The sequence below is a fragment of the Chiloscyllium plagiosum genome, unplaced genomic scaffold (genome assembly GCF_037043375.1).
Source record: "Chiloscyllium plagiosum isolate Xiang-an unplaced genomic scaffold, Cpla_swu_hap1 HiC_scaffold_31, whole genome shotgun sequence".
NCBI lineage: Eukaryota > Metazoa > Chordata > Chondrichthyes > Orectolobiformes > Hemiscylliidae > Chiloscyllium > Chiloscyllium plagiosum.
Window position 1 is genome coordinate 40,883,129 of NW_028270169.1, and position 72,089 is coordinate 40,955,217.

General features: G+C 40.8%; 1 long non-coding RNA gene across 1 annotated transcript; it reads right to left on the minus strand.

Moving 5' to 3' along the window:
- Positions 1–4,804: 4,804 nt before the first annotated feature.
- LOC148141911 (uncharacterized) lies at positions 4,805–50,014 on the minus strand. Its single transcript, XR_015752383.1, has 3 exons — positions 49,911–50,014; positions 9,993–10,171; positions 4,805–5,116 (listed from the first exon to the last, which is right to left on the minus strand). It is a non-coding gene; the product is annotated as an uncharacterized LOC148141911 (long non-coding RNA).
- Positions 50,015–72,089: the final 22,075 nt, after the last annotated feature.

Below are 72,089 nucleotides of genomic sequence, written 5' to 3' on the forward strand. Positions count from 1 at the left end.
TTCTGGTTTTAAACTTTACAGACACCCTTCCAGTCATCACTGACAATAACCGACAGTGGACACAAAAAGCTCTCATTCTGGCAAAATTTAGACAGTTAGTGGTGATGGACAAAACAAAAGAGCCAACACAACCAGAATTAAAACCTTTCTGGATACAGTGAGATAAGATCACTGTAAAGGATGGCATATTGTTATGGGAAGCAAGAGTGATTGTCCCAAGTAAAGATCACTACCAACTACTGGCTGAACTCCACCAGGGTCATCCAGGAGATTCTAAAGTGAAAATGTTGGCAAGATGATACGTTTGGTGACATTGCTGTGTTGGTGGGGCAGTGTCCAGAGTGTCAACAAGGACAAAAATTACAGCCTGCATCTCTCCCATATTCGTGGGTATGTCTAGATAAACCCTGGATTCAGTTGCATGCCAACTATGCCAGTCCTTTCATGGGGTCAATGTTCCTAGTCATTGTGGATGCCCATTCAACGTGGTTGGATGTGAATAGAGTTCATTCATCAAACTCAAGGGTGACGACTGAAAAACTGCAAGCATCGTTTACCATACATGGACTCTGGGAAGTATTGTTCACAGACAATGAGATGTTATTTACCAGCAGGGATTTTGAGTATTTCATAAGGTGAAATGGCATTTGACATGTTTAGGCAGCTCCATACCATCCATTGTCCAATGGTCTGGCTTTTGATCTCATGATCTGAATCAAAGATTAAGGGAATAATCATGTTCTCACATTGAGGCCAAATTCGGGGAAGATCCTTTAACCCTCTCCCTGCTTTATCCAGTTTTTTGCTAGAAAAAGGATGTAACTTGCCTGAATCCTGCCTACCTCCTCAGTCTTTGTCTCCAGTCATGGCCGGGTGGGGATGCTTCTATAAACTTTTCAATCACTTTAAGCATTTACTTTTTAAGTGTTAAAGGCTGTTTTCTGTTGTGCATTTTTTGTTGAGGCATCTACTTTTTGGAAATTTTTAGTCACTTTCTTCAAGTTCTTACGTCGGTGTGTTTACATAATAAACTCATCACCGGGGCGGCATGGTGGCTCAGTGGTTATTACTACTGCCTCACAGCACCAGGGTCCCAGGTTCGATTCTAACCTCAGGTGACTGTCTGTGTGGAGTTTGCACATTCTCCCTGTGTCTGCGCGGGTTTCCTCCGGGTGCTCCGGTTTCCTGCAACAGTCCAAAGCTCTGCAGGTTAGGTGAATTGGCCAAGCTAGATTGCCCATAGTGTTAGGTGCATTAGTCAGAGGGAATAGGTCTAGGTGGGTTACTCTTTGGAGGGTCAATGTGGACTTGTTGGGCCGAAGGGCCTGTTTCCACACCGTAGGGGATCTAATCTAATCTAACTTTATGCTAAGAAATACGGCTCTTGTGCCAGGCATAATGCATAAAACTGGGGTCTGAATGACTAACATTGTGTCCTAGAAAGTAGTTGAAAATATACTTGTTCCTAGCTTAAGAAGTACATTGATATCAGCATAAACACCTTGTTGATGAATTAAGCACTTGTTTCAATGTACAGAAAATTACAAACAATTGATGCCAGAACCTTTCTAATGATGTAGTATGTCAGTTACTTTTACCAAGTATTCCTACTGTATCCCTATCTTTTTTCAGTCATCTTCAGCATCTGTTTATTCTCTTGTGAATTCTATTTGTGTGGGACAAGTTGTAGCTAGAAAAAATAGTTAGGTCAGCTTAAACTTTGATTTTTTTTAAGCTAATGAGACTGCAATGAATGTTGCATAGTATTTGCAAACAGAACTACCTTCCAGTTCAGTTTTCACTTTTCTTCTGGGATTTATCAGACATCTGCACTGGCTGACTTAACTGCCTATATACTCTGGATTCTCTACTATTTACAGCTGTTTTTATCTATAGTACCAACCGAGAGTGTCAAATGAATTCACTTGTCATACATCACACATTATGCTCTATTTTGGACTTTCAAACAACTGAGAGAGGTGGTTCAGATGAGATGTAATTAACAAATGAAACTAAATGTTTGGACCTGCAGAGTTATTATGTCAAGAGAGAATGGATAAGCAATCTTTTCAATAGTTTTTATAATGATTCCTTCATTCAGCTGTTTGACAAACACTGTCCAGTTCTCTCTGTATCTGTCCATAGCGACTAATTTTTAAATCCTATATTGCCAATTACCCCTTGGTTATTATTCCTTCCCCTGTTTCAACTTATGTTTCACCAGAGGCTGCTGTTTTTTTTACCCAAATTTAGGTTCTTCCTTGAAAAAAATTAAATACTTTAAATAGAGGACAAATTACACTTTAAAGTCACAAAAATGCTACACCTTGTTACCAAAGGATACAAACATCATTAGAGTTATTCCTCACAGGATGGTTCGGTTTAGTTAATAGTTCTGGTTCTGTCACATGCATGGCTACAGCTTCTGAAAAACATTAGTGAGAAACATAGAGATTGAAACTGTAATTTTGCGAGTTATTCTGGCATTCAGTTATTATTCGTTTGGTATGAGATATCAGTGATATACAACATTATAGTTAATCTACCAAACACAGATAAACAATGTGCACACATGAATGTAAAATGCCAAGAAGATTTAGAAACTGTCAACATTTTAAGCAATATATTATGAAACCCCACAATTTTAAAACCCTTAGAATTCTTTGTTTTCATTCAATTTGCCATTTTCAATTTAAATTGGAAGTGCATGAGTTGAAATAAATAAGCTTTTTTGTAGAACTTCTATTTTCCCTGATCAAACATGTTTCTACATTTATTTCACTTTATGACATCTTGCATGGCAGGTACTGAATTTGGGAGATAAGATGCAAATCAAGAACACACTTTCACCACTGTTATAAAATCCTTCACATTCTTTATTATAGGTGTAACTTTAATTTCTTTTGAACATCTAATAGTATTCCTTCAAAATTCCTGTGGTTTTCTCAGAAATCTGAGTCATCCTATGAGGTATAATTCTAATGATGTTTGTCATTTGTTATTCAGACTTTTTGTAATAGATATTGCATTGATTCAGTGTAGCTGTTCTATATTTTCTCCCATTCTAAGCAGACATTTTTTGCCTGGCCTCTGTTTATTTGTTCTTCATTCTTTCAAAAACAAAGGCTACAATGAAATTGCAATGTTATGTTTCCCCCTTATACTTATCAGATATTCACGCCCACATACAAACATTAAACAAGCTGAAACACAAAATTAATATATTTGGTGAGCTAGCGGCAGCCATATAAAACCGTTGTGCTTTGCTCAGGAAGTATATACAGTGTAGACAGGAAGGGCTCACAGCTGTTTTACACCTGGCTCTATTATTGCATTCAGGAACCAGACTAAGGGGGAGCATGCTCATGGTCAGCCAAAGTAAACTATCATATGGCTTCAAAATTTATAGGTACTGTCATTTATATGCTGCAAAAGATCATGTTTACACTAGTACTCTATTGCTACGCAACAACTCAGCCACTGAACCTTGCACCCTTGGTGTGCTGGCACCTTTTTGTGGGAACAGATTTAATTTCAAAGAGTCACGCAGTCTTCTTTTTTGGTGGAAAAAAAGCAGAGTTGAGATAGGGGCAGGACAAAATTGGAAAAGAACATGAATATCCTTGTTCATAATAGCCACTCCAATTTCCAGTATACACAGCAGGGATGGCAATCTTCTATGATCATTAGATGAACAAAAATAGCAGTCCTCTGCAAGACTTGGAAAACATTTACGGTTAACGTTTTCTTGAAGATCTCATGTCAATAAACAAGAAACAGCAATATTGAAATATAATGGTGAAAACATCAAGAGAATAAGCAAGCAACTGCCAGGACACTGAGGCTAAATTAAAACCAATATTCAATCCCACAGTTTATGAACAGTAAGTTTGTAGGGTTCCGTGGCAATTCAAAAGTGTATATTATCATACTAAGGATATAGAAAGAGGCAAGTCTATCTTCATACTGATGAACATCTTTAACTAAGTAGTTACACTATATATACGGATGTGATAGATGAAAGCATTCTTTGAATTTAACAGGTTTGGACCTGGCTTCAAATGAACCTCACATCAGCAAGTATCACTAATAATGGGCGGCACGGTGGCACAGTGGTTAGCACTGCTGCCTCACAGCGTCAGAGACCCAGGTTCAATTCCAGCCTCAGGCGACTGACTGTGTGGAGTTTGCACATTCTCCCCGTGTCTGCGTGGGTTTCCTCCGGGTGCTCCGGTTTCCTCCCACAATCCAAAGATGTGCAGGTCAGGTGAATTGGCCATGCTAAATTGCCTGTAGTGTTAGGTAAGGGGTAAATGTAGGGGTATGGGTGGGTTTCACTTCGGCGGGTCGGTGTGGACTTGTTGGACCGAAGGGCCTGTTTCCACACTGTAATGTAATCTAAAAAAAAATGTACACTATTCATTAATGAACTGGAACTTACCAATAATCCTTTGCATTGCTGAAAATCTTTTATTCTAAATCATTATCATTTAATCACTAATACTTCTCAATATTTTTAACTGCACTGAACTTTTAGCTATTAATAGTTTCCTCACTCCCACACAGCCCACCCTCAATTTCTTCATGGTTCTATTCTCACTATCTCTAGAAGATGGATGGGACATCTGTGGGTCACATTTTCTGGTAGGACTGAAGAATCGTGTCTAGACTGGGTGTATAATTTGAAATGATTGTCACTTGTGGTACAGATTAGAATAGTAATTTATTGTCAATTGTATTGTTACAAAAAAAACAGTGAAGTGTTGAAGTCATGATACTTTGCCACCGATATTAATAACAGAAATCACATAAAAAATTAAGATAAACTCCATCTTTGTTCAATTCATGGCTCATGGATTCCCAAGGTCAAGGAAAACACACAAACCACATTCTCCATCATTGTAGAAAGCTGACATTGAAACCACCAAATCTCAGACCATTGGAATCCTGGGCCACCATGCTGCTGAAGACACAGCAAAAATCGACTCAAGGACCCATCTCATTGCTGAAGCCAACCATCATGCTGGGTCAATGGAATCCCAGGCCAAGAACCTGTAGGCAAAAGGACTGAAGTGGGATCAACAAAGGGAGGACTCAGTGGGCAAATCTTCAGCATCTAGAGGAAGAAATGAAGAAAAGAGAAAGGAAGGAACTTGTAGTTTGAATCCTATTCATGCTTTTCTCTGTATTAGGGGGACAAACTTCAACACACTCTTTGGGAAATATATCATTTTATCTTTCACACCTTTCCTCATGTACTGATAATGGAGGAATAACTGAACTCGCCTCTGGGATAAAAGAATGATGGTCAGAAAAAGGAAGATTTTCGATTGGGCTAGTCCATGGAACTGATACAGTGCATTCATTCATTGCTGTAGGTAGTGGGATAACCTGTCCATGTTTACAAATTTGGAAGTACTCTAGAATGAAGCATAATCTCCCTGTAGCCTGAATAAGCAAGATTAGTATTCCTATCTCATTGCACAATACAAGCTCTAATTTAGCCTGCACTTTGGTTGGCTTCAGTGTACTCTGTTCTAAGAAACTATCCTGAAAACACTAGATGAGAAGCTAATATAGTCTACCCTTGCCCACCTGATTTTTCCAGCCTATATGTAGATTAAAATCCTTCATGATTATCACTACTTTTCTGGCAAGTTGCCATTATGTTTCATTATATTCCATTCTAGCATGTGTTTACTGTTAGGGCCTATACATTACTCCACAGATAACTTCTTGCCTTTATCATTTCTCATCCCTATCCAATCACTACTACATCCTTATATCCTGAATTTAGGTCATCCTTTATTGTCTTAATACCATCATTAATTAAGTGAGCTTTACCTCCACTTTTTCCAAGTGTTTAACCTTGCTAAATATTATTTTCTTTCAATATTAAGGTCCCAATCAATATTATGCACAGCCATATTTCTATAATCAGATTGAACTTCTTTATTTTAGTTTGCGCTGTCAATTTATCTGTTCTGTTTTGAATACTAGGTGCATTCAGATACAGAGTCTTTAGTTTTGTCTGCTTCTAATTTTATAACATCGAGCCTTATCTGTTGATTTACTCTTAGATTTATGTTCTTTACACTTCCTGACACAGTATGTTCATCATTTCCTTTATTAATAACTTTCTATCCTGCCTTGCCTCTACTCTTTAATTCACCACATCTTCCTAATTTTGATCACTTGCCTTCATTGATGCAAAATATCCTCTTAACTCCTCTGCATTTCCCAAAATTGTCTCCCCAGATTCATTTTCTAAGGACATATGTTCACTTTGACCTTTCTTTAAAATATATATTTAATGAAGTTCTTATTGTCAGTTTTTATATTCCTATGATTCATGGTATTCCATGAATAATGGGATGTTTCTTCAGTTGCTATTAAAATCTAAGCCTAACTCCTTCATTCCTCCAGCAACAATAAAACTTGCTGCTCTCACTTTGGATATATTCTTTTCCAAACTGAAAGAGAATTGCACAGTTGTTTGCCCAGGCAAGGAGTTGAGATTCACTATTTGTCTGTGAAGTAGAGTATCAGCAGACCTTTGTCACCAATAAAGATCCCACATTTTCCATCTTACCATGCACCCCCTCCACCAAACTTTCAACCAATACCCTCCATGTTATAATTGATGTCTTCATTTTGCCTCCAGGGCTGATCACAATCCAGGTTCCAATATGTCCTGATGCTCTATGCACCCTTACTTTCCTTGATTGCACACAATGAAACTGTATACTCCTTGCCTACTAAGTCCTCCCATTCAAGCACATCCAAGTGCCCTCTATGACTGTTGCCATTCCTTCTGCAACACAAAACCAGCACCACTCCTGGAGTGATAGCGGCTCAGCGTAGACTGACTGTGGCCCAATCCCAAGCCTTTCTGGAGGGGGCAGGCCACACCATATGATTGTGGCCCACTGCTTGACTGGCTCCAGTCTAAGTCTTAGATCTACTGTAACCCAATGCTAGGATTAGTTGTGTCTCAACTTTGACCCATCAATCCTTCCACTCCTTTGCCATTAATGTTCTAGCTCCTTTTAGCCACATACATCCCTGCTTTACCCTTTAATGGTATTAGCAAGAGGAGGGGCTAAGGTGGAGATGGAGCCTAGAGAGAGAGAGTTAAAAGGGACAGGTAAACTAAGAGATAACTGAGAGCAGGCTAGGATAGAAAAAAAGCTGAATAAAAGATAATAAGAGCAAAGAGTGAGAAAATAGGTTAGCTGTGCTGAATGGGCCCAGACATAGCTGGGTGTGGGGATGGGTGAAAAAAAGGAAGAACAGAATCAGGCTCTAAAGTTATTGAACTTGATGTTGAGTCCTAGAGACTTCAGGGTTCTCAAACAGAAAATGAGATGTTCTTCGAGCTTGCGTTGAGGCTCAGTGCAGCAGGCCTGTGACAGAAATGTTGACCAAGGAACATGGTGGTGTGTTGAAGTGGCAGGAAATTGGGAGCTCGGGATCATTTTTATGGACTGAATGTAGGTGTTCTGCAAAGCAGTCACCCAACCTCTGTTTTGTCTCCCCAGTGTATAGTAGACCATGTGAGCAGCAAATATAGTAGAATAGATTGAGTGAAGTACAGGTAACTCACTCCTTCTCCTGAAAGGCATGTCTGTGGCCTTGGATGGTGAGAATGGAGAAGGTAAATGGGCAGATTAAGCTGGTAATTGGGGTCAATTGATTAATTAATTGACTGGTTGAATAAAAAAGGTTAACAGCGGACTGTGGAGGGGGTCATTATGGCCGACTGCCTGACCCTCTTCCCTGGGTATGGCAGAACCCGGGTGTCCTTGGAGAAGGAGCACGTGGTATCCACCAACACCCTGGAGTTGTTCAGGGAGAGGTGGGCACCGCAGGGAGTGGAGTGCATCATTTCTCCCTCCAACTCTATTTTGATTTAGTCCCTACCCTCCCCTTCACTGTTTTGATCACACAGCACTGCCCTCTGATGTGAAGGGCAGTGTTTGTCACTGGCCAACCGGGTGTTTTCCTATCTTCCTGGTGGTGGAAATTGAATAAAGATTCGTGCACTTTGTGTCTTTCACTGTGTCTCACACCTGCGCACACACACCATGGGTGCTGGGGATAAAATAAGCACTACCGCACTTAGGTGGTAGTGTGGGGGTTAAATTAAAAAAAAAAGAAAAAAAAATAAACACAGGAACCGCCCAACTGCTTGTTAAGAAATAAATAAATAAATAAAAAAGGTTAACAGCGGACTGTGGAGGGGGTCATTATGGCCGACTGCCTGACCCTCTTCCCTGGGTATGTCAGAGCCCGGGTGTCCTTGGAGGAGGAGCACGCGGTGTCCACCAACACCCTCGAGATTTTCAGTGAAAGATGGGCACCACAGGGAATAGAGTGTATTATTTCCCCCTCCAACTCTATTTTGATTTCATCCCTGCCTTCTTCACCTTTTTGATCACGCAGCATTGCCCTTTGATGTGAAGGGCATTGCTTGTCACTGGCCATTTGGGTGTTTTCTTTCTTCCTGGTGGTGGAGATTGAATAAAGTTTTGTACACCTATTGTCTTTCACTGTGTCTCACACTTGCACACACACAACATAGGTGCTGGGGAAAAGTAGGCTGTACTACAGTTAGGTGGTAGTGTGGGGGGTTAAAAAAATATAACCAGGGGATTAGAATCTCTAAAAGAAATACAAAAGGATAACATTTGGAGGTGCCTGTGGTGCTTTGCTAGTGCCCCCGCCTCTGAGTCAGGCAACCCAGGTTCATATCCCACCTGCTTCAAATGTGTGTAATAACATTTCTGAACAGATTAATTAAAAATAAAATCTACAAAAGAGGAATAGGTGAGACTGATGTCTGGAAAGGGCTGTAAGACTGAGTTATTAATAAATTATATCCACAAGAAAAGTTCTTGTTTTTGTCTCACTGGTTAGGATCTAGATTGCTATTGTCAATCCAGATTGCCACTGATACATTTTGTATCAAAATATATAAAGAATGTGAATTTATAATGCTTATTGATTAAGCTTGGCTCATCCAATCAAATACAAGTGAGTTTCTAACAGCATGAGAAGTCTTAACTACTATCAAGCAAAACCTCTGGCCATGAACATTGAATTTCAGTGTCTTTCCTTCAGAGTGTAATTTTTGTTGAAGGCATTTAAAAAAATACATTTTACGTTTTCTTTCGTTTATGTATATATAATGTATATCTCAATACCCATTTATTTTTCCCTTTTTAATTTCTGTGTGTAATTTTACAATAAGTTTAAAAACTCTTTTATACTTCTTATTTTAGACTCTGTTGGGTGGTGGGGATGAAAGGTTAGCTCCTAAAAGTGAATGCGATTGAAAATGGATAGGGTCTTCAAAGTGCTGAAACTGAAAGTGTTGGGAAGCTAGCTTCAACCTGCTGACTTCTATTTTTAACTGTAGTTGATTAAACAGTGTGTGAGCAATCTCCTTAGCACAGTTGGATTGACAACAGTATATATGCTAACATATTTAAAATATTAACAGCTCCATAACAGCTTTCTTAACAGGAGTTTTAGTATGTAATTTAGTGTACATGGGTTTCCTAAGCTTCTTGAAAGTTGCCACTGAAAGCAATGGGTGAGCACAGCATCAATTGAGAGGTCAGAAGAAATGGAAGGGAAATAATCTTGTGAGTACTGAAAATCCAGATGTTTTTTGGTCATGTACTTACAGCTGATTTCTACTACTATGCTTTCGCTACTTCAGAAGTGAGTTTCACCATTTTGGTGGTCTGCATAACTGGACTCTGTATATACCAGGTCAGCATGGGTGCTATCTATACTGTTTTAGTTTGACCTCAAATAAAGAGCAAGGTGACCAAGATCATCAACACCAATGCTAGGGTAACTAGCAGCAAACTACACAGTATCAGCAGTGTTCTCCTCATGGACCTGCTGTTCCAAATGAGGAATGTAGATTCTAGAAACCATGAATCCATAACTATAGGTATCCAGGTAGAAAATAAACTTACTTCACATGTTTGAACAGCTGTTTCCCAGGGCTTTCAGCCTATTGTGTCCATACATTGTAGACCTTTGTCACCTACTGGAAGAAGACCTGCTGCCTAGTGGATCAGGTTGCCATGCTTTTACCAGTTTCGTCAGTCATCATTTTCCTCAACTTTGCCTCAAACACCTCCCAGGAGTTGGCCTGCAACATTAGATATTTTTGCAGTTGGTATCATTTAAATGCATCATACAGATAACTGATGTCAGGTTTGCAATGACAGACACTTTATATGAGATGCCAGTCATAGGGCTGGTCTCTTAGGTTTGTGGTTCGAACTGGCTTCCCATTGCCAGAAAATATTACTGATTATATATGTTTGGCAAACCAGATCCATCCAAAAGTGTCAGTTTGGAAACATTTGCAATTTACTATCAATATACATTCAGAGTGGGATCACAAAAGGATATTCATGCTATTGTATGCAAGATTCTGATCCAGTTGTCATGATATTTTTGCCTTGTTCCCCCTCACTCATCTCTTCATAAACTTTCCACATTGCTGGAAATTATAGGTTGGAGACAAACAGTAATATTGAAAATGTGGCTATTATTATCTTTGAGGAACCCAAGCAAAGATACCCAGGATTGCAACAATGACAACCATGCAACAATGAATGTGTGATTGAGCAAACAATTTCATTCTCAATAGAACTGAAGGCACTTTTCAATATAAACCAACCAGAGTTCACAGTCCTAATGTCCTATACTCTGCTCAACATTGTAGAGATATAAGATTTTGACCTGACCAGGAAACAAGTTACAGAGTACCAAGCCTCATTAGAGATGGAAGAGGTGAAACATCAGACGGTCAATGCACCAGGATGATGCATATTGCAAACTACGTAATGATGAGGTTCAGTTAAGTTGAATCAGTGCAACCATCTGACAGCCACACTAGTTACACTCAAATCCCATTCCTACCCACTCAAATCCTTTGTTTAACCCAGGAAATTAAGTGGTTTGGCCGTGCTAAATTATTTGTAATGTCCAAGGATGTGTATGTTAGGTGCAATAACCATGGGAAATGCAGAATTATAGGGTAGGGGGATCGGTCTTGGTGGGATACTCTTCGGAGGGCTGGTGTGGACTTGTTGGACCGAATGGCCTGTTTCCACACTGTAGCAATTCTATGGAAAGCCCAACAACCAATCAAACATGCAAAGATTTCAAACATAGATTGAAACTTGAAAGACCTTAAACTTGCAGTTGCAGCAATTGAGTAGGAAAATGCTTATGACTGAGTTACTCTAATTGTCATGAATGCTGAACTTGATAAGATGGCTATGCTTTGAAATCTTTGAGGAGAAAGTGAGGTCTGCAGATGCTGGAGATCAGAGCTGAAAATGTGTTGCTGGTAAAGCACAGCAGGTCAGGCAGCATCCAAGGAACAGGAGAATCGACGTTTCGGGCATAAGCCTGATGAAGGGCTTATGCCCGAAACGTTGATTCTCCTGTTCCTTGGATGCTGCCTGACATGTTGTGCTTTACCAGCAACACATTTTCAGCTATGCTTTGAAATCTACCTGTCAGGGTAACTGTGCAGCATGATGGTTGGCATGACTAAGCTTAAAGGCTGGATCTCAGGATGTAATGAGAGAAATAAAGTCATAATTTGAAAAAAGTGTTTTGGAACATTTGGAAGCTCAGTACTCATGGCCTTGACAAGGGAGTGCCAAGAGAAAGGAATATGGATATTAATTATTAGGTTGAGCCTGTGACTCATTTTTCAAATGCAACCTGCATTGCCTTCTATACTATTGTGAATTAGAAATATGCAATGTAAATGTGCTATGCCCACACTTGGAGTGGGCAGAGTAGGTGTTTTTTATTCTGTCTGAGCATGTGGGCTCTACTTATGAGCAGTGTCAGAACCTTCAAACTACAATTGCATTATCAGGCACTTTCACAGTACAGTTTGAATTAATCTCTGACCATATTACCTGCGTGTGAATTACATGCAATATCTGATTTTGTGAAATACAAATTCTGGTCATTGAAGATGGTTCACAAAAAGAATCCAAAATCTCACAGGCTCAACAAGGGCACAGCCGATTTCTTCCTACCTTAACCTGTAAGCATTTGCCACAATGCTCTTAAATGCAGTGCTGTCTTTTGTGGTGATTATGCGAATTAAGATATTGATGATCGTGCAGCACTTAAAATCTCCCACTGCATTTACATGACAATGGCTTATGTTGATTATATTAGAATAAAGTCCTGTGTCAAAGGTCAATGTAGAGACATTCCATGGCCCTCTTTGTTCAAGTCCTCCATGTCCCACTGTATGGAGAACTGTGCTAAATTATTGGGGTTGAGGGGGTTCAGAGAGTGTGCTACAAGCTATGATGATGTTGCTCTGCACACCTGGAGCAGCTAAAGAGGGCATGTTATAGACATTTACTCTCTAATTCTTGTCAGAAGGAAGGCAGAAATGAGGAACATGTTGAAATATTCTTTACTTGCCTGGCTGTATGCATCTCCAACAACACTCCTGAGGTTCACCATCATCCAGAACAATGACTGCACACATGCTTGGCACTCATCCTCTACAATTAACATTCACTCCCTCCACCATGGTATACAAAAGAAGCAACACATTGCAGCAATCTACTGAACCAAAAGCAACTCCTTTGTAGGGTAAGAACAGTATTTGCATGCACATACCATTACCAGCAAGCCACATACCATCCTAAGTTGAAACAATATCATCATTCCTTCACTACTGCTGGGTCAAAATCCAGGAAATCTCTTGCTCAAAGGCCTGTGGGTGTATCTACACCATATGGACTGCAAAGTTCAAGAAGACATCTCACCACAACTTTCTCAAAGACAAATTTCTAGTGCAAAGTAGGATGGTTGTGGTTCTTGGAGGGTAGTCATTTCAGCTCCAGGACATCACTGCAGGAATTGCAGTGGCACTAGTGCTAGGGCACTAATCACTCAAATTAGTGCCCTAGGCTCAAAAATTTCAGCTGCTTAATCAATGACCTTTGTTCCTTTATAAATGGTGATGTTCATCTGATGATTGAAATTTAGACTCCATGTCTAAATCAGCAAGCCCTAGACAATGTCAAAACTTGGGCTGACAAGTGTCAAGTAGCATCTGTGTCACTTAAGTACCAGCCAAAGACCATCTCAAACAAGGAAGAATCTAAGTCTATGATGTTCAATAGCAAGCCATCACTGAATCCCTCCCTATCAACGTCCTGAGGACAGCATGAAATAGGCTGATACACTTGAACAGGTTGATGTCAAGAAGGAGGATGTATTGGAAATTTTGAAAAACATGAGAATAGATATGTCACCTGGGCCAGACGGGATATACCCAAGTGAGGGAAAAGATTGCTGCACCATTGGCAATGACTTTTGCATCCTCACTGTCCACTGTAGTAGCACCAGATGACTGGAGGGTGGCAAATGTGTTCCCTTGTTCAAGAAAGGGAATAGGGATAACCCTGGGAATTACAGAACAGTCAGTCTTACATTGGTGGTGGGCAAATTATTGGAGAGGATTCTGAGAGTCAGTAGTTATGATTATTTGGAAAAGCATAGCTTGATTAGAGACAGTCAGCATGGCTTTGAGAGGGGCAGGTCATGCCTCAAAAGCCTTATTGAATTCCTTGAGAATGTGACAAAACACATTGATGAAGGTAGAGCAGTGGATATTATGTATATGGATTTTAGCAAGGCATTTGATAAGGTTCCCCATGGTAAGCTTATTCAGAGCATAAGGAGGCATGGGATACAGGGAAATTTGGCTGTCTGGATACAGAATCAGCTGGCCCATAGAAGACAGAGGGTTGTAGTAGATGGAAAGTATTCAGCTTGGAGCTCAGTGACCAGTGGTGTTCCGCAGGGATCTGTTTGATTAGATTAGATTAGATTCCCTACAGTGTGGAAACAGGCCTATTTGGCCCAACTAGTCCACACCGACCCTCCGAAGAGTAACCCACCCAGACCTATTCCCCCTAACTTATGCACCTAACTCTACGGGCAACTTAGCAATGACCAATTCACCTAACCTGCAGATCTTTGGACTGTGGGAGGAAACCTGAGCACCCGGAGGAAACCCACACAGACAGGGGGAGAATGTGCAAGCTCCACACAGACAGTCACCTGAGGCTGGAATTGAACCTGGATCCCTAGCACTGTGAGGCAGCAGTGCTAACCACTGTGCCACCATGCCATCCCAATTTCTGGGACCTCTACTCTTTGTGATTTTTATAAATGACTTGGCTGAGGAAGTGGTAGGGTGGGTTAGTAAGTTTGCCAGTGACACGAAGGTTAGTGGAGTTGTGGATAGTGTGGAGGGCTGTTGTAGGCTGCAACAAGACATTGACAGGATGCAGAGCTGGGCTGAAAAGTGGCTGACAGAGTTTAATCTGGAAAAGTAAGAAGTGATACATTTTGGAAGGTCAAATTTGAATGCAAATTACAGGATTAAAAGCAAGATTCTTGGCAGTGTGGAGGAACAGAGGGATCTTGGGGTCCATGTCCATAGATCCCTCAAAGTTGCCACCCAAGTTGATAGGGTTGTTAAGACGTATGGTGTGTTGGCTTTCATTAATAGGGGCATTGAGTTTAAGAACCAAGAGGTTATGCTTCAACTCTACAAAGCCCTGGTTAGACCACACTTGGAATATTGTGTTCAGTTCTGGTCGCTTCATTATAGGAAGGATGTGGGAGTTTTAGAGAGGGTGCAGAGGAGATCTACCAGGATGCTGTCTGGACTGGAGGGCATGTCTTATGAAGAATGGTTGAGGGAGCTCGGACTTTTCTTATTGGAGCGAAGAAGGATGAAAGGTGACTTGATAAAGGTGTACAAGATGATGAGAGGCATAGATAGATTGGATAGCAAGAGATGTTTTCCTAGGGCAGAAATGGCTACCACGAGGGGACATACTTTTAAACTGATTGCAGGAGGGTTTAGGGGAGTTGTGAGAGGTAGATTCTTCACACTGTGAATGATGGGTGCATGGAATGCACTGCCAGAAATGGTAATAGAGCCAGATACCTTAGGAACATGTAAGCAATTCTTAGATAGGCATATGGATGAAAGTAAAATGTAGAGTATGTAAGTTAGTTTGATCTTAGAGTAGGATAAAAAGGTTGGCACAACAATGAGGGATGAAGGGCCTTTATTGTGTTGTACTTTTCTATGTTCTATGTAGGGAGATGCCCAGAATTCTTGGGCTTCTGTCCCACTTTAGGACTTGATTGCCATGGAATGTGTATTCATCACAGTGATTAACCCTTGCCAACCATGGTTAATGTGGATGTCACCCATCCCAAGCTATAATCAATGGCACCAGGCTGACAAACTCTAACAGGCTAATTAGTAATGAACTCAAACAAAAGATGTTCTTTATCTGCCACCTCACCTCTTTAACTCATTCACCCACTCACACATTCAGTTATTTATGCATTCATCAGCTCACTCACTGAAATACTCGGAATTTTAAGAACTTACCTGAATTCAATAGCTACTGTTTGGAAAGAGCATATGTTCTAATTTCTTCTCTCTCTTGTGATCAATGATCTTGTATAGTGATGGCTACACCTACCTTTCAATTCTTCACCTTGAACCAGAAGATACAAATAAAAAGCCTTAAAAGGATTAAGCTTCAGAAATCATCATGGGCAATGTCAATGTAGTCAGCATTGACACTAACTGAAAGCTCAGGATTTAAAAATTGCCATACAAAAGCCTGAGAATACGCTGGGCAGTTACAATCATAATAAATGACAAGCAACATTTTCTCCCTTTTTAATGGCAAAATCTGGAACTTTTAAAAAAAATTTGCTAAGTTTGAACATCCAGGCACTAACCTCAACCTTCTGAATTCAAAATGATTTTTAATTTATCTACAATTTACTGGCCCTCTACTAAATGCTGCCACCCAACCTATCGAAATGACATGGCATTGAGAATAGCAACTGGCAACTGTACAAAGCTAGACTGTCATGGGAGACAGACTTCTTAAAGGTGAAAAATTAGATGAAGTTGTGTAATCACCAAATTGGAACATTGCGACTGCAAATATCTAGTGTACAGAATTTTTCAGGCTTTCTTGGCTATACTGAAAAGTCTGTTGGCTGAAGTTTATTTCCCTTTTGGACTAACTCTGAAAAGAAAATGAAATAATAGGACAACATAATACTTAGTCCTTGAAAATGTTTCAGTCTCACATGTGAACACGAGTGAGAATTTGGGCTGTTGGGCGTATTGTTCCAATTATGTGCTTTTGGAAACTAACCACTGTTTGTTCATAGTCCTGAGAACACGATCTTACAGCTTCTCACAATTTTGCCTTGTGTGGATTCTGTGCAACGATGTATCCACCTTTCTCAGTATAATACTTGCTTATATATTCCGCATATGTGTAACATTGTCTGACACTGTATATTCCGTATTCCTAATTATAATAATCTCTGGCATTTACATACTCATCACTCTACACTTTCCATGCAACACTGAAATGCTCCACATATTTAGTAATTTGTTCTAATATACTCTTCACTCCAGAATTCTAATATGCTCTATTTTTGCAGTAATGTAGTGCAATATAAAATTAAAATATTAAAGCACAGAAGAATGCCATTTCCTCAGAGAGTTTGCATTGGCTTTTTTCAAGGAACAATCCAATTGCTCCCAATCTCTCCTCATGACCAGTAATTTTTTTTTTTCAAGAATGATCTAATTTTTTTTCAGAAGGTTAACACTGAATCTATTTCCATCATCATATCTGTCAGTGCAATCTAAATCTTAACTACTTGTGTTGTACCTGACGGAGGAGCAGCACTCCGAAAGCTTGTACTTTCAAATACAGGCTGTTGGATTATAACCTGGTGTTGTGCTACGCCTCATCTTCACCATGGACATCCAATCCCTCTACACCTCCATCTGCCATGAACAGGGCCTCCAAGCCCTCCGTTTCTTCCTCTCCCGACGTCCCCACCAGTACCCTTCCACTGACACTCTCATTCGTTTGGCTGAACTGGTCCTCACCCTTAACAATTTCTCCTTCGAATCCTCCCACTTCCTCCAGACCAAAGGGGTAGCCATGGGCACCCGTATGGGCCCCAGCTATGCCTGTTTCTTTGTTGGCTACGTAAAACAGTCCATCTTCCATGGTTACACCGGCACCACTCCCCACCTTTTCCTCCGTTACATTGATGACTGCATCGGCACCACCTCGTGCTCCCGCGAGGAGGTTGAGCAGTTCATCAACTTCACCAACACATTCCACCCTGACCTTAAATTTACCTGGACCATCTCTGACACCTCCCTCCCCTTCCTGGACCTCTCCATCTCCATTAATGACGACCAACTTGACACTGACATTTTTTACAAACCCACCGACTCACATAGCTACCAGGATTACACCTCTTCCTACCCTATCTCCTGCAAAAATGCCATCCCGTATTCCCAATTCCTCCACCGCCACCATATCTGCTACCAGGAGGTCCTGTTCCACCACAGAACACACCAGATGGCTTTCTTCTTAAAGATCGCAATTTCCCTTCTCATGTGGTTGAAGATGCCCTCCAATGCATCTCATCCATATCCCGCACCTCCGCCCTCAAACCCTACCCCTCCAACTGTAACAAGGACAGGCCACCCCCGGTCCTCACTTTCCACCCTACCAACCTCCACATTAACCGCATCATCCGCCGACATTTCCGCCATCTCCAAAAGGACCCCACCACCAGAGATATATTTCCTTCCCCACCCATTTCCACTTTCCACAAAGACCGTTCCCTCCGTGACTACCTAGTCAGGTCCACGCCCCCCAACAAACCATCATCCTGTCCTGGCACCCTCCCCTGCCACTGCAGGAATTGCAAAAGCTGCGCCCACACCTCATCCCTCACCACCATTCAAGGCCCAAAAGGACCCTTCCACATCCATCAACGTTTCACCTGCACATCCACCAATGTCATTTATTGTATCCGTTGCTCCCAATGCGGTCTCCTCTACATTGGGGAGACTAGATGCCTCCTCGCAGAGCGCTTTAAGGAACATCTCCGGAAAGCCCACACCAACCAACCCCACCGCCCCGTGGCCCAACATTTCATCTCCCCCTCCCACTGTGCCGAGGACATGCAAGTCCTAGGCCTCCTCCACCACCGCTCCTTCACCACCTGTCACCTGGAGGAAGAAAGCCTCATCTTCTGCCCCGGAACACTTCTACCCCAGGGCATCAATGTGGACTTCACCAGTTTCCTCGTTTCCCCTCCCCATCTTACCTCAGTTCCAACCTTCCAGCTCAGCACCATCCTAATGACCTGTCCTACCTTCCAATCTCACTTCCCACCTATTCGCTCCACCCTCCCCTCTGACCTATCACCTCCATCCCCACCCCCATTCACCTATTGTACTCTTTGCTACTTTCTCCCCAGCCCCACCCCACCCATTTATGTCTCCACCTTGGAGGCTTCCTGCCTCTATTCCTGATGAAGGGCTTTTGCCCAAAACGTCGATTTTCCTGCTCCTCAGATGCTGCCTGACCTGCTGTGTTTTTCCAGCACCACTCTAATCTAAACTCTGGTTTCCAGCATCTGCATTCCTCAATTTTGCCTATTTTAAACTTTGTCCACCCCAATCCTGCATATGCCACCTCCACATCATGACTTGTATTGTAAATCGCTATTTTTATTTTGTTGCCTATAGTTCTTTAAATTTTTGCCTTCTGGTTAACTAACCTGCTGCAATTGAAATAGTGTGTCTTTAGTAACCTTTATATAACGATATATCTTTACTAAACCTTGATTTATCAAATCTACTTGTAGCCTTCTCTGTTCTAAGAATAACAACCACATCGTCACTGTAACAGTAATCCATCTTCTTGAGAAACTCAGTCTGAATATTTGTGTACAACCATCCTTGATCTTCCTGTTTCATGTGAACTGTAAATATATGCCACTTAGCTTGTATTGTTATTTTTTTCTCCTCAATCATAATCCCAAAATGCATGATCTTGCAATTTCTGTGCAAAATTCTTTCTGTTATATGACTGTGCATTCCACCATCCTGTCTTTTGGTCTCTTGAAATTAATTACAATCTTCTTTGTTGTTTACAATGCTTTTGTTACATCTTCAAATTTCAAAATCTGACCTCCAATCCAAATCAATAAAGTATATTAAGAATTGCAGTAATCCTAGGATGGAACTTTAGACAGTACTACTTTATATCTTTTTTTCCCATGCTGAACAATAGCTGTATATCACAACACATTGATTTGTCTTCCTTAACCAATTTTGTACCATACTGCCACTTGCCCATTTGTCCTACAAGTCTCAATTTTGCTACCAAGCCCAATTTGAAGTGAATGTCTAGGGAAACATATATCCTATGGTGGTCTAACAATTAACTGCTGTAATGGCTGCTGCCCCAGATGGGCCACCCCAATCAGACCTCCAGCTTAATTAGATGTTTGCAGTTTAGCAACCATGGCAGTGTTACATAGCAGTAGTGGTGGCCATTTCTGAGGCTTACTTGGACTTGGGTCATGTCAGGGATAGGAACCAGTAGTCCCTGATGGTTGGGGAGAAGACATGTTAATGGGTTTGGGAGATACTGACAGCATTGCTGTTGCATTGCATTGCCATTTTCTACTGGGGAGGCTTCAATGTTTGCCTGGAAGTGCCAAAGAAAGGAGCACCCCTTCCCACAAATGGAACATGTTGAAGCCTGCCAAGTTTCACAAGGCAGTCTCTTCAGACAGCAATTGGCTTTTCAGTGCAGGGAAATGTCTGTAGAGATGGTAAGTAGTCCTTAATTGACCATTAATTGGTTCAATTCAATTGACTACCATTCTGGCAACTTACCCAAAGCTGAGAAAATTGCAAGGCACAGGAAAACATTGGGCACAGCCTTTGATGAATTCCTAAGTCATTTTTCAGGACTTCCTGCCTCTTGGACACAATTAAAATGCTGGTAAAGTCTGGCCTACATAACTTAATTGAACACTTTCTGAAATAAAACAGAGAGTGCTACTGAAGAAAAGACATACTGGACTCAAAACATTTATTCTCTTTTTTATCTACGAATGCTGCTAAATCTACTGAGCTTTTCCATCATTCTCTGTACTTGTTTCAGACAAACTAAATTTCTCCTGGGCCAAATAGGTAAAACCCCTAATGTGTTGAAGAACCAAATAAAGGATTGAATATATCTTAAAAAATTGACCTTTGCAAGTAAATGTCCATCTGTAACAAAGGAAGACATAAGAAAATAGAATAATGAGAGCAACGGATTTAACTAGAGTATTCACTGTTTTAAAAGCCAGTGGCGATTGGAAAATTGTGCAAATGTATTTGTTCAAATATTCCTCCTAGTTTCTTAATACCTGATGTATGGGCTTGCTGTTTTTTGGATTATTTGGTCAACTTGCAGCCTAACCACTGCTCCTTAAGGTGATATTTGAAGTACTCCATCAAAAAGGTATGTTTTTCTTTTACTTAATTACTTTCTTCTCTCTGGTAACTGCCTGCAGGTGAATCAAACTGTTTATAACCTTTGTGTCATATTTGGCTCTAAGTTAAACTTGCAGCCTCATATCTGTGCTATCACTATACTGCTTATTTCTATCTTTCTAACATCACCCAACTCAGCCTCAAATCATTTGCTGCTGAAACTTCATCATGTCTTTGCTAGTTGACAATTCTGACTAATCTTTTATTATCTGCACTCCATAAAATTGTGATCATGCAAGATACTGCTGCCTGTGTCTTAACTTCACCATATTCGCTTGAACCAACACCCCTGTGCTCATTAACCTACATTGGCTCCTGGTTAAAAAGTGCTTAACTTTAAATTTTACATTCTTATTTTCAATTCCCTCCATGATCTCACACTGTCTAATATTCTGTAATTTTCTCCAGCTCCAAAGCCCTATGTGTTCCTCCAATTCTAGCCTTTGAACATGCTGGATTTCAATCACAGCACCATTGGATCACTAGCCTTCAGCTGCCAAAGCTCTAAACTCTGGAATTTCCTCTCTAAATTTCTCCACCTCTGTTCTTTTCATTCTGCCTTTAAAATACTTTTAATTCTAGATTTTTGACGATGCTTTGCATTTTGGCCTTTATGTGACTCAGATATAAATTATTGTTTAATAATGCTCTTATGAAGTACACAGAACCAGTTTACTACATTAAAGACACATCTTTCTAGATTGTTGTTAAAGTCACCTCTGAGGAGCAACAGGGCCAAGTTGATAGTCCTTTTTTTGTTGTCATTTTCTCTCTCAAACCCCAGAAAAAAATTGCTTTATAGTCTTTCATGACAAATTAGATAAATGAAGTTAAAAGGAACCAAACTGTGGGAATGTTTTTGGAGATACAAGAAATGCTGGAATCACATCTGAGTTATGATGGGGTCTCAGATTACTTTCACGAGGCTGTCAGGCTAGCTGTTTTGGTATGAGTCATGTCTAGTGAAATAGTAGAGTGCATCTCTTACAGTTTGGGGTCAGTTCACTTGTTGGCTCAACAGTTGGCTTGCAATATAGAGTAATGCCAACTACATGGACTGAGATTACCATGAAGGACTTTCCTTGTCAGTCTCTCCCCTCACCTGAGGTGTAGAGACCCTCAGTTAAACCATCATCAGTCCATAAGATATAGCAGCAGAAGTAAGCCATTCAGCCCCTTGAGTATGCTCTGCCATTCAATGTGTTTTTCAACTTTATTCTCCTGCCTTCTCCCCACAAACCCGATCCCTTTACTAAAACAAGAACCTATCTACCCCATCTTAGATACACTTGGCCTCCTCAGTCTGCTGCAGCAATGAGTCCACAGATTTACAACACTGTGGCTGAAGAAATTCCTCCTAATTCCAGTTCTAAAGGGTTGTCCCTTCATTTTGAGATTGTGCCCTCAGGTCCTAGTCTCTCCTATAGTGGAAACTTTTTTCCCATTTCCACTCTATCTAGGACTTTCAGTATTCTGTAAATTTCAATGATATTCCTCCCTCCCCTCATGCTTCAAATCTCAACTACTCCTCAAATGACAAGTCTTTCATTCCTGGGATCATCCTCGTAAACCTCCTCTGGGCCTCTCCAAGGCCAACACATCTTTCTTTAAATATTGGGCTGAAACTGCTCACTCTATTCTGAATGCGGTCTGACCATAGCCTTACACAGCCTCAGGAGCACATCCTGCCCTTGTAAATTTGCCATCTTGAAATGAATGCTAACATTGCAGTTGCCTTCCTAACTGCCAACTGAACTTGTATTTAATCTTGAGTATCTTGAATTAAAACTCCTAAGTCCCTTTTTTGCTTCAGATTTCTGAAATCTTTACCCATTTAGAAAATAGTGTGTGCCTTTATTCTTCCTACCAAAATATACAACCTCATGTTGTACCACATTTTATTCCAATGTTCACTATTTTGCCCACTCTCCTAAAATGCCCAAGTCTTTCTGCAGCCACCCCACTTCCTCAACATTACTTGTCCCTCCATCTATCTTTGTGTCATCTGCAAACTCAGCAACAATGTCCTAAGTTCCTTCGTTCATATCCTTAATGTATTGCATGAATAGTTCTGGGCCCAACATGGACCTTTGCAGAACTCCACTTGTCACCAACTGCCCTACTGAAAAAGATCCCCTTAGCTCCACTCTCTGCCTCTGACAATCAGTCAGACAGTCCTCCATCTATGGCATTGACCCTAACACAATGGGCTCCTACCTTATTTAGCAGCCTCCTGTGCCACACCTTGTCAAACATAATGGTTTGTTTCAACTGGAACTTAAAAATTAACAGAATAGGATGCTCAGCTCATCGATCGCCAGTTCCAACAAGCCACAGTGAGAAACTGTAATAACCTCCTCAGGAGACAGACATGGGATGCGACCGATAGAGTACCCTTTGTTGTCCAGTACTTCCTGGGAGCAGAGACACTACGCCATGTTCTTCACAGCCTGTAACACATTATCAATGTGGTTGAGCATCTTACCAAGACCTTCACTACGCCTCCACTTCTCACCTTTAAACAACTGTCAATCCTTAAACAGACCATTGTTTGCAGCAAACTGCTCAGCATTCAAGACACCATTGACCACAACACCATACAACCCTGTCATGGCAACCATTGTAGGATGTGTCAGAGTGTTGACATGGATACCACCATTACACGTGAGGACACCACCCACCATATACGCGGCAGGTACTCATGTGACTTGGCCAACATATCTGATATGCTGCAGGTAAGGATGCCCTGAGGCTTGGTACATTGGTAAGACCAAGCAGATGCTACAGCAATGGATGAATGGACAATGCGTAACAGTTGCCAGACAGGGATTTCCCTCGCAATCAGGAAACAATTTAGCGGTCAGGGATGTTCTGCTTCAGATTTTTGTGTGATGATCATCCAAGACGGACTTCGGGGTACACAATAATGCAGAGTGGCAGAGCAAAGGCTTATAGCCAAGTTCGGCGCTCATGAGGATGGCCTCATCCAGGACCTTGGGTTCATGTCACTCTACAGGTGACCCCACTACACTATACACTCTCTCACACACAAAAACACATGTACACACACGCTTATATACTCACACACTCACGTAGACCTTCTCTCATATGTACGCTCTGTCTAAGGTGTATAAACACACACACACACATCCCCCACACTCACACCCATGTGCACACCTTCTCACAGGTATATGCTCCATCACATTCACACAAGCAACTCCATCAAGCGCACGGTCACTCACTTATTCACTCACTCCCCCCCTCACATGCATGCACACACACAAATTTATGGGGTGAATATGCATTTGCAGAATTGCATTGTCAGATACATTCTATTTTGTTCAAAAAGCACACAATCTGTAGGTAGTCAATATTTTTTACAATTCATATGACATTTTAAAAGTTTGTATTTTGGAAATAGAACCAGTCTGATTCAAGATTGGAACACATACAGACTCTATATGTCAAACATTTAATGCATTGTCTAAGCTGAGATGTCACTTTTTTATTAAAACCAGGAATGTGACTTGAAAGAGGTTCTGGGATTTACATATTAATGAATCGAAACCGGCATCCCATAAAAGACTTAACAGCAATCTAGGTTTGTTCAATATATCACATCAGTGTATGACACTAAGATCTTTTGCTATAAATTCTGTGACCTATGATCCTGCTCCACCAGCTACCTGATGAAGGAGCAGCGCTCCAAAAGCTTGTACTTTCAAATAAACTTCTTGGACTATAACCTGGTGTTGTGTGATTTTTAACTTTGATCAAGATTAACAGGTTAGATCATATGGCTGAATTTTCAGGACTATATATATAGATGAATTTCATATTTTTAAAATCTTAGCTGTGATAGAATAATTTAAACAGATTTCAAAAGTGAGCACCTAAGGTGAAAGCTTTTCACATGAGCAGCATTAAAACTTCTATGGAGCTTGTCTATAGATTTATCTGGGCTTTTACTGAAGTTAGACATGGTTCATTTTTAAAAATCTGGAAATCCAAATAGATCACGTCTATTGGCTCTCCTTTGTTTAACTTGTTCATTACATCCTCAAAGAATTTTAACAGATTTGTCAGACATGACCAACCCTTGATGAAGCCATGCTGTCTCAGCCCTATTTTACAATGCACTTCCAAGTACTTCACAATTTCCTCCTTAATGATGGATTCTAAAATCTTACCAACAACTGAGGTCAAGCTAACTGACCTATAATTTCCCATCTTCAGCCTCCCTCCCTTCAGAAACATCTCCTATCCTTTTGGACCCTCTCTAACTCCAGTGATTTCTGAAAAATCATCACCAATGCCTCTGCAATTTCCACAACCGTTTCCTTCAGAACCCTGGATATAGTCCATCCAATCTGGCTAATTTATCTACCTTCAGGTCTTTTAACTTTCCACTACCACCTTCTTAGTGATGGCTACTATACTCACCTTTGCTCCCTTACTCTCCTGAAGTTCTTGTGTGCTGTTAGTCTCTTCATACCTATTCAGTTCCTCTGCCATTTCTTTGTTCCTCATTGCTCTTATCCAGCCTCACTTTCCAGCACACCAAAGTCCACTTTTGCCTCTCTCTTACCTATCTAAAAGACATGGTGAAATCTTTTAAATAACTAGCTAGCTTACTCTCATATTTCTTCTTCTCAATTTATAATAATTTTTTAGTAGTCCTATGGATTTTTAAAGACTTCCCAATTTCCTAGAATCCCTACAGTGTGGAAACAGGCCATTCAGCCCAACAAATCCACACTGACACATTGAACTGCATTCCACCTAGACCCATCTCTTACTCTATCTCTGTAACTCTACATTTTCCATGGCTAATGAACCTAATCTACACATCCCTTGACACTATGGGCAATTTTGCATAGCCAGTCAACCTAACCTGCACATCTTTGGACTGTGGGAGGAAACTCATGCAGACACGGGGAGTATGTGCAAACTCCATACAGACATTCACCCAAGAGTAGAATCGAACCCGAGTCCTCAGTGCTATAAGGCAGCAGTACTAACCACTGAGCCACTATGCCACCACTAATCTGCACTACAGTGTTTGTTTTTTCTTGTGTTTTGATGGTGTCCCTGATTTTTCTTGTCAGTCATGATTGCTTCATTCTCCACTTATTATGTCTCTTCTTCTTTGGCAAAATTTTCTGCTGTGTCTCTTGAATTATCTCCAGAAACCCCTGCCATTGCTGCTCCACCATCTTTGGCTAGCTCCTTCCTCATGTCTTTGTATATACCTTTAGTCAATTGTAATACCGTTACATCTGATTCAAGCTTCTCCCTCTCAAACTACAGGGTAAATTTTATCATGTTATTGTCATTGCTCCCTAGGGGTTCCTTCACCTTAAGTTCCTGAATCAAGTTCTTATCATTGCACATCACCAAATCCAGAATTGCCTGTTTCCTCATGGATTCTACCACAAGCTGTTCAAAAAAACATATTGTAGACATTGTACAAATTCCTTTTCTTGGGGTCCACTACTAACCTAATTTTTCCAGTTCACCTGCACATTGAAGTTCCCCATGATTATTGTAATCATGCTTTTCTTACATGCCTTTTCTATCTCTTGATTTATTTTTTGCCCCACATTTTGACTACTGCTTGGAGGCCTGTACATAGTTCCCATTGGGTCTTTTTTCGTTTCTGGTTCCTTAACTTACCTATAAACATTCTACGCCTTCTAACTCTTTATCATTTCTTTCTATCAGGTTAAATTGGTTTCTTACTAACAAGGGAACCAACTCTGTCTGCTCATCCACCTAACCTTTCAATAGGCTCTATATGTTGGATATTTAGTTCCCAGCCCTGATATCTTTGTAGCCACTTCTTTGTGGTGCCCAAGACATCGTATTCTGCAATTTCAAACTGGACTACAAGCTCACTTACCTTGTTTCATATATTGCATGCATTTAAGTACAACCTCAAGTCCTGATTTGACTGTCCCTCTTCTCATAGTTCTACCCTTATCTGCTGTGCCTGAAGTTAGTTTTTCGACCCTTTCCATACTCTGTCCTATCACTTTTTCAAGAAAATTTAATAACCTCTGCTGAGCCCTTCGTGCTTTAAATAGTTTCAATTCCTTTTGACCTCAGTTTACTTTGATTTACACCATCAGTTTGTCTATCTTATTTCAAGTGCTTATTACATTAAGAGACAACACATTTAAGTTGGTTCTATAATTGAATTTCCCTGCACTTTTAAGGTTTCTAGGTACAATATGACATTCACAAATTTTCTCCCTTCCTTTTATTTTCCTGTAACAATCAACTGGATCACTAGCCATTAAACCTACCTCACTTTTACCTTTGATTTTATAATTTTCCATGCATCTGAATCCATCCACCTACTATTTACTTTAAAGCCCAGCCCACAGTCCAAGTTATGCAATTTACCAGGACTCCGGTCCCAGCATGATTCAAATGGACCCCATCCCATCAGAATAGTTCCGTTCCCCAGTATTGCTGCCATTGTTTCATGAATTTGAACCTGTTCCTCCCACACCAATGTTTAAGCCATATGTTTATTTCTTTAATTTTGTTGACCCTGTGCCAGTTAGCTCATGCCTAAGGTCATAATCTGGAGATTATTACCTTTATGGTTCTGCTTTCTAATTTAGCCCCTAGCTGCTCATATTCCCACTGTGAACTTCTTTTCTTTTTCTACTTGTATTGTTAGTACTTATTTGGGCCACAACAATGGATCTTCCCTCTCCCATTCCAAGTTCCTCTGCGTGCAATGAGATATCTTGAATTCGGACACTAGGTAGGCAACACAGAGATCAGGACTCTCAATCCTGAACAGAAAGCTCTCAATCCTGGCCCGCATAGAACGGGGACTACAGAGGAACCTTAATTATCCAAAAGACACAGGCGGGAGCATTTCATTTAGTTTATCGAATTCTGGATAATCGAATGCCGGATAACATAGTTTAGCCAAGCATTGGGACCTAGCGATCTTGCTGGATACTACAAAATTCGGATAATCGAATACCGGATAATTGAGGTTACTCTGTATACTATTCCTGATTGCAACTAGATTTATCTTTTCTGCCCTGTCTTGAATGACTCCCTTTACCATGGTACTATTGTAGGTTTGTTTACCCTCCCTCTTGCTCTTGCTGTTGTCCACATGGAGCAATAATCTCAAAACAAGCTCAAGGGCTGAGGTTCCGTCAGCACTACCTCCTGGATTCCTCTATTTATCTCGCTCATAGTCACATCTTCCTGTCGCTGACCACTGACTGAATTAGAAGTAATTCATCTAAGGGATGTGACTTTCTCCAGAAATAGAGTGTTCAGGTAAATCTCCCCTCCCTGGTGCACTTGAGGCTCAGACTCCAGGCCATCAACTCTCACATGGATTTCTTCAAGCAACCAATACTTGCTACCAATGTAGTCACTATGAACCATAATGGAGTCCATCAGCTTCCACATCATGCAGTTACAATAGATTGCCTGGCTCTGTGTCTCTATTTTATTTACTGAGTTCTTAATTTGTTTTGTTTTAAATTTCCCACTGGTCTTTTAGTTTGTAATCTTTCTCTTATTTACCTTCAATCTGTAAGAAATCAATAATTTATAGTCAAATTAGCAGCTTTACTGGAGTGTCCTGTGATGTCACCCTTTGTTTTGTGCTGGGCCCTGATCCTAGGCTTCAATTTATCCTGTAAAAATTCTTATAAACTATGAGCCAAAAAACCAAGAAAAATGCACATCTCTCTATCTGCATTGGAATCCCACGTTGCCTCCAAAGTCCTGAACTATACTCACACGGACTCTGTCTTGCTCCAGGTGAGGTCTCTCCTTCCTGAATGTGTGGAATTTACTGTTGTCTTCTCTAAGGAGATGCTAGCCCTATAGTCTAGTAAGACTATGGTATCTAACTACCTTATGATAGTTCAACTACTTGGGCAGAAAAGTTATATTTGACATTTTAAAAATTAATTTACAGGATGAGGGTATCACTGGCCAGGCCAGTATTTAATGCCAATCCGTAATTATCCCCAGAGGGCAGTAAGAGTCCACTACATTGCTGTGAGGCTGGGGTCACATGTAGGCCAGATCTAATATACCTGTTGACTATCACCTCCTCAATAATAAACATATAGAGAAACAGGATGCAATTTTAACTACAACCACATTTAAGCAAGCTTCATAAGTGTACAGCTGAAACACTGAATGTTTAGTACTTGGCGAAGGTCAGAAATTAAGTTGGACAGTGCTAAAACTACTGCTGTCAATAATATGCAAGTTCCCTGGCTTTGTTGCTTTCTTCAGGAGGGTTTGCTAATTGTGGAATGAGATGGGAAGGATGCAGAGCTGGAGGGCTACAGCCTGATGCGATGGGTATTTGACCAAATGAATAAATGGTCACTTAACGTCAAATATAGTAGACCAATTGCGATTTTTCAGTTAGTTTTCAGATTTCTGGATGTGACAGAGACAAGTTTCATTATCTAGAAGCAGTGGGGGCTAGCATTCTGGCAGACCTGGGTTTAGCAGTATCTACAACCTGCTCTGTGGAAGAGTCCCCCCAGTTGCAAAAGTCACATTACACTTTAATTTTGAAGAAGTTGGAGAGAGGGTGCCCATTTTGCAGTGACCTCTCCCTCTCCTATCTGCCATGATTGATTTCAGGCTGAATGGGTCAGTTATGCTTACGTAGACATCAAAAATGCCTTTGAGCCATTAATTGGCCACTTGAGGAAATTCACATTGAAATTTTGGGCACAGTTTACTGATCCAATTGAGATCACAATGTTATGACCAAATGTGTGTTAGAATCAATCATTGGTGAGACTTCCCTCTGCATTCTGACTTGGTTAATTGGCTGCTGATAGGGAGGCCATCCAATTGATAGTGGTGGATGGATCCTACAGCTGGCCTGCTGTAAGCTTACGAGGAACCTATGTTGTATTCAGTCGGTTGAAATCAGAATCAGGAGGAGGAGATGGACTGCAATGCTGAGATGCTTACAAGAAAAGCAAAAGGTAAAAATATTTTTGATTACTTACAGTGTGGAAACAGGCCCTTCGGCCCAACAAGTCCACACTGACCTGCCGAAGTGCAACCCACCCGTACCCCCACACCTAACACTACGGACAATTTAGTATGGCCAATTCACCTAATCTGCACATCTTTGGACTGTGGGAGGAAACCAGAGCAAACCCACGCAGACACGGGGAGAATGTGCAAAATCCACACAGTCAGTCGCCTGAGGCGGGAATTGAACCCGGGTCTCTGGCGCTGTGAGGCAGCAGTGCTAGCCACTGTGCCACCTTGCCACCCTCACCACTGTGCTACTGTGCCACCCTCTCACACAACACCAGGTATAGTCCAATAGGTTAACTTGAAGCACCATCTTTTGGAGCGCTGCTCCTTCATCAGGTGGTTCTGAGAGAGAGGCTGTGTGTGTGTGTGTGTGTGTGTATGTGTGTGTGTGTGAAAGAGGCTGTGCATGCAAGAGAGCATGTGTGTGCACATGTGCGTACGAGACAGCATGTGTAGACATATATGAAAAAGAATGTGTGTGCATGTGTGTAGGAGAAAGGGTGTGTGTATGATAGAGAGAGTGTGTATGGGAGAGACAGTGTGTGCGAGAGAGTGTATGTACGAGAAGAAGTGTGTGCATGTATGTGAGATGAGAGCGTGTGTGCATGTGTGTGTGAAAGTGAGAGTGTATAAGAGAGATAGTGTGTGTGAGGGAGACAGTGTGTGAGAGAGAGTGTGTGTGAGAGAGACTTTATGAGTGTGTGAGAGAGAGAATGTGTGAGAGAGAGTGAGTGTGTGTGTGAAAGAGTGAATGTGTGTGAGAAAGCGTGTGTGTGATAGGCAGTGTGTGCACGTATGTGAGAGAGAGTTTGCGAGAGAGAGTGCGTCTGCATGTATGTGAGATGAGAGCATGTGTATGCATGTGTGTGTGAGTGAGAGAGTGTATTAGAGAGAGTGTGTGTTTGAGAGATAAAGTGAATGTTAGCATTTTTTGAGAAGATTTGTAGCTCAGGTTGATGATAAGTTTATAAGTTAGCTCACTGAGCTTGAAGGCTTGTTTTCAAATGTTTCGTCACCATACTAGGTAACATCATTTGTGAGAGTCTCTAGTGAAGCACTAGTGGTATGTCTCGCGTCTATATATATAGGTCTTGGTTTCTTAAGTGGGTGATGTCATTTCTGGTTCTTTTCTTCAAGGGAAGGTAGATAGGGTTTAAGACAATATGTTTATTGATGGAGTTCTGGTTAGAATGTCATGCCTCTAAGAATTCTCGTGCATGTCTTTGTTTTGCCTGTCCTAGGATGTGTGTGTTATCCCAGTCAAAGTGGTGTCCTTCTTTGTCTGTATGTATGGAAACTAGTGAGAGTGTGTCGTGTCTTTTGGTGGCCATTTGGTACACGTGTATCCTGGTGGCAAATTTCCTGCTAGTTTATCCGATGTAGTGATGTTTTTACAGTTCTTGCATGTATCTTGTAAATGATGTTAGTTTTGCTGGTAGCATCTCATGGAACTTTAGGTTCATTAGTCGCTGTCTAAGTGTGTTGGTAGGTTTGTGGGCTACCATGATGCCAAGGGGTCTGAGTAGTCTGGAAGTAATTTCTGATATGTCTTTGATGTAAAGTAATGTGGCTATATATTTTGGTTGCTTGTGTCTGTTTGTTTGACCTTTTTTTCTGAGGAATCAATGGATTGGATATGCATTTTTCTTGAAAATGTTGTATAGATATTTTTCTTCTGCTTTTTGTACTCTTGGGTGCTGCAGTGTGATGTAGCTTGTTGAAATAACGTCTTAATGCATCTCCGTTTGTGGGTGATTGCTTCTGAAGTTAAGTATTTGGTCCGTTTGTGTTGTTTTCCTGTAGATGCTGGTTTGAAGCTTTCCGTTAACAGTACGTTCAACTGTCACGTCTAGGAATGGGAGTCTGTTGTTATTCTCCTTTTCTTTTGTGAATTTTATGCCTATCAGAATGTGTATATGTGAGAGAGAGTGTGTGTGAGAGAGTGTATGTGTGAGAGAATGAGTGTGAGAGAGTGTGTGTGGGAAAGTGTGTGACTGAGACAGAGAATGTGTGAGAGAGAGTGAGAGATTGTGTGTATGAGAGAGAAAGTGTGTGTTTGAGAGAGAGTGTGAGAGAGAGTGTGCATGTGAGAGAGAATGGGCATGTGAGAGAGAGAGTGAGAGTGTGTGAGAAAGTGTAAGTTTGTGTGTGAGAGAGAGAGTGAATATGTGAGTGAGAGAGAGTGAATGTGTGCGTGAGAAAGCCTGTGTGCGCGAGAGGGAGTATGTGCATGTAAGTGAGAGAGGGTGTGAATGAGAAAGCGTGTGCATGAGAGAGCATGCACATGCATGTGTATGTGTGTGAGAGAAAGAGAGTGTATGTGTGAGAGAGAGTGTGTGTGTGAGAGAGAGTGTGTGAGAGAAAGAGTGTGAGAGAGACAGCGTGTGTGAGAGTGTACGTGAGAGGTAGAATGTGTGCGAGAGAGAGTGTGTGTGTGAGTGAGTGAGTGTGTGTGAATGAGAGAGTGTGCGTGAGAGAGAGAGTGTGTGGCAGAGATAGAGTGTGTGTGAGAGAGAGATTGAATGTGTGTGTGTGTGAGAGAGAGTGTACATGCAAGAGAACGTGTGTGTGGGAAGGAGTGTATGCATATATGTGAGAGAATGTGTGCCTGTGTGTGCGAGAGAGAATGTGTGTGTTCATGTGAGATGAGAGCGTGTGTGTGCTTGTGTGTGTGAGAGCGATAGTGTGTGTGAGACAGAGTGTGAGGGTGTGCAAGACCGCATGTATGCATGTATAAAAGAGAGTATGTGTGCAAGACAGCATGTGTGTGTGTGTGCACGTGCAAGAGAGCATGTGTGCATGTATGTGAAACAGAGAATGTGTGTGAGAGTGAGTGTATGTGCGAGAGACAGAGATTGTGATAGAGATAGAGACAGTGTGTACGTGGGAGAGAGACTGTGTGTGAGAGAGAGTGTGAGTGTGTGAGAGAGTGTGTGCAAGAGGGAATGTGTGCATGTATGTGAAAGTATGCACAATAGAGTGTGTGTGCGTGTATGTGCGGTGACAGCGTGTGTGTGCATGTGTCTGTGAGAGTAAGAGAGTGTACGAGAGAGATAGAGTGACTGTGAGAGAGACAGGCAGTGGGTGAGAGATGAATGTGTATGTGAGAGATAGAATGAATGTGTGTGTGAGAGAGAGAGTGTGTGCAAGAGAGCGTGTGTGCTCGACAGGGAGTGTGTGCATGTACGTGAGAGTTTGCGAGAGTGTGTCTGGATGTATGAGATGACAGTGTGTGTATGCATTTATGCGAGAGAGTGTATGAGAGTGTGTGTGTGAGGGAAAGACAGTGTGTGTGAGAGGGAAAGACAGTGTGTGTGAGAGAGAGAGTGTGTAAGTGTGCCTGTGAGAGAGAGAGTGTGTGAGAGCGAGAGTGAATGTGTGTGTGTGAGATAGAGTGCATATGTGTATGCGAGAGTGTGCATGAGAGAGAGTGTGTGTGAGAGAGAGTGTGTGTGTGCTTGTGTGTGCAAGAGAGCCTGTGTGTTTGTGTCTGTGCGAGAGAGCAAGTGTTAGAGAGAGAAAGTGTGCGCGTGAAAGAGGGAGTGTGAGGAGAAAGTGGGTTTGAGAGAGAGTATTTTTGAGAGAACGTGTGTGTGAGAGAGAGAGAATATGTGTGTGTGAGAGAGTGTGCATGTGAGAGTGTGTGAGAGAGAGTGTGTGAGAGAGTAAGTTTATGTGTGAGAGAGTGAATGTGTGAGTGAGAGAGAGTGAATCTGTGAAAGAGAGCCTGTGTGTGCGAGAGGGAGTATGTGCTTATAAGTGAGAGCGGGTGCGTGTGCCTGTGTGTGTGAGAGAGTGTGTGCATATGTGTTTGCATGAGAGAGAGTATGTGTGCATGTGCGTGAGAGAGAACGAGGAGAGAGAGTGTATGAGAGTGAGAGAGAGTGTATGTGTGTGAGAGAGAGTGTGTGTCAGTGTGTGTGAGAGAGAGTTTATGAGAGAGAGAGAATATGTGAGAGAGCATGTGTGTATGGGAGAGCCTATGTGTGCATGTGGGTGAGAGTGTGCATGTGTAAGACAGAGTGTACTTGTGTGAGAGAGAGAGTGAGGGTATGCGTGCAAGAGGTCATGTGTGCATGGGTGTGAGAGAGTGTGTGTGCATGTGTGTGTGTGAGAATGTGTGTGTGAGAATGTGTGTGCGTATGTGAGACAAAGAGTGTGTGCGAGTGTGTTTGGGCGTGTGTGTGCGAGATTGTATTCGTGTATGTTTGTGCAAGAGAGTGTATATGTGTGTGTTTGTGCAAGAGAGAGTATGCGAGAAAGAGTATGTGTCTGAGAGAATGTAAGTGTATATATGCACATTTGAGAGTGTGTACGCACACTTGTGTGTGAAAGAGAGTGTGTATGTGTGTGAATGTGCTTGTGTGTGTGAGAGTGTGCATGTGTGTGAGAGAGAGTGTGCGTGTGTATGAGAGAGAGAGTGACGGTGTGTGTGCAAGAGAGCATGTGTGCTTGTGTGCGCAAGAGAGCGCGTATGCATGTGTGAAAGAGAATGTGTGTGCAAGACAGCATGTGTGTGTGAGAGAGAGCATGTGTGCATGTATATGAAACAGTGTGTGCGTGTGAGAGAGTGTGTGTGAGAGAGAGAGATTGTGCGAGAGAGAGTGTGTGTGTGATAGAGACAGAGTGTGTGTGAGAGAAAAGAGTGTGTGTGTGTGAGAGAGAGAGAGAGAGACAGAGTGTGTGAGAGAGAGCTTGTGTGTGAGAGCATGTGTGTGCAAGAGGGAGTGTGCACGTACGTGAGAGAGAGTGTGCACGATAGTGTGTACGTGTATGTGAGGTGAGAGCATGTGGTTGGGAGAGTAAGAGAGTGTCCAAGAAAGATAGTGTGTGTGTGAGAGAGACTTTATGAGTGTAAGAGACAGAAAGTGTGAGAGGTAGAATGAATGTGTGTGTGAGAGACAGTATGTATGCACAAGAAAGCATGTGTGTGCCAGAGGGAGTGTGTGCCTGTTTGTGAGAGTTTGCGAGAGAGAGTGTGTCTACGTGTATGAGATAACAGTGTGTGTATGCATGTGTGTGAGACAGTGTATGAGAGTGTGTATGTGAGAGAGAGAGAGAGAGACAGTGTGTGTGAGACAGTGTATGTGCCTGTGAGAGAGAGGTGTGAGAGAGCGCGAGTGTGGATGAGAGATAGAGTGAATGTGTGTATGTGAGAAAGAGTGTGTGCGAGTGAGAGTGTGTATGAGAGTGTATGTGTGTGAGAGAATGTGTGTGCTTGTGTGTGCAAGACAACCTGTGTGATTGCATGTGTGTGCAAGAGAGCAAGTGTGAGAGAAGGTGTGTGTGTGAAAGAGGGAGTGTGTGAGAGAGAGAGTGTGTGAGAGAGTATTTTTGAGAGAGCAGTGTGTGTGAGAGAGAGAGAATATGTGTGTGTGAGAGTATGTGGGTGTGAGAGAGAGTGCGTGAGAGAGAGTGAGCATATGTGTGAGAGAGAGTGTGTGTGAGAGAGAGTGAATGTGTGTGCAAGAGGGAGTATGTGCATGCAATTATGAGTGTGTGTGTGTGTGAGAGAGAGAGAGTGTGTGTGTGTGAGCGAGAGAGAGAGGGAATGTGAGAGAAAGAGTGTGAGAGAGTGTGTGTGAGAGTTTTGCGAAAGTATTATTGCTTTGTTTCTGCCTTTGTCCAGTACATCAATAAATCTGAGTTATGGTAGCCATTGCACCCTGCTTGCATTTCCCTTATTTTTGTTCAGCTACACTTTTACTTTGGAGATTAATGATATGCACAGAGATGTATTTTACTTTGTTGATAAGTCTCCCCATCATCATAAATAAGTGTATGGTCCATTTTCTAACCACCACTTACCTGGCCAGCTGCCCAGCCTTTGACAATATCAAGTCAGCCGTCGACTACACAAATCTGACAATATGTCATCAAAGATTTCCAACCCACAATTTGGTTTTGATTAATTTTTCCTTTAAATTCACATTTTCACAATTTTCTGTCAGCTGAGATAAATTATTAAAATATGAATCAACAAGCTGTGTGCATTTCATCCACTTGACAGTATTTTTTCTGAGACTGAAGTACTCATTATATGCTTTAATTGCATTATTATATACAACTGTTTCCTCATCCATCCCTTGCCTAAAAGGAATATCACCTGCAGAACATCCCATTGAGTACAAAAGAATACTGAACTTATCGCTGATGGAGGAAAGAAAAGGATGATTTGGTGATGGGGGAATAGAGTCTTGCAGTTGTGTATAGGAGCACCTCTGGATATAAAAAAGTAGTACTGACCTTGGGCTGTAGTGGCATAGCAATTGTTTCTCTACCTTTGGGCCAGGTAGGCCTAGGTTCAATTCTTACCCATACCAAAGGTTTGTAATAACATTTTCTTTTACGGTGATTAAAAAGTAGTGCTGACCTAGGTCTGGCCAAGTTGGCCAATAACATGTGCAGGCAGTAATGGGCATTGGTAGGAAGTGGGACGAGGTCTTGACGGCTGATTTTAGGAGGAAAATAAAATGCAAGATTTCAAGAGCGGTGGCTGGAGAACTAGTTTATGAGAAAGGTCATGAGATTACTCAGGAGTTAGGTCAAGTTCTGAGGCAGATGCAAATTGTATAAACTAAATGGGTTACACCTTAATGGAACTGGGACTGAAATCTTCCGTGGAATTTTGCTAATACCTTTGGGCTGTGCTTCACTAACTTGTCAGGTTGATGGGAATCTGAGGGATAGTCTGAATTGGAAAAAAAGTAAAGATATTACAAGAAGTTGAAAGAATGCTAAGGAACCTAGAAAACAGGAAAAACAATACTGAGCAGAATAGGCTTTGCAATCAGATGTAAAGAACAATGTTTAAAATGATAAAATGATACCTAAATGCTCAAAACATTTGCAACAAGATAGGCAATCTAAAAGCTCAAACAGAGATGCATGGGTTTGATCTAATTGCCACTATAGAAACTATAGAAATATATTGAAAAATATTCAATGGTTACGAAGGAGAGACAGGAAGGAAAAGAATATGGAGTTGCACTGATAATAAGAGTTAGAATTAGTACATTTATAAAGGAGGATCTCACATCTGAAGAACAATGTATCAAATCTCTTTGGGTGGAGCTACAAGACAGCAAAGAGTAGCAGACATTGGTTGGAATTATTTGTTTGCTACTAAATAGTAATGGTAGTCTGAGGCATGGTATTAATTAGAAGATGAGAGAAGCTATAACATGGCTAACACAGTTATAATGGATAACTTCATATTTGGGTAAACAAATTGTGTACTAAAACTGTGGAGGATGACTTTCTGGAGTATGTTAGGGAATGTTTTCGAGAGAAGTTTGTGAGAACCAACTGCAGGTTAGCCAAGTTTTGATTTAGATTTAGATCCCAAGACTATTTTAGATCTAGTAGTTTGTAATGGAAAAGGACTAATTAACAATCTCATCCTGAAAGAATGGGCAGCAGGCTAGGTCAGTGGTTCACACTATTGCTTCACGGTACTAGGAACCCAGGTTCAATTCCAGCCTTGGACGACTGTCTGTATTGAGTTTGCACATTCTCCCCATGTCTGTGTGAGTTTCCTCCCACAGTGCAAAGATGTGCAGGTTAGATGGACTGGCAATACTAAATTGCCCATAGTGTCCAGGGATATGTAGGCTAGATTGATTGTCCATGGAAAATGCAGGGTTACAAGTATAGGAAGAATGGGTGCTCTTCAGAGGGGCAGTGGGACTTAGAACATAGAACATAGAACATAGAAGAATACAGCGCAGTACAGGCCCTTGGGCCCTCGATGTTGCGCCGATCCAAGCCCACCTAAACTACACTAACCCACTATCCTCCATATACCTATCCAATGCCCTCTTAAATGCCCATAAAGAGGGAGAGTCCACCACTGTTACTGGCAGGGCATTCCATGAACTAACGACTCGCTGAGTGAAGAACCTACCCCTAACATCAGTCCTATATCTACCCCCCCTTAATTTAAAGCTATGCCCCCTTGTAATACCCGACTCAATACGCGGGAAAAGGTTCATACTGTCGACCCTATCTAACCCCCTAATCATCTTGTACACCTCAATCAAGTCACCCCTAAACCTTCTTTTCTCTAGTGAAAACAGCCCCAAGTGCCTCAGTCTTTCCTCATACGATTTTCCTTTCATACCAGGCAACATCCTGGTAAACCTCCTCTGCACCCGTTCCAATGCCTCCACATCCTTCCTATAGTATGGCGACCAAAACTGCACACAATATTCCAGATGCGGCCGTACCAGAGTCTTATACAACTGCATCATGACCTCAGGACTCCGGAACTCAATTCCTCTACCAATAAAAGCCAGTACGCCATATGCCTTCCTCACCGCACTATTTACCTGGGTGGCAACTTTCAGAGATCTGTGTACATGGACACCAAGATCCCTCTGCTCATCCACACTACCAAGTATCCGACCATTAGCCCAGTACCCCATCTTTTTGTTATTCTTCCCAAAGTGAATCACCTCGCACTTAGCTACATTGAATTCCATCTGCCACCTTTCTGCCCAGCTCTGCAGCTTCTCTATATCCTGCTGTAACCTGCCACATGCTTCCTCACTGTCAACAACTCCTCCGACTTTCGTGTCATCCGCAAACTTGCTCACCCAACCTTCTAACCCCTCTTCCAGGTCATTTATAAAAATGACAAACAGCAATGGTCCCAAAACAGATCCTTGCGGAACACCGCTAGTGACGGCACTCCATGAAGAAACTTTGCCATCAACTACTACCCTCTGTCTTCTTCCATCCAGCCAATTCCTAATCCAAACCTCCAACTCACCCTCAATGCCATATCTCCGTATTTTCTGCAGTAGCCTACCATGGGGAACCTTATCGAACGCCTTACTAAAATCCATATATACCACATCTACCGCTTTCCCCTCATCAACCTCCTTCGTCACCTTTTCAAAGAATTCAATAAGGTTTGTGAGGCACGACTTGCCCTTCACAAAACCATGCTGACTATTCTTGATCACATTATTCCTATCTAGATGTGCATAAATCCTATCCCTTACAATTCTCTCTAAGACTTTGCCCACAACAGAAGTGAGACTCACCGGCCTATAGTTACTAGGGCTATCCCTACTCCCCTTTTTGAACAAGGGAACCACATTTGCTATCCTCCAGTCTTCTGGGACTACTCCTGTAGACAAAGAGGACATAAAAATCAAGGCCAATGGCTCTGCAATCTCCTCCCTTGCTTCCCAGAGAATCCTAGGATAAATGCCATCAGGCCCAGGGGACTTATCTATTTTCATCTTTTCCAGGATTTCCAACACCTCTTCTCTACATACCTCAAAGCCATCCATTCTACTTATTTGTGCTTCAGTATTCTCATCGACAACAATGCCCTGTTCCTGAGTGAATACTGAAGAAAAGTATTCATTCAGTGTCTCCCCAATCTCTTCCGCCTCCACACGCAACTTCCCCCTACTATCCTTGACTGGACCTATTCCTACCCTAGTCATTCTTTTATTCCTAACATACCTATAGAAAGCCTTAGGGTTTTCCCTAATCCTATCTACTAAGGACCTTTCGTGTCCCCTCCTTGCTGCTTTTAGCTCTCTCTTCAGGTCCTTCCTGGCTACCCTATAACTCTCAATCGCCCCAATTGAACCTTCACGTCTCATCTTGAGATAGGCCGCCCTCTTCCATTTAACAAGGGATTCCAATTCCTTATTAAACCACGGCTCCCTCGCACGACCCTTTCCTACCTGCCTGACAGGTACTTGATGGGCCAAATGGCCTGTTTCCATACTATAGGATCTTATGATTCTGATATTAAGGACAAGTGGACAATATGATACAATTGTACACTATATTTGAAAGTGTGGTTGTTCAATCTGAAGCAAGGGTTTTAAATTTAAATAAAGTAAATTATGAAAGCATGAGGCATAATTTGGCTGAGGTGGATTGGGAAAATAATTAAAAGGAATATCTGTATCTAGGCAATGGATATTTTAACAGAACTATTGCATGACATACAACAATCATACACTCCTTCAAAGTGCAAAAATTCAAAATTGATTAGTCAACCTTAACTAACAAAGGGCACTGTACCACTGTAAATATATCAGAAATTGGCATGCATAATTCAAATCCACAATTTGAATATATTTAATAAAAATAGTAAATTTTTTGAAAATTTTGTCAATTGCATGAGAATTCTGGATGCTTGGCTACTGGACAACATGGAGTTTACTGTAGTAAAAAGGTAATAGTCGAGAAATTAATGGGGCTGAAAGTTATTAAATCCTAAGGACTTGATAATCCACATCACAAAGTATTAAAGCACAAACCATAGAGATAGTTTATGCATCAGTGATTATATTCCAAAATTTCACAGATTCTGGAATGATTCCTAAAGATTGGAAAGTAACACATAGCACCCTTTGAAAAGGAAGAGAGAGAAAACATGGAACTACAGACCTGTTATCCTTACAATAAAGTAGGGAAAATGCTTAAATCTATTATAAATCTGATAAATACACATTAAATGTTAATTATCTGCTTGGGCCTAGTCAGATTGATTTGCAAGTGAAAAATTGTGTTTGATGAACTTGTTGGAATTTTTCAGGAATGTTACAAACAAAATTGATAAAGGAGCGCCTTTATACATAGAATTTCATTAATGACCATGATAAAGTCTGCCAAAGCAGGCTGGTTAGAAAAATCAAAGTATGCATAGGAGATAATGAACTAGCATGGAGTAATATTTAGCTAACTGATAGAAAATGGGAAACAGCAACAAATGGATCATTCTTGTACTGGTAGTCTGTGACTCTGAGGAGAGTTTGGGCAAGTTTAGAGTTTCGAAGAATGAGAGGTGATCCCACTGAAACTTACAAAATATTTAAAGTTACAGATAGAGTAGATCTAGTGGTTTGCTTCCCTTGGTTGAGGAGTCTAGAACTAAGGAGAACAATTTAAAAATAAAGGGAATGCTACCTTCACCTGAAATGAGGAGGCATTCTTTTGCTCAGCTGTTTCTGAATCTTTGGAATTCTCTATCACAAAATGCTGTGGAAGTTCAGTCTTTGAGGGGTTTATGGTAGCGATTGGTGGATTTCTGATTATTAATGATGTACAAGGTCAGGTGGAGGGGGGAATAAAAGGGATTTAAGTATTTGATCAGCCAGGATCATATTGAATAATGTCGCAGATTCAATGGACTGAATAGGTCCAGTCCTGTTCTTATATACCTGTCTTATTTACACAACCACACTAAGCCTTTTACACTACACCCATCAGTTGTTGGAGGTTGAAATAATTCACATGAAAATAAGATAAGTAAATCTTTATTAAGCATTGGATGACATAGAGGATAAAATTAAACTGTGGAGAGGGATAGCTTTGAGGTACAGTGCATCAGTGCTGCTGAGAATTGTCAACATGTACATGTGTACGGGCTATGGCATTGATTGTGAAACTCAAAGCGGCAAGAACAGCGGTATAGTGTCTTCTGAATGTTGAGAAATTATCTGCAATTGTGGATTTACTTTGAAGTACAAAGAATAGAATTTTATTTGAATTTCATGCGAGGTAAATTGGAGCCAAAGATAATTGCTGAGGAAGGAGATTTGGCTGCGAAAGTGAGTTTGCTAGATACCAGATTAAATGTGGTTTGGAGGTGCATGTGTTGGATTGGGGAGGACAAAATTAAAAATCACACAATACCAGTCCAACACGTTTATTTGGAAGCACTAGCTTTCGAGGTGCTGCTTCATTAAATGTGAGAAGCAAAATAGAAAGCAATGAAGGCAAACAAGGTGAAAGAGATAAACAGAAATGTCACTGTAGAGATGAAGAGAAGTTTTTCAAAGTAGGCATTCCTGGAATAACATTGATAGTGAATTAAACACAAGTTCTAAAGCAATTTCTGCTGATGCTGGAAATTTAAAATCATGTCAGAATATGTTGGAAATGATCAACACTCTGGCAACATTCATGAAGGAAACAGTTAACATTCCAGCATTGTAACGTTCTATCTGTTTCTCTCTTTATAATTGATGCCAAGTCTGCCAAATACTCTCTGAACTTTGGCCATTATTTCGGATTTTAAGCACCCACCATATTTTGCTCTAGAATCCCAATATATTTTTTAGAGATGTTCCTTGTCCTGACAAAATAGGAAGCATATTTAGTGAGACTCTCAATCTTGTTAAAAAAGGAAGCTTATAGCCAGATATTATAAAGGTTCAAGCACAGTTGGAATGTTAATTAAATCTGGTTTTTTGGAACCCGACATACAAAGTTTTTCCTCATCCATTACAAGTAGGGTTATTTCAGCAAATTAGTCAGTTCTGAATTTGGAGTAATCCACTGTTCTTTAAAGGGTGACTTGATCATTAGTTGTGTACCAAGCTGGTTTAGCAACAGTGGAGGGAAATGAACTGTTTCTCATCATCATGACAGCCCAATGGAAAATATGTCGCTGCTTTATCAATTTGTTCTTTATTGTGTGACAGTCCATTGTAGAAATTGTTTATTTGGTTTGGTGAATATTTGTTTTCCACGTGAGGGAAGCTAGAATTTTTTGAACTCAGGCACATCAAACATTCCTAAATGCGGCAAAGTTGTCTGCAAAATAAAGGTCCCTCCAGACTTCCCGAACAATAAATCAGATTCTCCAAAAGTCATCTATTATTGAATTATGTGGAATGTATAGAATCTTCAACACAGAATTAACCATACAGCCCAACTAGTCTGCACTGCTGCTTATAGCTCTCACATGTCTCCTCTGACTTAATCCCCTTAGTTCCTCTCATTCATTCAATGCTGTCTGCTTCAGCTGCTCTATGATATAATTTTTAGTCACATGTTTTGTATTGGGCAATGCCTAGGAATCGGTCTTTAACTATACTGTAACACTAGTCCTAAAAAAAAAATGACTGAACAAACTGTATGTATTTTTAGTATGGATAATTTCCAAGGATTTGAGCCCAACTGCTGATTTTATATTTACCATGAAAACTGCAAAAATCAAGTGCCAAATGGATACAAAATTGGGTTGATGGCAAGAGACAGAGATTAGTGATGGAGGGTTAATTTTTGGAGTGGAGGCTTCTGACCAGTGGTGTTCCACAGGGATTAGTGTTGGGTCATTTATATAAATGGTTTGGATGAGAATTTGGTAAGTTTATGGATGACACTAAATTTGGTGATATAGACAAGAGTCAAGAAGGTTATCTAAGATTACAAAGACATCTTGATCAATTGAGCCAATGGACTGAGGAGTAGCAGATGAAGTTTAACTTGGACAAATACGAAATATTTCATTTTGGTAAAACAAGGGCAGGACTTATACAGTTAATGGTAGGACCGTGGATAGTGTTGTAGAACAGAAATACCCGTGGGTTCAGGTACATAGTTCTTTGAAAGTTGTGTCACAGGTAGACAGGGTGGTTAAGAAGGTGTTTTGCACATGCCTTCATTGTTCAGACCATTAAGTATAAGAGTTGTGACGTCATGTTGCGGTTATATAGGACGTTGTTGAGACTACTTTTGGAGTACTATGTACAGTTCTGGTCACCCTGCTTTAGGAAGGATATTACTAAGTTGGAGAGGGCTCAGAAAATATTTACCAGGATGTTGTTGGGAATGGAGGGTCTGAGTTATAAGCAGAGGGTGAACAGGCTGGGATTTTTTTCACAGGAACGCAGGAGGTTGAGGCGTTATCAACATTTATAAAGTTATGAGGGGCACAGATAAGGTGAATAGCAAAGGTGTTTCCCCTAGAATTCAAAACCGTGGGGCATATTTTTAAGGTGAGAACAGAATGATTTAAAAGAGACCTGAGGGGCAACTGTTTCACACAGTGAGTGGTTCGTATGTGGAATGAACAGCCAGAGGAAGTGGTAAATGCAGGTAGTTACAAATAGGTATATGAATAGGAAAATAATAGAGGGATATGTGCCAAACACAAGCAAGTGGAGCTAGTTTAGTTTGGGAAACCTGGTCAGCATGGATAAGTTGGACCAAATGGTCTGGTTCCATGCTAGTCATTATTAAATCTAATATAACATTTTTTATTGTTGATTCACGGATACTGTGCTGCAGAAAACTGAATACTTTCAGGAAGTTCTGATGCATACTAGTCTGCTTTCCTAATCAGTATGAAAGTTAAAATCCTCTATTATAACCACTGTATCTTTGCTTTCACAATTTATACAATCTACCATTTCACAGATATTACCAATTGTTCTAAACACAAACGCCATGACAAGTTCAAATCCTTTATTATTTCTTTTGTCTATTCTCAGCTTTGTTTTGAAATTTATCTTGGCCTTACCTCTCCAAATCACTGTAATCTCTTCAAAACTCACAGTCCTCTGGATATGTGTGTTCTCCTAATTCTGGTCTCTTGTGCATTCCCAGTCATAATATTTCCACTGGGGATGATTGTCTTCAGTTGCTTAGCTCTGGAATTCCCTCCCCTCTCTTGTTGCCCCTCTCTAAGGTTTGAAATCTATCTCATTATACAAGCTGGTGGTCATCTGACCTAATTTATACTTATGAGTCTAGACGTTGTACCTTGTTTTATAATTCTCCTGGAAAATGCCATGGGTTTTATTGAATTGAAGATGATACAAGATGTTATTATTTTCCATGAAGTTTCTTAATATCTTACCATTCAAGTGATTTAATCCTTAATCACATGAGCCATTCCTTTTCTATCATTTTCCAGTCTTTTATGTAAACTTACAACCTTGTTTAGTTTTTTTTTAGTTTTCAATCCTGCCTGCCTTCAAGGGTTGAATCAGTAATGGCTAACATGCCCGTTAAGTTGAATGTATGTCTGAAATTTACTCAATCTTTTTTCTTGTCCTTCATTTACACCAAGAATGTTTATTCTGGACTTAAGTCTCCATAGTCGTATAGTGGGAACAGACATGTATTTTCTTTGCAGTTGCTGCTGTATTTCAACAGGCAAATGACCATAGAGCACTTCGACAGTGATGGAGGAAATTTAAGTGTGTACTAAGTTAGGGGTAAAGAAATAATGTGTCAAGTAGGTGAGATGCATTGGGTGCCAGGTGGGTAGAATGCTGTGGAGTGCTGAGGGAGTGGTATTTTGGTCAGGAGTCAGGGGATGAGTAAGCGATAAACTAGAAGGTCAGTTTAATACTTACCCAGGAGTTACAGTAAGTCTTTAATCTGCTAATTTTTCCTGCGTAGCTATTAAGCTTAACTGAATCAGAACATTCTGAACTCTCCAACATTAACCGACTTTTTTGGAGGATTCCAGATACAGGAATTTCCCATTGGGCAGTTCAATTTCTGAGCAATTCCCATGAAGTCAGATGTGTTCATGATTTTATGTGGTCCTGAATTTGCAAAACTATTCTGCTCTGTTCTAATAACTCTATAGCTATCAGAATATCTGGGCATTTAATTTACTTGAACTTATCCCCACTTAGTTTATAGTGCTTGTCACATCTCTGTTTATCTTTTCCCTTGGATCCTGCAGCATATTTGAATGGAGATTTTCTCAAGTATACAGTTCCTTCCTATACTGTTATGGGTGCCAGTGTTCCATGCAATGTAATCACTCTTTTCCACATCACATCTTTAGCTATATGGCAGCTCCTTAGTCTGATTACTATTGAAGTTCATGTTCCTTCATTTAATTTCTATTTCCTGGCAGTTCCAAAGCAGAATTTTTTGCCAATTTCCATTATCATTGGCCTCAAAATTGTCACACAATTGGATCCTCCTCATTCCCTCTTTCATATCCTTTCAAGTTTGAGATGTTCCTCACCCTGGCACAAAGTAGGAAATATACTAAATGAGACACAGTCTTAATAACAACTGATGTCGGAATCTGTACAAATATCACATTTCATTCTGGTTCCTCTTCTTCCTTCAGTATGTCATGGTCCTCATACTGACTGTTCTTCCAATAGTCTTTATCCTTATCTTGACAACTTTTTCCATTTGTGACAATTATTTACAGCTCAAAGATTTATTAAGCCCTTTCAGAGGCAATAATGCTTAAAATTGCACTGCATGTAATTGGGCTGGACATTCATTAACTTTATTTTGAACTTGCCATTAAATACCAGTGTCATACTGAAAAATCTATGATGTTTGACATTAGTGACTTTATAGGTCAGATATGAGAATTTCATCTTTCTTTAGAGAAATATTAATGAACCAGGCACAACATTTCAGCTGCATTCATAACCATTTCCCTATTACTAGTTCACAAATCGTAACATGTATTAAATTCAATTTCACAATGCCACGATGGTTGGATTTGAATTTCTAACTTCTCAATTACTAGAATGACATATTAATGTGCCTTAGAGTAAGGAATGTTCATCAAATTTGGCAAGCCAAGTCGTCTAGATCAAAACAGTTTTCAAAATGCAACTCGATCATGTAAATAGAATTTTAATAAATAGAGCTTTAATAGAATTTTGAATTGTCCTCCATTTATTTTTGTTAAATTTAATTAGTGGGTTTTTTTTGTATTAAGCACTTTTTCCTGGTGCCTATTTAGTTATTCAGAGGATTTTACTGACCTCCTTTATTTAACTCCTTTAACATTTTATGACAGTTGTTAGATGCATTGAATTATGCCAAGTACATGTTTTGATTAATAATATTTGACCTGTTTGTGAAGGAAATTTTGAAAATACCTACAACGTTTGGTCTTTCCAATGTCTATCTGATCCCAATGGTATGTAACAGAGATGTGTGTAGTGATTACAGAAATCTAGTAGACTTGGGAATATGTTTGAGCATAAGTGACACCCAACAATAAGAGTGAAGTTTGTTACAAAAATGGAAGTATCCATTGAACTAAATCTGAAACTTCCAATAAAGGAAGTTAGCCGCACCAAGAAGATGACTGATAATTTGTCCCTTGCATGTATTCACTGAGATCTCTGGTTATAAGAGGTGTGTGTGGAACATGGAGATCTCCCAAGAGTTAAGCAATCTAATAACATTTCTTGATTTAGTAAATGTGCAGTCAAATCCAGGCATTTATATATTTCTATCAAAAATAGAAAACAACTTGTTCCTGGCAAGAATGAATGATTTTTCTGAGATGTTGTCATGACTGTTTTAGTTGGATGAATTAACAGCAATAATGTGGAAATTTGTTCTAAAAATATATGTGGGTACAGACAACATACAGAAGAAAAATATCAAGCTGAAGAGAAACAACAGAGCCAAAAAGCAATACCATCGACCCTGGATAATCATCTTTACCTTTTATGTACAAATAGTGCAGCTCCAGCCATGTGGTACTTCTTGTCTTCCACTCAAAAGACAGTTTGAGTGATCTCATTCAGATAAGGTCAAATGCAATAGGAAGTGATGTTCCAAAAGGGATGAAACAACAGTGAGTCAGAGGGGAATTGTCTGCCCTTTAATAAGGGTGAAGGAACATGAAGTGAGGACAGATGATGACCATATCTAAATGTGAAACACATTGCAATTGGATTATTCAGAATTAGATGATCTCTAAAATGACCATTTAACATCAATATAAGGGAACCAACCCAGTAATGCTGGGATAACTATGATTAGCAAATTCTTATACTTAGGTACTTATGAAAGGAGTTATGACCATTCATTAATTGACAACAGTAAAAACTGTATCCATTTGCAGACTCACAGGATTATTCATATATTTTGAACCAATTAGCTAGAGACTGAAATTCTTTGTGTGTTTTTTTCTGATAATATCAGAGAAAGATATTGGCTGGAAAATTGATTAAGCGATATATTAAAATAATCATTTCTCATTTCATATACTGAAGATTTGGCACATTTTGCTATTAGTTAAACACTATGCAGAGTCTATGAGGTAATAATCTATTGCATTAAGCAATCAAATTTCAGAAAAAAATAATAACTAAGGCTGGATTTATCACTTAATCTTTTAATACTTTTACAGATTACCATTAGGCTCAAGGAACCATTGCTAGGACTGAGACAAACTGTTGCCACTCACAACTCGATCAAGGGAAAGACAGTAATCTCATGGTGGCCAATTTGCAGATGGGTTATAACCGTTTCTATAATGGCAAAGTGACTGCTAAAGGTGAAGCTGGTGGAGGTTATACCACCATATTTAAAGTGTTGTCCCATTGCTGCTGTCCTGTTTGGAGCCTTAAAATTCAGTGCATCTCAGATAGTGAGAAAAGTCCAGCTGCCTACTGATGCTGGCTTCCTGAAAGCCAGAGAAATGAAACATGTCTCAGCATGGCAGAAGTTAAAATCCTAGGTGATCCACTGCCCAGTGATGACTCCCCACAAATTTTCCTCCAGTTCAGGAAAAATAGAATGTCCTCATCCCTAGGAACAAATGGAGAAGACTGCCCTCTTTACTAAGCAAATCTGAATGGCAGTTGCAGAGGATTTCAGCAGCGATTGGGTTATCTTAATCTTAGCACAAATCTGAGAATTCTTTTCTGTGTGGTACACAGAATGTAGCAATGCTGAATCAGCTCAATTTGTAATTATTACATAAAATTATGAGATATTACAATGCAGAAACAAAATGTTAAGCCCAATTGACCTGTACCATAGTGATCTCATTGATCAGTATATATTTTAAGGGAATTGGAAATGTAGGATTGGAGAAGATATTTCATTTAGTCTAAACCAGCCATAGGGTCATGTTCAGAATAAGGAGACAAAATGTTTGGATTGTGATGAGGAGATTCTGTTCATGGAGTCGAAGGTACCCAGTTGTTGAGTACAGTATATTTGAGACAATGTTTCAAGAGTTCAAACACAAATGGAATTGAGGGATGTAGGGATAATGAGGGAAGGTAAAGCTAAGGGAGGTCAGCTATGATGGAGTAGACTCAAAGAGCTGAATAGCTTCCTCCTGCTCTCAATTCGAATAATCTTGTATCTCCTATTCAATCTTTTAATACTTTTACAGATTACCATCAGGCCATCTCTCAGCCTTCCCCTTTCGAAAGGAGAAAACTTGTTCATTCTTTCCTGATAATTGAATGTTCTCAGTTCTGATATCATTCTTGCAACATTTTCTTTTGTTTTTTCTTTGGTAGAATACTTCTCTCACAAGTTTTAATATGGCGAGTAGAACTAATTGTAGTACACAAGGCGCTATCTATGCAGTTCTACATAGTTCAAAAATTTGTCTCAGTTTTAAATTGTGTTCATTTTACATTCAATCCTGGTTTTGCATATTTGGTGATTTTATTAAAGTGTGCCTGCTAATTTTCATGATTTGTGAATCTGTATCCCAAGTCCCCTGGTGTCTTGAATTTTAATCTAATTAAATCACAGGAATACAAAGTTAATGATTATATGACATGTGATTGTAGATTGTTACGTTGACAGAGAAAGGGGTATTTTCAGGATCCACAATCACCTCCACGTGAGAGAGAAGAGGCACACACAAAAGTCAGCTATCTTCAAACAATTATGTTTCAAATGTAGCCTTTAATTCTCAGGTATCCTGAAAAGCTATTGGAATTCTTCTGACTGTTTGTGAAACTTGACAGCCAGTCACCACACTATTTCAAATAATGGTAGCAATGATGAAAATGAAGGCAGAACTATTTAGGTAACAGAGCTACACAATTCTATGCTGATCACCTCTAAGACAACCCGGACACAGACAGAATTATGGAAAGTGTGTTATCCTTAATGTTACTAATGTTAGTCTCAATGAAATCATTGCCTGGAAATGTTCACATTGCTTTCCAGTTCTTCCATGTAATTTGTACATTAAATCAATGAGTGACTGACTCAGTTTGACCAAGTTGTTTAATGTCTCATCTGAAACATGAATTTGATATCATGTGTTAAGTCTTGCAAGTAACACTTGCAAGCTGCATTGGCTGTTCTCGTTGTTTACTGTACAAACCAAATGGAAGATCTGGAAAGCATTGTGAACATTTTCAGTACTACAGCTGAATTGTAATTTAAACCATTAATTCTGGCAATAGTTGCATCAATATGAAATGGGTTTCTGTATATCAAGTAAAGCAAAAATAAGATGCTCACATACTTCTTCATTATACTGAGGCAATATATCTCTAACATTTCACAATCAAGTGCCTCAGACCAACGTACCTTGAACACTTCACAATCAAATACTTCAGTCCACTATTTAATGCAGTTACACAACCATACATCTCAAGCAATATTTGAGGTGCATAACCTCAGGATTTCATAATGCAGCGCTTGAGCTACAAATAAATCCAAAGCATTTCAAGGTACAGCAGTGTATAAAGTATCAACTGCATTGTAAAGGAGTTCCTCAGGCACACACTTATGGCAGTTCACAACATATTTGAGTCAAATAACTCTTGACAGTTTACAATAAAATAACTGAAACACTTACATGCAAAAGGACTCAATTAAGTCCCTGCACCATATGACTGCAACATGATGCAGCACACTTCCTTGAATTGTACAGTTTAATCCTACATGTACTTTCAACACTTCATGATGATGTATCCAGGTTAGCTGTAGATAATATAGTATCAAACATGTCTATCTGACTCTGCACAATATAATTTGTGCACTATATATTTAGAACAGTTAACATGGTAACCACAGCAGAATATTACCAATGTTTTGCAATGCTGTGACTTAAGGCATGGAACTCCAATATTTAAGTGTGATAGCTGAGCAATATATCTTCAGAAAAAAATATTGTGCCTGCACTATAACTCCAATGCTTTACAATGCCAGACTTGTGTCATATTTTACAAAGCTTCACTATACAGTAACTGAATTGTAAATTTGAATCATTTTTTATAAAACGTTTCTACATAGTACTACTAGAGCCTTAATGTAGTTCATGCTGAAACCATAGTAATTTGATGGAATATATCAATGAGTATCAATTTTGGAATGCTCCAGCAATGAGAAAATGAAACCAGTGTATATTTGTGACACATCAAAACTGAAGCCACTAGTTCTCCCAAACCAGTTGCTATCCTGTTTACTTGATCAAAAAACGAGGAATTCATTTTGGGAACAACAATTTTGAAGATATTGGGGAACTCACATTCCAATGTCTCAAAAACTATGTCCAGTTTTTGCACAAGTTGCATTGTCTCAAGCCTTGAGAAATTTGACTTGGATCTAGACACAGACTTAGATGGCTATATTTATTGGCAAGCTGTTGGGTTTATACACATGGGTATTATAACATTTGCCTGTACATTTACGAAACACCCTTGGCCTCCAAAGGTAGTGCAGCTTCTAACAGTCCTCAAATAAGAGTGATCTGTAAGTCACTCTAAGTTCAAGCAAGAGTTTTGAGAAGATTTGTAGCTCAGGTGGAGGTTCTGGATGTAAGTTTCCTTGCTAAGCTGGAAGGTTCATTTTCAGACTTTTCGTCACCATACTAGGTAACATCTTCAGTGAGCATCCGGATGAAGCACTGCTGGTACCCGCTTTCTATTTATATGTTTGGGTTTCCTTGCATTGGTGATGTAATTTCCTGTGGTGATGTCATTTCCTATCAGGCCAAAGGGTCTGAGTAGTCTGGCAGTCATTTCCAAGATGTATTTGATGTAGGGAAGAGTTGCTAGGGTTTCTGGATGTGTTTTGTCTGCTTGTTTGGTTTTGTTGCTGAGACATTGGTGGACTGTGTTCATTGGGTACTCATTCTTTTTGAATACGTGGGCATCATGCGTGGGTAGCCCACAAACCCACCATCACACTAAAACAGCAGCTAATGAACTTGCAAGACCCTATGCAGACAACAAGTAAAACTAATGTAATTTACAAAATACCTTGCAAGAACTATAACAACACTACATTGGACAAACAGGCAGAAAACTAGCCATCAGGATACATGAACATCAACTAGCTACAAAAAGACATGACCCAATCTCACTAGTATCCTTACATACGGATGAAAAAGGACACCACTTCGACTGGGGCAGCACATCTATCCTAGGACAAGCCAAACAGAGACACGCATGAGAATTCCGAGAAGCATGGCATTCTAACCGGAACTCTATCAACAAACACATTGATTTGGATCCCATTCACCACCCCCAGAGAAAAAGAACAGGAGATGACCTCACCATAGGAAATGACGTCACCACAGGAAATGACATCAGCAACCCAAGAAAGCCCAAACATCTAAATAGAAAGCAGGCTACACCACCAGTACTTCATCTGGAGGCTCACTGAAGATGTTACCTACAATGGTGATGAAAAGTCTGAAAATGAACCTTTCAGCTCAGCAAGCAAACCTACATCCATTTGTTAAGACTGTATGCTATGATTTCTTTTGAAAGAGTGTGACCTTGATGTTTTAAGAGTTATTGGCTATCACAACATGTTGTCCAATCTCCTAACTTAGCAAGAGAAGCTATTCAATTTCATGAATGAGGACGTTATAAGAAACTGGAGACAAGGAAGAACACTGAGAGAATCAGGAGATATGAGAGGCAATGGAATGAGTTGGACACTTGGATAGCAGGTTGCTAATATTGTAAAGTGAGAACACAATACTTACAGACAGAGCAAGCCTAGAGATTGAAGAGAATTGGGCAAATTGCGTAGAATACTTGGAGAGAAATTAGGAATCTGAAACACTTAGCTGTAAAGAGAAACCATAAGAAAATTCAACTGAATATCATAGTGAAGCAAGGAATACACAGGAGAAAAAATGCAGATCCAGAATCAAGGTATACAGTATACAGGTAGACAAATTGGAATGATAAATAGAACTTTTAGCTTTCTACCTTCTCATGTTAACTTGTATAATCTTCACTATTTCTTCCCACAGTCTTTAAATACTTATTAAACAGCTAAGTGTTTTTATGTTGGCATAGGTGAAAATTTTAAGCCTAATCAAGGAGCTGAATTCTTCCCCTGTTGATGAGCTAGGTTAGCAGAGTGAGAATACCAGACATACAAAATAATCCATGCCTAGCCTGTGATTGCTGATATTTACCACCTTGGACATGGCATCTTACTTGGTCCAGAAAGAATCACAAAATAGGAGTAAATTATATGAACTCTCAAACCTGCTTTATTATTCAGTGCAATCACGGGAGAACATCGACCTTAACTCCACTTTCCCACCTGCTCTCCATATCCCTTTATTCCCTAGGAGACCAAAAATCTATCCATCTTAGTCTTAGATGCATTCAATGCTTTAACATCCCTCTGGGGTAAATTCCAAAAACTTACAATTCTTTGAATGATAACATTCCTTTACATCTCAGACCAAAATTGATTTGTCCTTTATAATAAGACTGTGCTTCCATGTTCTAAATTCCTCTCCACTATGCATTCCAATCCGTTCAGAACCTTATAAATTTCCACAGATTCATTTTACATTCTTCTAAACTCCAGGGAGTGTAGGAGCAGCCTAGAGACAATTGTAAACAAATTGTCAGTAAACCAGAAAGTTTGTTACTGAGCACCAGAGCAAATTGTTATGATCTGGTGAGAAGAGGTGAACTAGCTTTCTTCGTTTCAAACTTCTTAGTTGGCTGCAATACAGATTTGAATTCCTTTTAGTACAATACTATGAAGGTAATTCAGTTATAGAAGGAATAAGTTTAGAACTTTCGAACCCCATGAAAAAAGTAAAGGTGCAACATCAAACATGAGACCTTCATAGAGTCTCTTAGCACACACATGCACAACAGTACAAAGAAAAATACATCGGACATACAGTTTGAATAATTTAAATGTCCTTTTGGCTAAGGCTTTAACTTGAGACCACAGTTGGTTACTTGAACTCTCGGTAGTAGTGAATATTGTCAAATTCTTTTTAGTTCTTAGTCCTCTAATAGTTCTTTCTAATCAGTGCTGCCACTAGCTGCATTTTGTTGAGAGAGGAAAACATCCATAACCCGCTGTGTTCAATTCTGAATTCCTTAATCAACCTTCACTAAGTTTGCCAAAATAAAAGAACTCCTTGAAACAGCATTTTATTTGTATGTTCTTCACTGAGCTAAAGTTTTCCAAGCTTAATAATTGTAGGAAATGTTTCCTCTCGAACATATAAAATTTCTCATAATCGTGTAAATCACAGGATATGAGGGCATTTTCATGCCTGGCATGGTAGCTTGGTTGACTGCTTTCATTGCCTATTGGAAATTGTTGATGTCAGCTCAGACTATCATTGATCTAAGGCACAATAGATTTATGAAATTTGGCAAATTTGGGTGCACCTGCAGCTATTTTAAGTCAAAGGAAGCTGAATACTAATATGGCACCTTGCGCTATTAATAATAAGCTATAATTCCCCCCTGAATTGGCAATTTGTCGCTGCCAAGAAAGAACGTCATTTTGCCAGTGGCAGATGCACAAATAATACAGCGATGTGCTCCTGCCACCTCGATAGATGGTTGTGGGCTCCTGCCATAAATCTCACCATAACCCATGTCATACAGGGGCCTTTAAGATTCCATCCTAAAAGTCATTGTGATAGAATAAAGACAGATATGTAGAAGAGATGAAGAATGCCACTTCTTTACAGATACCAGAGAAACTAACAATGTTATCACAGAAACAGAAAACTAGAGAAGGAGTAGGCTGTTCAGCCCATGAACTTGCTCTGTCATTCAATACAACTGTGGCTGATCATCCAACTCATTATCCTGCTCTTGCTTTCTCTCTATTACCCTTTGATCCCTTTAGCTTTAAGGACTATATCATTTTCTGTGGCAGAGAATTCCTCAGGCTCACCACTTTTTGGGTGAAGAAATTTCTGTTCATTCCAATTCTAAATGATCTACCTTGTGTCCTTAAACTTTGACCCCAGTTCTGGTCTCCCTTGTCATCGAGAACATCTTTCCTGTGTTTATGCTGTTTAGTCCTATTAAAATTTTGTAGGTTTCTAATAAGAACTCCCCTCATTATTCTAAACTCCATTGAGTATAGTTCTAACCATTCCAGTCTGTGCTCACGTCAGTTCTGCCATTCTAGGAATCATTCTGATAAACCTTTTTAGCCTGTCCTCCAAATTCAGAACATCCTTCCTCAGGTAAGGTGCCCAATACTGTACCGAATACTCCAGGTGTGGTCTTACCAAGTCCATCTCCAATTGCAGCAAGACATTCAAGTACTCAAATACCCTTACTATGAATGCTGTGATGCATTCTTTATTGCCAGCTATACCTGCATGCTTATTTTCTGCAATTGGTATTCAAGGACATCTGTCCTTTTCCCAATCTATTGCCATTCAGATAATAATCTCCCTCCCTATTTCTGCTACCTAAGTGAATAAACTCACATTTATTCAGATTATATTTCATTTGTCATGCATTAATACACTTACTCAACATTTTCCAATCACATTGAAACTTCTCTGCATCGTTTTCACAGTTCAACTTCCCACCCAGTTTTGTGATGTTTGTAATCTTGGTGAGTTTACATTTAGCTCTGTCCATCTAAATTGTTAATTTATATTGTGAATAGATAGGATCCAAGTTCTGATACCTGCAGTACCCTATTAATCATTGCTTGCTATTCAGAAAAAGACCTGTTTACTCCTAGTGTTTACTATTTTCTGTCTGCCAACCGGTTTCTCTATTCCTGTCAATAATCCAATCCCATGTGCTATACTTTTGCAGCTAATCTGTAATGTGGGACCTGATCAAAAACACTCTGTAAATCCAAGTAAATCAATCAACTGGCTTTCCCTTATCAACTCTACTAATTACATCCTCAAAGTTCCAATAGATTCATCAAGTGTGAATTCACTTTTGTAAATCCATGCTGACGCTGTCCAATTATGTCACTGTTTTCCAAATGCTTTGCTTTTAAATCTTTTATAATTGAGTCTAGCATTTTCTCCATGGCCACTAATCATGCTATAATTCCTTGTTTTCTCTCTAGTGTTTTTTTGAACAGTGGGGTCACATTAGCTACCCTCCAATCTGACAACCACCTGATGAAGGATCAGCGCTCCGAATGCTAGTGCTTCCAAATAAATCTGTTTGATTATAAGCTGGGGTTGTGTGATTTTTAACTTTCTCCAGTCTGTAGTCACAGCTTGCCAACTTGATAATACCCTATTTATCCTTACATATGCTTTCCACATATTGGAGGGTCAGATCATAAAAGAATAACAATTACATAGCTTTAACCTAATATTCAGTCAGTATTCATGTATTTTATTGAAATGGTGGACAACAACAAGAAGTCTACCTTCCATTATTGCAACACTTTGCAGGAAATCTCTTCTGACCTGAAGATCATCCTAGGTAGGGTGGAAGGCCAATACATTTCTGCAACAAAGTATCAGGCATACATAAATATCTTGCAGTTCAGCCTCAATGTAATGTTTGAACAATTCCAAATCTTGCATAAAATCCAAAAAAAACTGCAGGTGCTGTAAATCAGAAACAGAAACAGAAATTGCTGGAAAAGTTCAGCAGGTTTGGAAGCATCTATGGAGAGAAATCAAGAGTTAACGTTTTGGCCAAGTGACTCTTCCTCAGAACTACAAATCTTGCATGTTAATTTGTAATGATACTGAGGAGTAGCATTTCTGAATTCAGTAGGCTTAACAAATCAAGGCTAAAAAAATTTGATTAGGCCTGATAACATGATTATCCAGCCTGATCAGGTTGAGGCAGACAATGCACAAATTGAATGCTATCTGCTTATTCCAATGATTGTTTGCATGGTTTCTTGTGTGAAATGGAAGTCATCTGAGTGGCCTGTTTTTAGCAGGGTGCTAAGAAACACACATGATTTGCACGACAGTCAGTGAATCCACATTCCTTAAAGATTACTTGATGGTCCAAATGCAATCATGCTATGCCAACTGCTACAAGTGTGTCAGAAAGTGTTTTAGGGTGGAAATAATAATGCAAATGGAACAATATCTCCAAGAGATAACCCAGGTTCTCTAATATGGTACTGGTAATCTTGGTGCAGATGTTTGAGAGAAGGAATGAGGTGGTGTTTCCAAAGGTACCCGGAAAGCTTTCAAAATGTGCCCTCCAAAGGGAGTCAAAAGCCTTCTCATAGAATCTGGCCTGAAGTATCTGACAGCTGTGCTGTAAAATGTTCAAACACCTCACAAAGATGGTCCAGGCCAGTGTATACATCTTCAAATGACATCTTCTGCCAACCATACCACACCATTTTGTGATGCTGCTCAATCCCCATCAGTCATCATCAATCAGGACTTGTATCTAATATTCAATACTTCATTTCACCCTCACCTGCATTTATTTACCATTTCTGACAGCTTCAGCTACCACTTAGTGTTTCAACATACTTGCTATTATTCAAGTACAACAGATACACATAAGCACTTTCAAAATATGAACTGGCATTTTTCCTGTTCTCTTGTTGGATATGGTCACACATAACCTTAGGAACTGGTAAAGGGAACCAATTGAACATTGAATATGGAACATAGAACATTACAGCGCAGTACAGGCCCAAAATGTTGCACCGACCTGTGGAACCAATCTGAAGCCCATCCAACGTACACTATTCCATTCTCATCCATATACCTATCCAATGATATTTTAAATGTCCTTAAAGTTGGCGAATCTACTATTGTTGCAGGCAGTATGATCCACACCCCTATTACTCTCTGAGTAAAGAAACTACGCCTGACAGCTGTCCTACATCTATCACCTCTCAATTTAAAGCTATGTCCCCTCATGCTAGCCATCGCCATCTGAGGAAAAAGGCTCTCACTGTCCAACCTATCTAACCCGCTCATTATCTTATTGGTCTCAATGTTAGCTGAGCCATTGGAGGGCCTATGCTCCACAATGTGGGGCTGGCATTTACGACAGGAGAATATAAATGGGCTGATCAGATGGGCTGATGAGTGGCAAATGGAATTCAATTCAGATATAAATCTGTTTATAAAATCATGAAGGGTATGAATTGGATAAATAGACAAGGTCTTTTCCCTGGGGTGGGGGAGTCCAGAACCAGAGGACATAGATTTACGGTGAGAGGGGAAAGATTTAGAAGGGACCTAAGGGACAATGTTTTCACAGAGTGGTGTGTGTTTGGAATGAGCTGCCAGAGGAAGTGGTGGAGGCTGGTACAATTACAGCATTTTAAAGGCATCTAGATGGATAAATGAATAGGAAGGGTTTAGAGGGATATGGGCCAAGTACTGCCAGTTGGGACTATATTAGGTTAAGATATCTGGTCGGCATGGACAAGTTGGACTGAAGGGTCTGTTTCTGTGCTGTACATCTCGATGATTCCGTGACTCTATATGTGTGTGGTGATGCACTTGTCCAGGACAAACAAGGCAAAAGGATACATGGTAAACAGTAGGATGTTGAGAAGGATCAAAGGGAGCTTGCTATGCATTTCTACCAGTCCCTTAGATAATGGGATAGGTAGATAAAGTGGTTAAGAAGACTTATGGAATACTTGCCTTTATTTGCCAAGACATAGAGTTTAAGAGCAGGAAAGTTATCCTGGAATTGTAGAAAACATTGTGTGCAGTTCTGGAATCCACATTATAAGAGCGATGTGATTGCATTACAGAGGGTGCGGAGGAGATTTATGGGGAATGTACCTGGACTGGAGAGTTTCAGTTATAAGCAGTGATTGAACAGACTGGAATTGTTTTCCTTGGGAGCAGAGGAGACTTAGGGAGGACATGATTGAAATGTATAAAATTATATGGGACATAGATAGGGTACTCAGGAATGTGGCTAGTGGAGGCATCAATGACTAAGGGCATAGATTTAAACTAAGGGACAGAATATTTAGATGGGATGTGAGGAAACATATTTTACCCAGAAGGTGGTGAGGATCTGAAACTCATTGCCTGTAAGGATAGAGACAGAAACTCTCAGAACATTTACTAAGTATTTAGATATGCTCTTCTAGGCCACATAAAGTTATGGGCCAAGTGCTGTAAGATGGAATTAGAATAGTTAGGTGATTGTTTTTGACTGGTATAAACCTGATGGGCTAAAGTGGCTTTTGTGTGCTGTAGACTTCTACAATGATGCCTAGGATGCTATTTCAGCTTGCATTGCTAAGAATGTTCTGAATAATGGTAGGCTGTTGCCTAATGTAACTTTTAAAATCTTACCTCAACCTCTACAACCTCATGCTACCTAAAGTGAAGAATACCATGGACATTCAGCTTTCCACCCTTCCCTGAACCCACCACAACCCCTTCTTCATTTCTACCTTCAGATACCTGAGATCTACTGTTTGGTCAGCAAATACTACCTCAACACGAAAGCCAGGAGCAACAGGATGATGAAGAATCACCACTACTTGATCTGAGCCACCAGCTCAAATACTAGCACAATGCGTACTTAAAAGAGTACTGCAATGTCAATTTCTGCACAGTGAATCATCAGCATGAGTGGGCTGGAGCCAGGATATGGCGAACGGATAGTATGTGCACTGGCTCACAGGAAGGTAAGGTTTCAGATGGTTCTACTGTGAGGAACTCAGAAATGGATTGTGATAATGTGTATGTGATGAGCATACCCACTGGTTCAATGACAAGCCTGACAAAGAACCTATTGTCACTATCAAGGACTAGGGAAAGGCATGCATGTGCAGGCAATCTGATTCCAAAGACCCTCAAATAAAATACAGGTGATGACTGAGATGGTCCAATATTAAATACCTGGCGGTAAGGAGACTGATAACGAAATGCATAAATGCAAACACATCAATGAAATTCAGAAACAACCAAGTGAAAGGTCAAGCATGAAACATGGAGCAGTGGTGGATTATTGTGGCATAGTTGTAATGTCCCAACCTCTGAGCTAGAAGTCTTGAGTTCTACCTGCTTTAGAGGTGTGTGATAACATATGGAGTCATAGAGATGTACAGCACGGAAATGGACCCTTCTGTCCAATTCGTCCATGCCAACCAGATATCTGAAACCAATCTAGTCCACTTGCCATACACATCCAGATGCCTTTAAAATGTTGTAATTTGTACAAGCTGCCACCACTTCCTCTGCAGCTCATTCCATACATGTACCACCGTCTGTGTGAAGAGGTTGCCCCTTGCGTCTCTTTTATATCTTTCCCCTCTCACCCTAAACCTATGCCTGCTAGTTCTGGACTCCCCCACCCCAGGGAAAAAAGGCTTTGTCTATTTATCCTATCCATGACCTTCATGATTTTCTAAACCTCTATGAGATCACCCCTTTGCCTCTGATGTTCCAGGGAAAACAGCCCCAGCCTATTCAGCCTCTTTCTATAGCTCAAATCCTCCAACCCTGGCAACATCCTTGTAAATCTTTTCTGAACCCTTTCAAGTTTCACAACATCTTTCTGATAGGAAGGAGACCAGAATTGCACGCAATATTCCAAAAGTGGCCTAACCAATGTTCTGTACAGCCGCAACATGACCTCCCGACTCCTATACTCGATGCGCTGACCAATAAGGAAAGCATACCAAACGCCTTACTCACAGCTGCAAGGAACTATGAACCTGCACTCCAAGGTCTCTTTGTTCAGCAACACTCCCCAAGACCTTCCATTAAGTGTACAGGTCCTGCCCTGATTTGCCTTTCCAAAATGCAGCACCTCGCATTTATCTAAATTAAACTCCATCTGTCACTCTTCAACCCATTGGCCCATCTGATCAAGATCCCATTGTAATCTTAGGTAACTTCCTTTACTGTCCGCTACATCTCCAATTTTGGTGTAATCTGCAAATTTACTAACTATAGTTCCTACATTCACATCCAAATCATTTATATAAATGACGAAAAGCAGTGGACCCAGCACTGATCCTTATGGCACATCACTGGTCACAGGCCGTCAGGCTGAAAAGCAGCCCTCCACCACCTCTGAATGAACAGGTTGATTGAAAATATCTAAATGATGGAGTGAGATACGCCCAGTGTTGTCAAATATGCTTCTTGTCAAATCTACCACAGATCTCACCATAGCTCATGCTGTTCTAGCCCATATAACACTCTGCCCATTCTTTCCAGTGAAATGTGCTGCTTCATATTTTTCTCTGTTGAATTTACCTGCTAACTTAGGGCAATTAGGGATAAACAGCAAATGCTGGCATTGCTAGCAATCCTTATGCCAAGAATGAAAAAATGAAAGCTGACCGATTTGTTAGATTAACTGATTAACTGTAACTGTATTTGGACTTTGCCAGACTTCATGCCCTGTAGACTTAATGATTATCCTGGAATCATGCCACATTTCAACATTTGTTTTTAGTTGAAACCTGTTTAATTTATCACTGTCACATTACACATGCATCAGGAATGCCTGACTAGGTGAAACATCCTTTGTGTATTAAAACCTAGAGAGAAAACAGTGAACAGGGTGAAGATTCCTAAAGTTTATAAAGTGCCCATCTATGGAGATTAGATGTTAGATGCATCTCTTGGTTATTAGTTTAATGAGACAGGTGAAATGAAATTTTCTTTTCTGATGATTGTAAAAATCTCTTGAGAAATAAGATCGGTAGCCTCACCATATAGTGATAAACGGTTTCATCTGTGGCTCAGTTAATAATATTACCACCTTAGAGTCAGAAGCTGGTGATTCAGGTAAAAAACATTTAGCAGAGGTCCAGAGGTAGAAGTAAAGAAGAAAGTTGTATCAAATTCTATCCAAAATATCTGGGTGCCTGGCCATGGATTTTTCTTGCTTGGCGTTGGAATGTTTATGAGCTGATAAGAGTCCAAACACTGGAAGTGAGAGACCTTGGAACTCTGGTTTGGCATGGGGAGGCAATTTTTTTTTACCTCCTTTGTAATTAGGTTGTTCAAAGAAAAGTGATGTAATGATTAGAGTCTATAGACTCTGTGTAAAGTAAATATTAGAAAGGATTTTCTGAATGCAGCAATTGTAAACATGGCTTGTCCAGAAGATAAAGGGGGTGCAGTGGTAGTCAACCTCACTATCAAGCCAGCAGATAAAGGGGGCGCAGTGGTAGTCTGGCGCACTGACCTCTACACCGCTGAAGCCAAACGCCAACTCGAGGACACCTCTTCCTACCGCCCCCTCGACCATGACCCCACCCCCCCATCACCAAACCATCATCTCCCAGACCATACAGAACCTCATCACCTCAGGAGATCTCCTACCCACAGCTTCCAACCTCATAGTCCAGGAACCCCGCACTGCCCGGTTCTACTCCTTCCCAAGATCCACAAGCCTGATCACCCTGGCCGACCCATTTTCTGAGCATGCTCCTGCCCCACTGAAGTCATTTCTATCTACCTCGACACTGTCCTATCCCACCTAGTCCAGGAACTCCCCACATACGTTCGAGACACCACCCACGCCCTCCACCTCCTCCAAGACTTCCATTTCCCCAGCCCCCAATGCCTCATCTTCACCATGGATATCCAATCTCTCTACACCTCCATCCACCATGACCAGGGCCTCCAAGCCCTCCGTTTTTTCCTCTCCCAACGTCCCCAACAGTACCCTTCCACCGACACTCTCATTCGTTTGGCCGAACTGGTCCTCACCCTTAACAATTTCTCCTTCAAATCCTCCTACTTCCTCCAGACCAAAGGGGTAGCCATGGGCACACGTATGGGCCCCAGCTATGCCTGTCTCTTTGTTGGCTACGTAGAACAGTTGATCTTCCATAATTACACCGGCACCACTCCCCATCTCTTCCTCCGCTACATTGATGACTGCATTGGCGCCACCTCGTGCTCCCACGAGGAGGTTGAGCAATTCATCAACTTCACCAACACATTCCACCCTGACCTTAAATTTACCTGGACCATCTCTGATACCTCCCTCCCCTTCCTGGACCTCTCCATCTCCATTAATGGTGACCGACTTGACACTGACATTTTTTTACAAACCCACCGACTCCCACAGCTACCTGGATTACACCTCTTCCCACCCTACCTCTTGCATAAATGCCATCCTGTATTCCCAATTCCTCCGCCTACATCGTATCTGCTCCCAGGAGGACCAGTTCCACCACAGAACACACCAGATGGCCTCCTTCTTTAGAGACCGCAATTTCCCTTCCCACGTGGTTAAAGATGCCCTCCAACGCATCTCATCCACATCCCGCACCTCCGCCCTCAGACCCCACCCCTCCAACCGTAACAAGGACAGAACGCCCCGGTGCTCACCTTCCACCCTACCAACCTTCGCATAAACCAAATCATCCGCCGACATTTCCGCCACCTCCAAAAAGACCCCACCACCAGGGATATATTTCCCTCCCCACCCCTGTCCACCTTCCGCAAAGACTGTTCCCTCCGTGACTACCTTGTCAGGTCCACGCCCCCCTACAACCCACCCTCCCATCCTGGCACCTTCCCCAGCTACCGCAGGAATTGCAAAACCTGTGCCCACACCTCCTCCCTCACCTCCATCCAAGGCCATAAAGGAGCCTTCCACATCCATCAAAGTTTTACCTGCACATCCACCAATATCATTTATTGTATCCGTTGCTCACGATGCAGTTTCCTCTACATTGGGGAGACTGGGCGCCTCCTAGCAGAGCACTTTAGGGAACATCTCCGGGACACCCACACCAATCAACCACACCGCCCTGTGGCCCAACATTTCAACTCCCCCTCCCACTCTGCCGAGGACATGGAGGTCCTGGGCCTCCTTCACCATTGCTCCCTCACCACCAAACGCCTGGAGGAAGAACGCCTCATCTTCTGCCTCGGAACACTTCAACCCCAGGGAATCAATGTGGACTTCAACAGTTTCCTCATTTTCCCTTTCCCCAACTCACCCTAGTTCCAAACTTCCAGCTCAGCACTGTCCCCATGACTTGTCCTACCTGCCTATCTTCTTTTCCACCTATCCACTCCACCCTCCTCCCTGACCTATCACCTTCATCCCCTCCCCCACTCACGTATCGTACTCTATGCTACTTTCTCCCCAGCCCCACCCTCCTCTAGCTTATCTCTCCACCCTTCAGGCTCTCTGTCTTTATTCCTGATGAAGGGCTTTTGCCCGAAATGTTGATTTTACTGCTCCTTGGATGTTGCCTGAACTGCTGTGCTCTTCCAGCACCACTAATCCAGAACCTTGTCCAGAAGATGGCCTGTGGGCCACCAAGGGGCTTATGTGGCCTACCAAAAGTTATTCAAAATAAAGGTAAATGTTACTGGCAGATTTTGCAGGAAGTTGCTCTTCCAAACAGTGACTGGTTCCAACTTGGGTTTGCTGCTGGTTGCCTCATTATGAGCCTATTAGCAGCAAATGGAAGAGAGAAATGGCCTCAGATTGGAAGAACAATGAGCAGTAAGATGTGAGTAGTTCACTTGGCACAAGGCCTTGTACTTAGGTGGTGAATCTGTGTGACTAGGACTAGGATGGGTATGGGGTCAGGATCTAGGTCTGGGAGTGTGAGCATTTCAGGGAGATGCAAACTTGGGGAAGTGTGAAAGTTGGGCTGCTTGGGGCATAGGGATTGGGATTGAAGAGTCAAGTGGAAATCAGGGGTGTGGGGATAGAATAAATAAGATTTGAGTCATCAGCGTACGTGAACAAGGTTTGAACAGGATGCCAAGGATTTGGGCAGAATTGACAGTCAGCTTGGCTCTGGGCACAGACAGGATGATCACTAGTAGTGATGACAGCAACAGCAAACTCCTGGACAACGAGTGTTAGATTGTCTGGGAGGAGGCCCATACTGATATCTTCTGTACTATTCTTCAGTAATATTAATCAGAAAACCTCCTAAGCTATGATTAATGACTGACTGGGGAGAGAGTTGGGTGATTGAGTAATTAGGGGCCACCTGGAAGCACGGGTGTGAGTGGTTAGGGTGGGTAAATAAGTGAGTTATCAGGGGAGAGGATGGGGGTGTGAGGTGTGAGTTGGATGAATGAGCGGTACACATACTCAATTTACCCCTCCTCTTCTGCCTTCCAATCCACCCTGGAATAATCTATCCACAAAGCAATCTGGGAGAAGCAGTCAATCGAGGATAAAAGGCACTCCATTTCCAATTCCACTTTCATGTGAATTCCACTGAAGTCTGATGAAGTGTGCCCCACCAGAGGCAAAACTAGGTTAGTTACTTAGCACCTTAATTTGGCCTGGACTCCATCTTCCTCAAGTCAAGTTGTCCATAGCATGGTGGCTCAGTGGTTAGCACTGCTGCCTCATAGCACCAGGGACCTAGGTTTGATTCCAGGCTTGGGCCACTGTCTGTGTGGAGTTTGCACATTCTCCCCGTGTCTGCGTGGGTTTCCTCTGGGTGCTCAGGTTTCTTCCCACAGTCCAAAGATGTGCAGGTCAGGTGAATTGGCCATGCTAAATTGCCCATAGTGTTAGGTGCATTAGTCAGAGGGAAATGGGTCTGGGTGGGTTACTCTTCAGAGGGTCAGTGTGGACTTATTAGGCTGAAGGGCCTGTTTCCACACTGTAGGGAATCTAATCATATATATTAACATTTCATAATTTCTCACACAGAACTCTGAATCAGCTACACATAGCACTCTTCTGTGCCAGCTACTCCTTTAGGTCAGTGGCTGTGGCCTTCTATCAGATACAAGCCTGCTGGGTTTGTGCCTGGACATGCCACCATCTATATCCCAAAGGATGAGCATCTCACCCTACGCCACTATTTAATTGGCATTGTTGATAAGTGAATACAGGGTTCGATAAACCATTCACTTTCATGTTAGAACCCGGTCCATTACCATTTTGTTTCACCCAATGAAATTAATAAATCTAATATATTTTCAGTTTAACTGGCAGGAATCCACAAAGCTGTCTGGAGGTTAGAAACAGCTTGAACCTCTTTTGAATTGTCAGAAATAAGAATCCAAAAGGTGGATTTCTGAAATAACAATCGCAGAAATTTATTGTCCTTGAATTAACTAGCTAGCATTTAGGTTTATGGTCAATGGAAAGCCCTGGGATGTTGAAAATTTACAATTGAATGTCATGGGGAGATGGTTACATTTTCTTTTGGTGGAGGTTGCCTGGCTCTTGTATTGTGAAAATGTTAATCACCATAAAACAATAAGATATATAAGCAGAAGTAGACCAACCAGCCAATTGAATCTATTCTGTCATTCAATAATATCATGGCTAACCTGATAATTCTGAACTCCACTTTCCTGCCTTATCCCCATAATCTTGATTTCCTGTCAGTAGATGTGAAGCTGGAAAAGCACAGCAGGTCAGACAGCATCTAAATAGAAGGAAAATCAACTTTTTGGGCCGAAACTCTTGGTCAGGACTGGGGAGCAGGAGCAAGCCCAGAAGTATATAGAGGGATGGGGTGAGGCTGGGGGAAGGGTAGGTGGGATAGTGATAGGTGGATGCAGGTATGGGGTTATTGTGATTAGTCATGGGAATGGTGGAGTGGTTAGGTCTGTAGGAAGTTAGACAGGTTAGGTCAGGTCAGGGAGGCGAGGTGGAAGAGTGGGGCTGGACATGGGATAAGGGTGGGGTGGAAGGATTTTAAAGTTGTGAAGTCAATAATGAGTCGATTGGGCTGTAAGCTTCCCAGGTGAAATATCAAATGTTGTTGCTCCAGTTTCTGTTTGGCCTCACTCTGACAATGGAGGAGGCCAAGGGTGGACATGTCACTGGGGGAATGGGAGGGGAAATTAAAATGGATGGCAACCAGAAAGTTGGGTTGGTTGATGCATGTAGAGCACAGATGCTCCATGAACCAGTCCCCAAGTCTGCCTTTGGTTTCTCCGATATAGAGGAGACCACATCGGGAGCAATAGATGCAATAGATGAGGTTGGATGAAGTGCAGGTGAATCTCTGTCAGATCTGGAAAGATTGTTTGGGGCCAGGGATGGAGATGAAAGAGGAGGTGTGAGGGTAAGTGTTGCACCTCTTGAGGTTGCATGGAAAGATACCGGGTGTGGTGGAGAAGCTGGTGGGGAGTGTAGAGTTGATGAGGAGTCATGGAGTGAACAATCCCTGCGAATGTGGACAGGGGTGAGGAAGGAAATATCTTCTTGGTGGTGGGGTCTGATGGTAGGTGGCAGAAATGTCAGAGGATGATGAGCTGGATTTGGAGGTTGGCCCAGCCTTATCCTATGTCCAACTCCACCCCTCCTCCTTGCCTCCCTGACCTGACCCTAAACTGTCCATTTTCCTCCCACTCCTCAGTCCTGACCAAGAGTTTTGTCCCAAAACATTGACTTTCCTGCTCCTTGGAGGCTGGCTGACTTGCTGTGCTTTTCCAGTTTCACATCTCTTGACTCTAATTTCCAGCATCTGCAGTCTTTACTGTTTCCAAACCTTGATTGCCTTACTGATTAGAAATATATCTATCTCAGCTTTGAATATACTTTATGGCTCAACTTCTACAGCTGTCAGTAACAAATTCCACAGATTCACTACCCCCTGTGAGTAGAAATTCCTCCTCATCTCTGTTATAAGTGGATGACGCTTTACCATGAGACTATGCTGTCTGATCCTACACTGTCTCACTTGGGGAAATCTTCCACATCTACCTTGTCAGAATCTAAGAAGCTTACATGTTTCGGTAAGATCTCCTCTGATTCTTCCAATTCCAATGAGTATAAACCCAATCTACTCAACCTTTTCTAATATGAAAATTGCTCCATACCTGTGAATCTTCTCTGGACTGCTTTCACCATCTTTCTTCAGATAAGGGTGTTCACAATATTCCAATTATTGTTTGACTGATATCTTGTATAATTTAAGCATGACCTCCCTATTTTATTAATCCATTCTCTTTGAAATAAAGCTCATCATTCTATTTGATTTACCCCCATTACCTGCTGAGCTTGTATGTTAGCCTTTTGTGATCCATGCAGAAGAAACTCCAAAATCTGCAGCTTTCTGATGTCTCCCTTCATTTAAACAATGTCCAGGTCTTCTATTCTTCCTGGTAAAGTGCAAAACCTCAATTTCCTTGAATTTTATTCCATGTATATTTATCTCACACACAAAGTGTCTGTCAATATCCATCTGGAGACTGTATCATCCTCACTACTTGCTTTCTCACCTATTTTTGTGTCATCTTCAAACTTGGAGATTGTACATTCACTTCCATCATTCAAGTCATTAAAATATATTCTAAATAATTCTGGCCACAGCACTGATCCCTGTGGCACTTCACTCATTGCACATTGACACAAATTAAAAATGCCAACTCTATCCCAAAACTCTATCTTCTATTCGTTAGCTAATCCTCTATCTGTGCTAATATATTACACCAAAAACCAAGGCCTCTTATCTTATGAAGTAGCCTTATGTGCACTTTCTTATCAAATGACTTTTGGAAATCCAGATATATTATATTTTCTGATTTTCCTTTATTTATCCTGCTTGTTAACCCCTCAAAGAATTCTTATAAATTTGGCATGCATGATTACTCCTTCATGAAGTAAAGTTGTTTGCTGGTTAATGTTGGACATTTCCAAATGTTCTGCAATTACATCCTTAATGTTAGAATTTAACATTTTCCAAATGATAGATTTTAAGCTAACTGGCTTATAGTTGCCTACTTTTTTGTCCTTCTCTTTTTAATTAAGGGTATTACATTGGCAGTTTTCCAATCCTCTGAGACTTTTCCAGAATCTGCTATTTGTGCAGCTGCTTACCTTAAAATCCTAGGATATAACTCATTGTGTCCAGGGGAACTCATCAGCTTTGACCGTAATACATCTTCTCTGGTGATTGTTAATGTGTTTTTTTCCCTTGTCCTCCTTCTTTTAGCCTTTTGATTATTTAGTAATTTTGGAATGCTGCTAGTGTACTTGTCAACACAAGCTAGGAAATGTCCAGGTCTTGCTGCATCTGGACCTGAACTGCGAGAGTACTTGAGTAGTTATGAATGATACTGAAAAATGTACAATCATTAGCAAACATCCCCACTTCTGATCTTAAGAAAGAGGGAGAGACATTGATGTAGCAGCTGAAGACGGTTGGTTTAAAAAAGTACTGAGGAATTCTTGCACCAATGTGCTGGGGGCTGAGTTGACTGGACTCCATCATTGATGCGTTTTCCTCTGATTTCTATTGACTTCAGCTTTGCTAGGTCTCATAAATGCATTGGTCAGTCAAAAGCTACATTATTTTCAAGAGTATTTACTCTGAACTCAGTCTTGACTTCAGCTCTTTCATTGAGGTTTGTACAAAGACTGTACGAACACAGAATGTTGCTAAGTCTCCCAATTCTTAGAAACTTGCATGATGCTATCCATTAGAGGTCTGGCTTTCAGCCTGATAGAAGGTGCTATCCAAAACAGCTTGTAATGCATCTTGGTGTACCAAGTGTTTGAGTCCAGTGTTATGTGTCTGATTTATAGACAACTAAATGCTTAATCTAAGTAAAACATTGTGGTTCATTCTCCAACCAATCTGTGCTTTCCTTACTTTGGAATTTTTGATGCAGGTTTGATAAATAAAAACAAACAAATTCTGTAATTCAGCAATCATTTCCCTAAACTTGGCTAGTTCAAAGTTTATCTCAGCTATCTGTTTACAAGAAGTATATCCACTTTGGAACAAAAACAGGAGACAGATTATTATCTGAATGGCAATAGATTAGAAAGGGGGCAATGCAACAAGACCTGACTGTCCTTGGACACCAGTCACTGAAAATAAGCATGCAGATGCAGCAGGCAGTGAGGAAGTCAAATGGTATTTTGGCCTTCACATTGAGAGGATTCGAGTACAGAAGCAGCATGTCTTGTTGCAATTTTACAGGGCTTTGGTGAGTCAACACTGGAAGTATTTTGAGTAGTTTTGGTCTGTTTACCTGAATAAGGATATTCTGGCTATGGAGGGAGTGCAACAAAGTTGTACCAGACTGTTCCTGGAATGGCAGTACTGATGTGTGAAGGAAGATGATCGTTAGGTCTATATTCATGGGAATCTAGAAGAATGATGGGAAACTGTCAGAAACCTATATAATTATAATAGGACTAGACAAGTCATTTGCAGAAAGGATTTTTTCAATGACCAGGGAGTCCAGAAGCAGAGGTCATATTCTCAAGATAAGAGATAGTCCATCATGGCCTCAAAATGATAACTCTGTTTCTCCCTCTACAGATGCTGCCAGATCTGCTGAGTTTCTTCTATGTTAGCATCAGCACAAAAATGTTGGAGAAGAGGAAGATGGCACTGCAGTTCTCCAGAAGGAGCTGAGGTCACCAGGTACCTGCTCTGACTTCCATGTTGAAAATTCATGGCATTTCAGTTTGTTTTGCACTTTATCGATTCTTTTCTGTTCAAAATTGAAATCTGAGTTAGGAAAATTATCAGTATTGCTCTGGGGCTATACTACCAAGATAGAATGCCAGTATTGATAGCATTGATTGTAGATAAGGGTTCAATATTTGAAAATCAGGTCTGGTTTTCCCGATTTGCAACAGTAAACAATCAGATCTGCGCTTAGTCTGCAAAGGTCAGGATAGCACAGTTACATTCTAATTCTGAATCACAGCATTGGAACTGGTCAGCCCACCAAGACTGTTTCGCTAACCAATACAACCATGGCTGATCATCCATTTCACTGCCATCTTTCCACACTATCTCCTTATCTCTCAATAGTATTGATATTTCGAAATCTGTCAACCTCTACTTTAAACATATTCAATGATTCAGCTTCCACAGCCTTGAGTTAGAGGATTCATAATTCCTTGACTGAAGAAATTCTCCTCATCTAAGTTCTAAGTAGCTTCACCCTTATTTTGGAATTCTCAACCTAGGTCTGGATGGTACAGAGCAGAAAAGACATGTTATATATGCTAGTTTAGTTTACACCTCTGTGCAAGACACAGTAGGAGGAAATTTCCCCTCCCTGGAGTGGTGAGAATAATGACAAGTCTGATGACAAATGGAAGAAAATTATAACAGTAGACTCTCAACATTGGGAAAGCTCTCCTGCTTTACCCCACAGGACTTAAGTGGTGACTTGTGAATCTAACCCTTGAGTGGTGACTACCTTTTTTTTTGTATTTGTATTTCACTAAAGGCCCAACTTACCTGTTTACAGCCCAATTCCAATTTTCCTTCCCTCCACTGAGATACTAGACTGCAAACATTCTTGACATGTAACACAGATCAGACAGCTGCAGATCACTGAAAACCTATCCTGATCATCATGTGACTGCTTCCTTTACAAAACATCTCATGGTCCATGACCATCATCATTCTTCATCCCTTCAATTCAGATCAGCAAACCACCAGCCCCCAGCTCATCATTATACCTGCTCTTGAATCAACTCAGCCACAATTTCAGGTCTTCAACACTGTAATATTGAGCTGATGGACACCTACAATTTGCATGCTTCTGCCAGGTTGTTTTGCGAGCAGGAACAGGCATGCAGCTGTGCAGGATGCTTTTGTGCTGACATGGACACTCACTTCTTCAGGTTCTTAATTTGCTTTCTTTGCACTCTTCACTCTTCTGTACACTTCACATTGTTTTCTTCAGTCAAGGTGCTCACACAATTATTCTTGGGGAGGGGTTGCATTGGCCACAGTTTGCCATCGAGGTGAAATGTAAGCAGTCCAGTGATTATAGCTAGATTGGTTATGGTGCTGTTGAAACATTAGTCTGGGGGCTGGGCCAGGGCCAGTTTTTCTTGCAATGAGACAAAGATTGGGATTAAGTATGATGGAAATGGATACAAAAGCAGTTACTAATCACAAACAAAAACAGAAATGGCTAGAAAAACTCAACAGGTTTGGCAGCATCTGTGGAGAGAAAGCATACTTAATCTTTGGGTCCATTGCCCTTCTTCAGAACAGTTCTCTTTACATTTTTACTTCAGATTTCCAGCATTGGCAGTTCTTTTGGTTTTTGTTTCAATTACTGATCATGCCTGAGCAGGAGAGTTAATGAGATGTCCCCAGTGAGTGAGTAGGAAGCACAGGCTTGAGGATGAGGTGAGTATGAGCTCTACAGTTGATATGATATATACAATACTGAGAATTGAAGCCATGAGCTTTAATATAAACTATATGCAATGTCAGATTTGGAATATTACCCCAGTCAGTATGATGTAACAGAGGGAAGATGGTAGCACTCACCATTTTGGAGTCCAGAAGATCACAGTTTTTTTTTTGCAGAATTGCTGTGCATCCATTTCATTTCATTTTCACAGCAATAACCTCTGCTAAAATTTCTGTCCAGGTTGACAGGATCTGTTGGTGTAGTCTCCTTTGGAAATCAGCAGGAAAAGAGGACTAGTCCAGTTTACCTCCCTTAGTTAGCTCATACACTCACTTTTCCTCAGTGACTATGAAAACGGTTTTGGCAGCTTTCAACTTCTGAAATATGGCAACAAGAGTATTAAAAAGATATGTCTAGGTCTGCAATACCACTCCCTCATTTCTTTTGATGGATGCTTTCAGGACTGTCCAGACTTAGAACCTCAGCAGAAAATAACCTACAGTTAAGTGTAATTTTATAGAAGATCACTGATTATTGAATCTGTTCAAATGGTAATCAGAATGTACAAAGTTAAAAATCACACAATGCCAGGTTATAGTCCAACAGGTTTATTTGGAAGCACTAGCTTTCGGAGCTGTGGTCAACCACCTGATGAAGGAGCAACGCTCCGAAACTAGTGCTTCCAAATAAACCTGTTGGACGATAACCTGGTGTTGTGTGATTTTTAACTTTGTACACCCCAGTTAGCAAGAT